Below are 72089 nucleotides of genomic sequence, written 5' to 3' on the forward strand. Positions count from 1 at the left end.
GGACATTTCCAAGCCCAATGCTACAAACACCCAATAGGGAGTGGAAAATCCTTTGGCTTTGCTTGTAGCAAGGTAGCCCATGTGGCAAAATTTTGTAGGACCAAGAAGAGAAATAATACTGCGTTCCAGGGAAACTCTCAAGGAGATCCCACAAGGACCCCAAACACATCCTAGATAGATTAGGAACTTATCCAGAAATGAGCTACAGGGTCCAAAGAGAATTATCAGGCCTTGATGTGAAAGTATTTGGTGAATGCAGTTGAAGGTTTTAACATTAACCCATGGACTACTGAATGTGTTGAGGTACAACCTAAGGCTGGAGATAGATTAGTAACTGGACTTTCAGATTACGCACCTGTGATATTAAAACATATGGAACTATTTATCTTGGTTACAAATCCTCACCCCATATCCTGTGAATTTAACGGGAGATTATCCAATTGCTAAAGCACTCCCATTACATTCTTTTGGTGAGATGAATTTTACTCAAATGATTGGACAAGAAAAACCCATGTGTACTATTTATATAGAAAACAGGCCATTCTTAGGAATGATTGACACAGAGCCTGATATATCTGTTATAACAAAAATTGATTGGCCTCCTGAATGGTCACTTCAAATCCAAACAGTAAGTTAATGGAGTGGGTGACATGCAGCTTGCTTCCCAGTCTAGTAGAGTACTTCATTGGGAATTTGAAAATCAGAAAGGTGTTTTTAGGCCTCTTGTCATTGCTGGGCTCAGGACCTCCTTATGGGGGAGAGATTTATTGAAAGCCCTTTGGACAACACTACTAACTATTAGGGATCACTGAAAAAATCCTGGCAGTGCCACCCTTAAGATGAAAACATGACTGTCCAATATGGGTGGATCAGTGGTTCCTTTCAAATGAAAAACTCACTACCTTAAGATCCATCATTATGGAACAGGAGAAACTGGGCCATATTGATTCTTCCTTTAGTGCTTATAATTCACCTGTTTTTGTAATTAGAAAAAAAGAACAAAGCATGGTGCATGTTAATTGATTTGAGAGCTGTGAATGCTGCCATGCAACCCATGGGAGCTTTACAACCAGGCCTCCTATCTCCTAATATGGTTCCTAAAGAATACCATATGGCGGTTATTGATATAAAGGATTGCTTTTATTCTAGTCCCTTACATTCTGCTGACAGGGAGAAGTTTGCCTTTTTTGTTCCAGCTGTTAATTTACAAGCTCCTGCCCCTAGGTGGCAATGGAAAGTATTACCACAAGAGATGGCTAACAGTCCCATTCTTTGTCAATGTAGACAAGGTTCTTGCCCCAGTTAGAAATTTATATCCAAATGTTTATATGTTTCATTACATGGATGATATACTGGTGGCCACTAAGGAAGAGGCACAATTGGAAAGCATCGTGCAACACATTATTCGAACATTGGCTCTGCAGAATCTTGTGGTGGTACCACATAAGATACAGACTAAACCTCTATTTCTCTACCTTGGGCACATTCTTCAAGACCTTACTGTGTCAAAGGTGACTCCTAAGGTGGATGAGGATAAATATAAAACTCTCCATGACTTTCAACAGTTGGTGGGAACTTTATAATGGCTGAGATCCATTCATCTGATTCCCCCTTCTGTTATGCACCTCTTTTATGACATTTTGAAAGGCCCTTCTACCCTGACATCACCACGGTCATGGTCTGCAGAGGCCCGTGCAGCATTACAACCTATTCCCTTGCTGTGTGCTGATCCTACCTCTAGGATGATCCTTCACAGCCTTTGATGCTGTCGGCATTTGCTGCAGTGCATCAAGATGAGCACCCTATAGAGTGGCTGTACCCTACTAGACGTTCACGCATTCTTACCAATAGGATTGAGGGACTTGGTTCCTTCTTATGGCAATGTTGCCAATGAGCCATACTTATCTCAGGATGGCCCCCTCAATTGGCTCTTGGTATATCAGAACAGCAAGTACTTGCTATTGCTCAGGATAACTTAATGTGGGCAGTTGTGTTACAGGTTTGTCCCTTAGTGCCTTTGCCTACTTCTCAGCCACTTAGGCAGTACAAGAGATTAAAAGTAAACATTGCCACTGAATCTCTTTCATCAGAGTCAGTGCAAGGCCCTAATAATTTTACTGAAGCTATCAAAGATCACAGGGCCGCTATATACAGGAAGGACATATGTCCTTGACACCCCCTATGATTCTATATAGAAAAATGAATTATATGCCATCATATGTGTCGTGTAACAGTATAAAGAGGCTATTAATATCATCATAGACAGTCTTTATGCCTGTCAAGCTATCAAGCAGCTACCACATGTATATATAGATGACAGGCACTCCATTATCACTGATCTTCATCAGATTCAAGAGGCTTTAAACAGCAGAGCCGCACCTTTTTTTATAATTCATGTTAGGTCTCATACTGATAGCACTGGCCCCATATTAGAGGGCAATAAGGTAACTGATGCCATCCTTTATACTTTGTGTGACCTACATTATGATTTCCCTGCCCATAAGGCACATGCTTCATTTCATTTATCTGCCCACTTCTTGCAGAGACTGTATGGCATCTCTAAAGTAGATGCCGCTGCTATTGTTTGTCATTGCACTACTTGTGCTCCTTTTCGTCCTGCTACAAGAAATATTGCATTAAATCCTCATGGTGAGTCACCCAATGCTCTATGGCAAATGGATGTGACTTATGTTAAAAGGCAGTGCATCCATGTAACCATGGATACACACTTTCAATTTCTCATGGCTTCATTTCAATCAGGAGAAGCAGTTAGACATGTAATCAGCCATCTTCATCATTGCTTCTCCATTGCAGGAGTTCCAGGTGCACTTAAGACACATAATGGACCAGCGTATACATCTTCTGCTTTTAGGTCCTTTTGCACTGAATTTGGCATCACCCATTCCACTGGCATCCCCTATAATCCTATGGGACAAGCCATTGTTGAACGGACTAATTATACTCTCAAAATGCTTCTGTCTAAGCAAGAAAAAGGAGTATTGGTGAAACAAGGTTGCCCACTATCAGCATTACTATTCAATATAGTACTAGAAACACTAACCTCAGCAATAAGAGTCGAGAAAGAGATTCAAGGAATTAGAGTAGGAAATGAGGAAATCACACTATCACGCTTTGCAGATGACATGATGGTATACTTAGAGAACCCCAAAGACTCTGCTAAAAAGCTATTAGAAATAATTCAGAATTTTAGCAAAGTTGCAGGATACAAAATAAATCCACATAAATCATCAGCATTTTATACATCACTAACAAAATCCAACAGTAAGAGATACAAAGAGAAATTCCATTCCAAATAAATGTTGAGAGTATAAAATATTTGGGAATCCATCTACCAAAGAATAGTCAGGAATTATATGAGAAAAATTACAAAACACTTGCCACAAAAATAAAGTCAGATTTAAATAATTGGAAAGACATTCAGTGCTCTTGGATAGGCCGAGCGATATATAATAAAGATGACAATACTCCCCAAACTAATCTATTTATTTAGTGCTAAACCAATCAGACTCCCAAGAAACTATTTTAATGACTTAGAAAAAAATAACAACAAAATTCATATGGAAGAATAAAAGGTCGAGAATTGCAAGGGAACTAATGAAAAAAAAAGTCAGAGGAAGGTGGTCTAAGTGTACCTGATCTAAAGCTATATTATATAGCAGCAGTCACCAAAACCATTTGGTACTGGCTAAGAAATAGACCAGTTGATCAGTGGAACAGATTAGGCACAAAGGACAAAAAAGGGTACATCTATAGCAATCTAGTCTTTGACAAACGCAGATACCAACATTAGGGATAAAAATTCATTATTTGAAAAAAACTGTTGGGAAAACTGGAAATTAGTATGGCAGAAATTAGATATAGATCCAAACTTAACACCATATACCAAGATAAGATCAAAATGGGTCCATGATTTAGGCATAAAGAGGGAGATAATAAATAGATTAGAGGAACAGAGGATAGTCTACCTCTCAGACCTGTGGAGGAGGAAGGAACTTATGACCAGAGGAGAACTAGAGATCATTATTGATCACAAAATAGAAGATTTTGATTACATCAAACTAAAAAGTTTCTGTACAAACAATACTAATGCAAACAAGATTAGAAGGGAAATAACAAATTGGGGAAATATTTTTAAAGTTAAAGGTCTCATTTCCAAAATATATAGAGAACTGACACTAATTTATAAGAAGTCAAACCATTCTCCAATTGATAAATAGTCAAAGGATATGAACAGACAATTCTCAGATTATGAAATTGAAATTATATCCACTCATATGAAAGAATGTTCCAGATCACTACTGATCAGAGAAATGCAAATTAAGACAACTCCAAGATATCACTACACACCTGTCAGATTGGCTAAGATGACAGGAACAAATAATGATGAATGTTGGAGGGGATGTGGGAAAACTGGGACACTGATACATTGTTGGTGGAGTTGTGAAAGAATCCAGCCATTCTGGAGAGCAATTTGGAACTATGCCCCAAAAGTTATCAAACTGTGCATACCCTTTGACCCAGCATTGCTGCTATTGGGCTTATATCCCAAAGAAATACTGAGGAGGGGAAAGGGACCTGTATGTGCCAAAATGTTTGTGGCAGCTCTTTTCATACTGGCTAGAAACTGGAAGATGAATGGATGTCCATCAATTGGAGAATGGTTGGGTAAATTATGGTATATGAAGGTTATGGAATACTATTGCTCTGTAAGAAATGACCAACAGGATGAATTCAGAGAGGTTTGGAAAGACTTACATGAACTGATGCTGAGTGAAATGAATAGAACCAGAAGATCGCTGTACACTTCAATGCTGTATGAAGATGTATTCTGATGGAAGTGGATATCTTCAACATAAAGAAGATCCAACTTACTTCCAGTTGATCAATGATGGACAGAAACAACTACACCAGAGAAGGAACACTGGGAAGTGAATGTAAATTGTTAGCACTACTGTCTATCTACCCAGGTTACTTATACCTTCGGAATCTAATACTTAATGTGCAATAAGAAAATGGTATTTACACACATATATTGTATCTAGGTTATACTGTAACACATGTAAAATGTATGGGATTGCTTGTCATCAAGGGGAGGGAGTAGAGGGAGGGAGGGGATAATTTGGAAAAATGAATACAAGGGATAATGTTATAAAAAAAATTATTCATGAATATATACTATCAAAAAATTATAAATAAAATTTTAAAAAATATGTTTGGAAACAGAAAAAAAAGAAAAAGGAGTATTGGGGTTTAGAAGGCCCTCCACCGGACTCACATAGGCCTGCTTAAATGTGGTGATATAGACATAATTATTTACGATTTTCACATTCCATGGATCTTACCCCAGCAATGTGCTTCTGGCACATGTAGAAAGCACGGCTAACAGACTGGCCAAGAAGCCCTCTCTCCAATGTAATGTTGGAAAGGCCTGGGTTGGGTCAAGGTTTAGGGTCCCGGTTACACTCGTATTCTTCCAGGCGCAGACCTAGCAGCAGAGGAGTGGATCCCTACCAGAAACATCTGTGACTTGACAACAGCCCAGAGAGACCAGCCAGATGTCAGCAGCCCTCCAGAAGCTAATGGCAGCAGTGTCACTCCTGACAGTGACACCAGAGACAGCAGACACAGCTCCAGTGTAGCAGCTGAAATGGACTGTCTTGGGTGATGTGCATTATATACAGACTATAAATGGGCAATGGGCCTGCTTGCTTCTCCCATGGCTACTCGCCATATGGTGACCTGGGAAGAGGCTTAGCCCTATGTTTTCTATTTAAGGACTATGCTTTTAAATTAGTGGGTAAAAAACCAACACGCCCACCTGCCAATGTTATTGAGACAATGTTACCGGATATGACTTTGCTTATGTGCATCTTTATCTGTGACTTCTTTCAAAAGATGTATATAAGTGTGATAGAATTGTGCCAAGTGTCACATATGCAAGTGCATTAGAAATGTGATAAACTAGAATTGTAATCTAGAATTATGACAAGTTCAATAGAATTGTGACAAGTGTCATGTATGTAAGTGCACTAGAATTGTGACAAACTAGAATTGTGAACTAGAATTGTGACAATTGTACTAGAATTGTGACAATTGTGTAGAATTGTAAAATCCTATCATGGTGACATCCCATCTCATTGACATCCTGCCTCCTTGGAATCTTCTCTCTTTTGGCATGACTCTATTGAGTGGGTTAAACATCATGTTACCCTTGTTTGGTTATGTCAACAGTTGGGCCTAGTTCTCACTGTCATACCTTTGCCTATTGGTCTGTTGCTTCCTGACTTTTTGAGCATGATACTCTCTACTCTCATTGATCAAGCAAACTATAGCTGATGCTAAGTAGCTTGATATGAGATGAGTGGTCCCCACTTTGAAGGAAAGGGGATTTGTAAGAGTCCATTAGAAAGGTCAGGCAAGTGCTATTGAAATGTAAGTAGGCCAATGGTCTCTGAGATTCCCAGATGTGATTGGAGTTAAGTACACAGGGACCTCCAGCCATGGTGGGAATCTTAAAGACTCACTCTGAAATCTCATCAAGTTTGGGATGTAATCTTCATCATCGATTGGCTTGTGTCTGTGATCTCATAGACTATATATAAGCTCAGAGGAGGAAGGATTTTACCCCTCTTTTTCATCTAGAGCTTAGCCTTGGGGAACAATACCAATATAGTGCAGGAGGTCATAGAGTGAGGTGTAAACCACATGAATAAAGTCTCAGCTTGTCTGCCAAAACTCTCAGGTGCTCTGTTGTGCTCAAACTGCATCCGTATGAGATAGCAGCTGGAGGATTCTAGAAACCTCAAAACAGAGGTAAGATTGATATTATATTTATCAGAGTTTCTATGATCAGGCCTAGGAATTAGGATAGATTAGCATTAGTTGAATGTGAGAATGGCACTTAACACTAAAATATTTTTAATTCTATGGAATGAACATGCACAAGGCCATATGCAATCCTTATTTTGTTTTCTACTTTCTATGCAGAAATGCTCATTTTAAGTGCATATTTCATAAGAACTGAACCAAAAAAAAAACAAAAACAAAAAAAACTTGGTATAAAACCTGAAGGGGAGCAGAAGTCCTGGTCAAAAAGAGAAAGTAATTTAAAAAACAAATAGAAAAGAAATAATGGAAGAAAAATATATCTAACAATCATAATTTTGAATTAAAATAGACCAAACAAAACAATAAAATGAAAGATCAATATACTTAATAAGAAAGCAAACCACACAAAAATTACATTAAAATATATTTTAGAAAATAAAAACATAAAATGAAAATGAGAGGCTGAGAAAAAAATTTACTAAGTATCAGGAGACTTTAGAAAAATCATTTATCAGATTAAAAATTTACAAATCTAAAAAGAAAAAGGGGAAATATTTTTATAATCCATCTTCAAGATATCTACTTCATTTTCTGTTAATATGCATATTTTGCTTTATGTATATAATTTCAGTATTTAATTGTATATAATAGGGTCTGATAACTATTTCTTCTCTTATTTGAGTTTCTCTTATTTATTCTTAAAAATCTGAAATTTGATTTTCATCTTTTTTATGCTATCATAAGACAGAATCAAAAAATTATATTAAATTTTCCTAAAGGAACACCAAACCTTAGTCAAATTGTTTTTATGAACATTTAATAATACTTAAGCTAAATACATAATTCAAAAATTGAAAAGGAAAAAAATTCTACCAAACTACTTTTATGGAATAAATAAAGCCCAATATCTAAACCAAAGCCAAAAAAAGGAAATGATAGGTTAATATCATAAATAAACAATAATCCAAGAAATTAAATTACAACCTAGCAAAAAGATCATGGAAATATAATTAAAACATGGGAATATCCATTGAGATTCTTTCTGTATTGGCACCAGGAAAGTGAATGAAAGAATAATGTTTATGCAGTTGTAAGATTCCACAAAAATGTTATATATTGAGAAAATGGAAAGTGTTTAAAATGCATCGTGGCTAGTTTGCCAAAGACCTCACACTTTTGTAAAGGAAGAGTATCTAAAAGTGCTCAGCTTGATGCTATCATTCACAAAGATGTTTGATAAGCCTGCTTCTGGGCATGAATGACTTTTTCTTTTATCATTATCCTACTCTCTTCTTGAGACAATTAAATTGATTCTGTATGACTTTTTCATTGATCTTATTTACATCTAATTAATTTTTGTCCTGTAATTGCCTAAGTCATAGTTCCTTATTTTTGAACTTAGTCCAAAATTTAGCTGGGCTGTAATAGGTTAAGTTTAGAAATCCAGCTTTCTTGCTAATCACTGTTCTACTCTTGCTTCAAGTAATTCTATTAATCATGATGGATATAGCTTGCCATAAGGGAATCAGGCCTATAATCTTCATACCATGAAGGTATCTTACAAGAATGTCTTCTTTGCTATTCAAAGTCTGGTCTTTATTTTTGTCCTACAGGTGAAATCAAACAATGAATACTTCTTAATCACAGTAGGGAGCAGAAGTTATTTCTAACCACTCATTTCAACTTCTAACCAATCATACAGTTCCCCTTGCCTCAACTATGTAACCAATCATGTTGCTCCTCAACCCCATTGATGTCACCTGCCTTGTTCTATTTTTCATTCTGTCTTTCCCAAAATCTATAAAAGGGGAGTTATCCTTTAACTCAGGGTCTTTTTCTGGAATCTGAGAAAGCCATTGACCTAGCTTATTCTTAGGTTAAGAACCCAAATAATAATAATAAAATGTTCTCACTGGGATAATTAAATTGCTTGGATAAACATTCTTCAGTTTATCTTCTTATTAAATTCCAACCTGAGTCTCCTAAAAGTATATTCAAAAGCAGGTAAAACAAATATCCATATGGGTATCCTGTGCATATTCCCAGGACTATGCTCACATTAGTCAGTGCCCATTACACTGACAAAAGATTTTTTTTTTTTACTATAAAATAAGTGGAATTTATGTAAGGGATGAAAAAATGATTTGACATTAGGAAAACAATACAATCATATATTCAAGAAATACTTAAAACTATATTGTCATAAAAATAGGTACAGAAAGTCATTTTTAAAAGTATAACACATTTATGCTTTAAAATATTGCAAAACAATTACATAGAAAGGACATATATTAACATTAATTAACTACAACAGAAAGCTAGAATTATTACCAATGGAAAACCCTAATTGTTTTCAAATGAAAGTAAAGCACATATTCAGCTTTCCTTACTGTTAATGGATATTGATATAGTTATGCTACTAAGAGCAGAAAGACAAAGAAAAAAACATTCAGGTCTCCAACTTAGGCAAAGGGGAGACAAAACTCCCCCTATTTCATAAACAGGATATGGATAATACCAGAGAATCAGCAAGGAAATAAAGGGGCAATTATCTACCCAACATTTTATATAAAATAATAACAAAAAACTTTAAAGAAACAAAAGGTCTAAAATACTGAAGGAAAGTGAATAGTATATCCAATGAAGATTTTTATTTTTGGTCTGAAAATTTACAGGAATGGTGAATAGAGAAATGTCAGTTTGATATTATTCCCTTTCCAGAATTTATGGTAGTATTTATTTCATTACAGATTACTGAGTAAACAAAATTTAAAGAGGCAAGATTGGGGTTAAGAGGTACCAAGATGTTCAGAGTAGAGAAATGTTAAACATGAACTTCTAAGAAAGTTAAAATAATCCCCATCTCCATGAACATAAATCCTGGGAGTTCTTTTCCTATGCAATAATGTACTAAAGTATAGTGTCAGAATCAAAAGGCACATCTTTCTTTCCTTTAATAATAAATGAACTTTATCCAGTAGTCTATTTTGAAAGGGAGGATAATTTAAGTTTTGTTAGGAGGTCTACTTTGTATAAAAACAAAATGCATCAATTTTCTAATTTAATTAATAAAATCTTGGTAAAAATAAAAATAAAGATATAAGCTATCTGGTCCTTACTTTCCTCATTTATAGAATGTGGGCATTGGACTAGATTATTTCTATTTCCTTTCGATTGTTTGTCTCACACATCCAAATTTCTTCTTTTAATTTGTCTAAATGAGTATGGGTCTAACTTAATCCCTGAAGTATTACCCTGAAGTGAGCAAATCCATGTCTTTATCTGTCAATGAAAGGACCAACTGGTATGTCAAAGCCTTCTGTCTATCTACTCCATTTCTTAAAAGCATATTTATGTCCAACAATATCAACCAACAAATAATGCTGATACTTGAATGTCAAATACTTGGACTTAAAAGTAGCAATGATCATTTCTCTACTTTCATGCCAATCCTTCCAACTAATTCCTAGCTCCTTAAATGTTCTCCAAGTGTCCAAACATATTTTATAATGAAATCTCCCTAATATTGTCCTAGGAAAAAAGCAATGACCAGTGGATACATTCTGAGGGTATTTATTCCAGTAATAAAGACCAACAATTCAAACATCATCTTCTGCCTTTGATTAGTCCGTTGCTATGTCAAATTGGTAACCTTCAATCCATTAGCAATGGTGGTCTAAAAGACTACAAAGCAATATGATCAAAGTTTTATGTAATAACCATAATATTTTTCCTTACTCAACCATCTCAAAATGAGGACATAACTTAGTTGACCACAAAAAGTGACTCGGCTTACTCCTGGCTTCACAGGAGACCTTAATTATTCAATTCAATTCTGTTCAACAAACATTTATTAAGCACTTACTATGTACACTGTTCTAGGGATGCAAAGATAAAAACAAAATAGTCCTTGCCCTTAAGGGGATCATATTCTACTAGGGAAGATAGGACATCTACACAAAAAAATTAAATACAAAGTATATTCAAAGTAATATATTGACATACTGCCTGCCTTATCATACCCTCCCCATCCCAGTGATTCTGAACCTCAAGCAGAAACCATTCAGATGTCATTCCTCACTCCCCACTGCCTAATCCCTTATTTCCATTTGCCTCAACCTAACCTTCACAGTATCCCATTCTAACACTACCCAGTCCAACCATTAAAAGCTCTAGGATACTTAGTCTAACATCTTAAAAAAATGATAATAACTTTCTTTCACCTTAAATCTTTCCCCCACTCAGTCCATCTTCTGGATCTTGCCAAGATGTCTCCTTCTTAATAATCCAGCCTTCCAGGCTGACCTTTCCAGAAATTAATGCACTTTCATTCATTCCTTCTGAATTACTAGTTGAAATGTGGTAGTTGGAATACTTTTTTCTTCCCATTGTAATTTCCAGGTTTTCTCTCTACCACCATCAAAAGGTAACCTTGCCTCCTTTGAGATTCACTCAACTCATATTGACCTTCTATCCCATTCCATCCTGTCTTCTCCTGCATGCTGCTACCTCGACCACTTCACTCACTTTTTTTCAATCTCTTTCTGCCTGCTGGTGCTTTTTTTTTTTTTTTTTTTTTTTAAATTTTATTTAGATTTTTTTTCCCCACAGTATATATGCATGAGTAATTTTTTTTAAATAATATTATCCCTTGTATTCATTTTTCCAAATTATCCCCCCCTGCCTCCACTCCCCCCCCCATGACAGGCAATCCCATACATTTTACATATGTTACAATATAACCCAGATACAATATATGTGTGTAAATACCATTTTCTTGTTGCACATTAAGTATTAGATTCCGAAGGTATAAGTAACCTGGGAAGATAGACAGTAGTGCTAACAATTTACATTCACTTCCCAGTGTTCCTTCTCTGGGTGTAGTTATTTCTGTCCATCATTGATCAACTGGAAGTGAGTTGGATCTTCTTTATGTTGAAGATATCCACTTCCATCAAAATACATCTTCATACAACATTGAAGTGTACAGAGATCTTCTGGTTCTATTCATTTCACTCCTGCTGGTGCTTTTCTCACATATCTTACCCTATACTCAAAAAAATCTCTTCCTACAACCTTCTCCAATAGCTATCATCCAAATCACTATTCTTCCTTTTATAAACAAATTCCTTGAAGAAGCTGTCTACAATTGATGTCTCCAGTTCCATTTCTCTCACAATCTTTTTAACTTTCTACCATCTGGCTTCTGACTTCATCATTCAACTGAAACTACTCTCTCCAAAGTAACCAATGATGTCTTAATTGCTAAACCTTTTGGCCTTTTTAAGTCACCATTCTTCTTGATCTCTCTACAAACTTTAACATTGTCAGTTATCCTTTTCCCTTTGATACTCTCTTGTCTCTAATTCCATGACACTGCTCTATGCTTATGTTGCTTTTCTCACCCTCCTCTACCATCTCCCCTAGCTACATCTAATAAAGATGACTGTCTCCAGGAGTTCTTTCTGGGCTCTTATGTCTTTACTATTCTCTATGCTATTTCATTTGGCGATCTCATCATCTCTCATTAATTAAATTATCATTCCAATGTCGATGATTCTTAAATCAATTTATTTAGTCCTGACTTCTCTGCTGACTCCCAATATCACATCTCCAACTGCCTATTAGACATCTCAAACTGGATGTCCCAGGAATAACATAACCTCAAATGTCTACAACTAAATTCACTATCTTTCCCCAAAACTCTCTCCTGTTGTGAACTTCCCTAATACTGTCAAGAGCACCATCATCCTCTCAGTCATCCAATCTCAAATACCCATGTGTCATTACCAACTTCTCACTCTATTATTCTAATATCCAATGTGTTTCCAAATCCTGTCAATTTTATCTTTGCAGTATCTCTCACAGATACTCTCTTTTCTTCTCTGATACTATTACCACCCTGTACATGCCCTCATCATCTCACATCTGAATTATTTCCATGTATTGCTAGTTGTCAAGCTTCCTTGTACTCCATCATTTTCTCAGATAGCAAATTTATCTGGGCTTCTTATAGCCCAGAGTCAACTATGTCACACACTCTAATTAATACATTCTAGTGGCTCCCAATTACGTTCCAAATCCAATTTTTAAAATCCTCTGTTTGGCATTTAAAGCCCTTAATAATCTGCCTCCTTCCAGTCTTCTTACCCCTTACTCTACCTCTCCCACCATGATCCCAGTGATCAGACATAGGTCTCCTTGCTGTTCCTGGCACAAGGTATTGTCTATAGACCCCAGGCATTTTCACTGACTTGGCTCCCATACCTAGAAAACTCTTCCTCCTCAATTGTTATTCCTGGTTTTGCTGGATTATTCTAATCTCCCTCTCAAATCCTATCTTTTACACAAATCCTTTCTCAGTCCCCCTTAATGTTAGTGTCTTTGCTGGACTGACTGTCTCCAATTTATTCTGCATTTTTATTTTTTGAAAACTGGTTATTTTCATGTTATCTCTCTTTAAACTGTGAGTTTCTTGAGAGCATTTGAGAGAGTATTTTAACTTTGTGTCCCCATTGTTTAGCTTAGTGTCAGTTTCCCTCTGGCCATTCAATAAAATGCAGAAATAGTAGTAAAAGAAGGTGGTTATCTCCTTTCATGGAATGGTGCTGACCTAAAGGCTGAATAGAAACAAGACTCTACAGGGACAGAATAACCCATGTGGCTTTTTTTGGAATGGAAACACTAGGATAATCAGACTAGCCACTGAGGATCTACGGGACAAGAAATTCCTAAATATCCTGCTGTGACTGCCTTCAAGCCAATATAATGTCTTCCTCCAACCCCCAGAGACTTCTAATGGAATAATCTAACCTGAGCCATAATATTTCTGTTTTAATTGGCAGCTTGGTGTGGTCACATCTAAGCAGCTTGGGGAATTGGGCCTTAGAGTTCCCAGACTTCAAAAACAGCATTTTTAGCAATGGCTAAAGCTAATTGGCCTTAATTTGCCAAACTGTTGTTGTTTCCTTAATTGAAATCTAGGGGTCATCTTAGGCTACATCATACTATTTCTCAGGGATCTGTAAAAGATAATCAAACTCTTAAGAAGCAAGCACAATCAGATAACTTCCCAGACAGAGATCAGGCAGAGTCATATCCCAACGTGTGTCAAGGGTAAAGAGAGGAGCACTGGATGTAATAAGAGGATCTTACAACCAAGGTCATATAGTTGCCCACAGGTAAGATCCAATTCTGTTCTTCTACCATTATTCTCTAACATTACCAAACTCTTCCCTTTATCATGCAAAATCATGGGGAAAATCTTTCACTGAAATCTTATGCTGGCCCAGTGACTGACAAATTCAAGTCACTATATGTCTAATCCAAAATCTATGTTATCCATTTCTTGTATCCTTGAATAGCATATATGCCCACCCTGAATAACCAGATTCACTAGTGGGTTTTTTATGGGGAGTAGATTATAGATAGAAAAAAAAGATAGATAGATAGCAGATGTTTATGCATATAATCTGTGAAATGTATATTTATGTTTAGATAGATTTATGCTTAAATTTGTATTCAATTTCAAATATATTTATACTTAAATTTAAATACATATTTAAACAAATATTTTATATTCAATTTTAAGTATATTTATGTTTAAATAAATATGTATTTATACTTAAGTACATTTGTTTCTATTTAATTTTAAATATATATCTATATTTATTTTTAAATATATTTATAATTAAGTAAATATATTTTTAATCTGATATACAGGCACTCTTCAATAAATATATTGGAAACAGGGAAACAATAAGCAGATAGCACAGTTTTCACTTTCTAACCCTATGGCCTTTGTTTTTTTCTTTAGGGCTAATCTAAGTCCCTTGAACAATTTCACCTTCAATAAATTTCAGAAACTGAGGATTTCAGTCCAAATCAATTCAATAAGGATTTGTCAATACCTAATCTATGAAAGGTACTATGCTAGGTAATGGGAAATATAAAAGCAAAAGCAACAAATAACCCTTGCTTCCAAAAGTAAAATATATAATATATATTTATATAAGTAAGATATATTTAGTAAGATATAAAATATGTAATGAGAGAGAGAAAGCAATTTTTTGTAGCAGAGGGGCATCAGTACCTTGAAGTAAACTAGAAATTCTAAGAAGTGGTGAGGTGGAAGGAGGAATTCCAAGAATGAGACATAGAAAGAAAGTTATAGGTGCCAGCGATGGAATGGCAAGTTTGGGTTGTTGTGAGGTTGAAATGTAAAGTAGAGAAAGAAGAATGATAATAAGTCTGTGAAGAAAGGATGGAATCAGACTAATAGAGGGCATTAAATGTATTTTGTCCTAAAGATAGTAGGGATTCAAGACTCTTGAACAAAATAGTGACATGGTTATAACTCTGCTTGAAGAAAATTGTTTTATAAGTTTATGAGGATGTTGTGTTGGGAAAGGAAAAGACTAGAATCAGTGAGACCAATTATAAAATTTTTGTAATAAACCAAGTGAAAGATGATGGATGGATGATATAGGGCATTGCAAAATTAGGGAAATATAGGAGATGTGGATGAGCAAGATTTGGCAAATAACTGACACTGGAGTGTAAGGAAGAAGGAAGAATTAATAATGATTCCAGTATTTCCAACTTAGATTACCAGAAGAATGATGGTACTTTCAACAAGAATAGGGAAGCCTAGAGAAATTCTTTTATAACTTGGAGGCTTTAGGTGAAATAGACATTGAGGATAATGTCTATATTCGACAAACATCAGGTTTCTAATCATTTTTCACTAAATCAATGAGGATCCAGAGATTTAGAGCTAGGAAGAACCATGAGGTCCTAACCTTCTCATTTTACCAATGAAGAAACTAAGATGCAGAGAAGTAAGAGATCTGGCATTTATGGTCATTTCAAAGATTTTCCTTCTGTATTGACCACCCTCCATTCATGTCATTCAAGCTAAAATTATGGTATTTATAGAAATAATTCTTAAGAACTTTAGAATAGATTTATAATATTGGAGACACTGGCACAGGACCGCCCAGGATGGCATGCCCTCATCAAAAAAGGTGCTGAGCCCTATGAACAAGGCAGAATTGATAACCCAAAATAAATGCAAAATGTGCAAACTACCCCAAATGCTCATATGAACTAAATCCGACCTGTGCCAGAGCATTCTGAGTTTGCATTAGTCTGATCAGCCAGTCAGACACACTGTGACTTGACTCCAACATAGTGATGTTTATTTTGGTCCTCTGACAATGGACAACAACCACAACCAAATGACCAAGAAATAACCTTAATTTGCTTCTTAAAAGCCCCTTGGGCTTTAGAGGATAAAACAAAGGAGGCTTCTAGGACTGTAAGAGAAGAAATAGACACTTAATTTTTTTAATCCTTTACATGTTGATTACAAGGAGAGGAAAGGGAGGACTCTAAATTAAATTGACAAAGGAAAAGCAGGAAAATCCTAGAATTAATATTGTAAGGGGAAAGGAGGATCTGTTTGGAAAACTACAGGAAGGAGGAAAATGACAAAGATTCAGTAGAGAACAACAAATTAGCTCAGTATTACATCCTAATCTCCCTATTAACCCTTAAATCTCTCTTTCTCCATCCTCCCAGTGATTGGCTTTCTTTTTCTCCGACCTTCAACTCCTCTTTCACCATCCTCCTCTTTCTCTTTCCCACTTTTTTTTAGTCTTTCTTCTTTCCTTTGATCTTTCCCTTCTTCCTTTCTTCCATCTCATCCTCACTCCTTAGTTTGATTATTCCTTCCTTTCTTTTCTTCCTTCCTCTTGCTCCCCCATCTATTATTATTTAATTCCAATTTATTCAACAAACAAATATCAAACTTCTATAATCTTCTAAACACAGCATCAGAGACAAAAAATAATGATATGGTGCCTGTTCTCAAGGAACTTATATTTTACTGGGGGACTTTTGTTTCCTAATATTTCCTCCCTACTTTCCTATTCTCCCAGGAGCTCTTACTCTCTTACTCACAGTTAAATAGCAACTACCTATCTGAAGTCTTTCTGAAACATTCAGATTGCCGTATAAAGAGAAACATGGATTAAGTGTGCATTATCTGTAAGGCACAAAGATAGATATTAGGGACACAAAGATAGATAAGACTAATCTAAAAAGACTTAAAATTCAATTCAGAAAGGGAAAGAATGACAACATAGTCTAGTGGGGAAAATCACTTAATTTGTAGTCAAAGAATCTGAGTTTAAATCTAAGCTCTATCACTTATTACCTGTGTTACTTCAGACAAATCATTTAATCTTTCTGAGCCATGGTTTCTTCATGCAAATTGATGGTTTCTGAGGTCCCTCCCAACTCTACATCTATGATCTTAAGCATTTTGGTTGATTAGGGATTTTGTTTTTACTTAACATAGAAAGATTGACTGGGAGAGAAAGATTCTAATTTGGAAAAGGATGAGTATATGTTTACCTTTTACCAACAAGACCTCTACCTCTCCCATCAGGAGTGAAAGGAAGGAGGAGAGAATAGTTGGCAATAATCTTTAAAATTTGAAATTTGTCATATACAATTCTACATATCTTGACATAAGGAACAACTTCCTATTTAGGCTTCTCATCTCAAGAGGTTGTAAGTTCCTCAGGAGGTTTTCAAAACAGAAACTAGATAATCATGTCAAAAATTTTGTGGATCATGGACAGTTAGATGCAGACCAAGTTTAATTAAGTTTTTAAGCCTTTCAGCTAGGGTAAATGAATTCTTTATTTGTCCTGAGTTCCAACTACAAAACCTATCAGCAGATTAATTCTCCTTTCCTGCCTACTTTATTAAAATTCATTCAGTTTCCCACAATTACACACACTTGAACAAATGATTCAGGTAATTCCACTGATACTAGTCAATCAGTGACCAGAACAAAATTCATAAATTAAGATTTTTTTTTTCATTTTAAGACTAATTATATTTTGCTTTCAGCCAAAGTACTATCCTCAAATTAAAGTAAAAGTCATTTGATGTTCAGGAATGAATGGAAATATGCTTGGAAAATTCACAACACTGTTTTGCATATTAAACTCATGTTTCACAACAGGGTCTTAAGCTTCCCTAAAGTTTTGCTTATTTGAAGCATTAAAAAAGCATATTCAAACTGAGTCAATTGTGATGGCAAAAATACACTTGTGTCTTCCTTTGCAAAACAGATTCCTATAAAATTTCTTTCTGCTATTCTTCCTAACTAGAAGTCTTTCTTGCTGTATCCAGAGGGTGAAAATCTCAGCTTTTGTATGCAGCTGGTAATGCAATAGATTGAATTCTGGATTTGGAGTCAGAAAGACCCAATTTAAAATCCAGTCTCAGATATTTACTATGTATGAGTTTGGCAAGTTACTTCATCTCTGTCTGCCTCAATTTCTTCATCTGAAAAATGGGGGTAGTATTAGCACCTACTGATAGTTTTATTTCAATTGTGTCACTTTGAATGGTTTTGCAATGCAAGCTTCAAGTCAAATATCTGTTTTATACTCTGTAAAAAAAAAGACAAACTATTGAGTTAATCTAATTGAACATTACAGTGGGAAATTGGATCAATTATATTGTATCTTATTCAACAAGGATTTATTAAGTATCTATTATATGCTAAGCATTAAACAAGGTACTAAGATTCAAATAATAAAATGCAAGTTCTTGCCAACAAGGAACTGATATCCAACTGATCACAACCTGAGTTATGAGGCAAACTTCATACCAGAAAACTAAGGGACTATGCCAAAACCTCACCTGTAAGAAATGGCATACTAATCAAAAGATCATAAATTATTTAGATCATTGCAATTTAGAGCTGGAAGGGATGTTAAAGATCACATCATACAATGCCCTTGTATTTCGAATGAGGAAACAAACTTAAAGAGATGACTTCCCCTAAATCATTCAGATAGAAAGGGTAGAGCCCATATTCAAACCTTAGGGTCTCAGACTCCAAATACAGTCTAGTCTACATTTTAAAAATTGGTAGTTACTTAATATGCATTCTTTTCCAAACAATATCTAACCAAGAATCTATTCTACAACATACCCACCTAGCTTATATTTGAATACCTCCAGGAAGAGGGAATGTGCCTAATTGCCCCCTCAAGTATATTCTGATAACTAAAAAGTATTTCTCTATATTAAGCCTAAATGTATTTCTCTATGACTCCTACTTCTTGCTCTTTGCTTTTTGCACCTTCAGGGGGGATGCAAAAGATTAGTCCAAGGCTGGCTTTATGTCTACCTAGATAGAGTAACACTTTTCTACCACATGCAACCAGTTATCGAAAAATGGGCTAGGTGAATACTTTTGCTCAGTCTTTTGGGATTCTTCAAGGGATAAAGACTTTCAAAGTATTACTAACTCTGGAAGTATTCAACCTGTCCAGGAAAAAACATCTATAAAAATGACAATTTTGCCCAAACTAATTAAAATATTCAATATTATCCCAATTAAATTATCAAAAATTATTTTATCGGACTAGAAAAACCAATAACAAAATTCATCTGAAAAACAAAAAATCAATTATCGATTTCATTAAATAATCAAAATTAGGTATAAAGGAAGGAGGTTTAGTGGGTACCAGATCTTAAGCTGAAGTATAAGGCAGTATTTATCAAAACTATATATAGTATTGGCTAAGAAATTGAAAGGTAGATCATTGGAATAGAGTAGGCATACATTTTACAGCAGCAAATATAACAAATTTGTATATGACCAATGTAAAGACTTAAGATTTGGGGATAAAAATTTATTATTTGATAAAAATTTGGGATGAAACTGAAAAGCAGTATATAGCATAATATGAGCATGATTCAATATCTCATAACAGTTACCAAGATAAGGTCAAAATGAATACATGACCTAGATATAAAGAAAACTTTTACAAGAAAATTAGAAGAACCTCGAACATATTATATTACTTATGGATAGGTGAACAATATTTAAATCAACAAGAGATAGAAAGCAAAATTAGATATAAAATGGGTAATTCCACTAAATTAAAAATGGGATTGTACAAAAAAACAAATTAGCCAAGATTAAAAGGAAAGCCAAAAGAAGGGGGGAAATTTATATAGTTTAAAATTTATCTTTAAAAAGATAAAAGTTTCATATCTAAACCATATAAAGAACTTTGTCAAACCTGTAAGGACCTAATTGCCCAATTGATAAACAAAGTTTATCAACAGGCATAGAAAAAATACTCTAAGTCATTACTGATTAGAGAAATACAGGTAAAAGACAATCTTGAGATAGAATTTTACGCCTACCAGATTAACTAAAAGGATAGAAAGGGGAAGTGACATATGTTGACAAGGATGAGAAAAAACTGGAAGATTAAATTCATTTTTAGTGGAATTATAAAATGATACAACCATTTTGGAAAGCAATCTGGAATTATGCCCAAAGAGTTATTAAATGACTTTTACCCTTTAAACCAGAAATAACACTATTTGTTCTATTTCCAAAGATGATTAAGGGAAAAGGAAAAGAACCTATAAGCTCTAACATGTTCATAGTAGCTCTCTTTGTGATGGCAAAGAACTGAAAATTGCAGAAATGCCTATCAATTGGGGTACAGCTAAACAAGTTGTGGTATATTATTGTGATAGAATACTACCATGTTATAAGAAATAATGAGCTCAATAATACATCTAAAGACTTGATCAAAATAATGAACAGCAAAATGAGCAGAACTAAGAAAACATTTTATATAATAACAGCAATACTGTTTTAAGAATAACTTTGAATAACTAAGTCATTTAGATTAGTAGAAATGCCCAACTAACTATAAAAGACCTATAAAGGAAGATACTATCTGCATTCAGATAAAAAAACTGATGAATAGAAGTCAGAATAGAATAATTTTACATATAATATATATAATGCATATTTACATGCATACATGTGTGTATACTTATTTATATCTAATGGTAGCCTTCCCTTGGCCCCAAAAGGTAAGGGTAGAAGATTGGAAAGAATAAAAAAGAAAAAAAAAAACTTATATGATTTTTTTTGTTGTATTTTTGAAAGGAAAAGCAAGTTGTACATAGGAGATTTGCAGTTTCATCTCTTTTATTATACTATGTTATGGAAAAGCTTTTATCTATAAATTAGAAACAAAGTTTAAAAATATTTATCTAAGGAATTCTGCTTACTCTCAAGGATCCAGGCCACTTGCTTCAAACATTTCCTCAGATAGGTATTTGTACCTTTTAGTGTCTCAGATATTTCCTTTAGAAGGACTGGTTATTTTGAAGATTTGCATCATTTGGTCTTGAAATTCTGTGATCTCTAGGATGCACTGATAGTGGATCTATCTATAATAATGTATTGCAGCATCTTTTGGGGGTGAATTAAGATAATAATGGAATACATTACTGAAGGCAAGAATGTCATCTGCCAATAAAAAAAGAAATTCCTATACTAGGGGAAATTCTTCCCATCTGATCATATTGCTATGTAATTGAACTTTGAAAGCAAGAACAAAACAGCAGAGGTTTCTCATTGAGTCTCTACTGAGTACTCTACTTTGTTTTCTTTCTTTGTTTTTTGTTTTTTATTATTTCTTAAACATACTAAAATATATAATTGAATCCAATATATGTATACATATTTATACAATTGTCATGCTGCACAAGAAAAATCAAAAAGAAAAAATGAGAAAGAAAACAAAATCCAAGCAAACAACTAAAAGAGTGAAAATCCTATATTGTGATCCACATTCAGTTCCCACAGCCCTCTCTCTCCATATAGATGGTTCTCTTTATCACAAAATCATTGGAATTGGCCACAATCATCTCATTGTTCAACAGAGCTACTTCCATCAGAACTGATCTTTGTATAAATTTTTTTATCATTCATTTTAAAAGATTTTTATTTTCAAAACATATACATGGATAATTTTTCAACATTAACCCTTACAAAACTTTGTGTTCCAATTCCCACCATTCCTCCACCCTCCCTCCCTTAGATGGCAAGCATTCCAATATATGTTAAACATGGTAGAAATATATGTTAAATCCAATGTATATGTACATATTTATACAATTATGTTGCTGCAGATGAAAAATCAAATAAAACTGGAAAAAAATTCAGAAATAAAATAAAATACAAGCAAACAACAACAAAAAGAGTGAAAATACTATATTGTGAATCACACATAGTTCCCACAACTCTCTCTCTCTGGGTGTAGATAGTTTTCTTCAGCACAAGATCATTGAAACTTCTTTGAATTATCTCACTGTGGAACAGAGTCACATCCATCAGAATGAATCATCACATAATATTGCTGTTGTCAACTACAAAGATCTCCTGATTCACTCATTTCACTTAGCATCAGTTCATGTAAGTCTCTCCAGGCCTCTCTGAAATCATTCTGGTGATCATTTCTTACAGAACAATAGTATTCCATAATATTCATATACCATAACTTATTCAGCCATTCTCCAATTGATGGGCATCTCTTCCCATAGTTTCTTGCCACTAGATAAAGAGCTGCCACAAACATTTTTGCACATGTACTCCGTTTCCCTCCTTTAAAATTTCTTTGGGATATAAGTCCAATAGAAACACTGCTGGATCACAGGATATGCACAGTTTGATAACTCTTTGGGCACAGTTCCAAATTGCTCTCCAGAATGGTTGGAACCATTTACAATTCCATCAACTATATATTGGTGTCCCATTTTTCCCACATCCCCTTCCAGCATGTTTCATTATCTTTTTCTGTCATCTTAGCCAATCTGACAAGTATGTAGTGGTATATCAGAGTTGTCTTAATTTGCATTTGTCTGATCAAGAGTGATTTAGAGCACCTTTTCACATGATTAGAAATTGTTTTAATTTCTTCATCTGAAAATTGTTCATATCCTTTGACCATTTATTAATGGGAAAATGGCTTGAATTCTTAATAAACTTGAGGCAATTCTCTATATATTTCAGAAATGAGACTATAATAAGAATCCTTAAATGTAAAAATGTTTTCCCAGTTTATTGCTTTCCCTCTAATCTTGTCTGCATTAGTTTGGTTTGTACAAAACCTTTTTAATTTAATATAATCAAAATTATCTTTTTGGTTTTCAATCATGAATTCCAGTTCTTCTTTGGTCACAAATTCTTTCCTTCTCCACATATCTGAGAGGTAAACTATCCTATGGTCTTCTAATCTGGTTGTACTATCACTGTTTATGTCTGGACCACGAACCCATTTCGACCTTATCTTGGTATATAGTGTTAGGTGTGGGTCAATGCCTAGTTTCTGCCATACTAGTTTCCAATTTTCCCAGCAGTTTTTGTTAAATATCACAAAAGCTGAAGTCTTTGGATTTATCAAATATTAAATTACTATATTGATTGGCTATTTTGTCCTGTAAATCTAATCTATTCCACTGATAGACTACTCTATTATTTTTTTTTTTAGCCAATACCAAAAGGTTTTGATAACTGCTGCTTTACAATATAGTTTTAGGTCTGGCACAGGTAGGCCATCTTCATTGACATTTTTCTCATTAATCCTCTTGAAATTCTTGATCTTTTCTTCTTCAAGATGAACTTTGTTATTATTTTTTCTAGATCTGTAAAATAATTTCTTGGGAGTTTGCTTGGAATGCACTAAATAAGTAGATTAATTTAGATAGTATTCTCATTTTTATTATATACACTCAGCCTACCCAAAAGCACTTGACATTTTTCCAGTTGTTTGGATCTGACTTTATTTGTGTAGAAAGGGTTTTGTAGTTGTCATCATATACTTCCTGAGGTAGATTCTCAAATATTTCATATTATCAACAGTTATTTTAAATGGAATCTCTCTTTGTATTTATTGCTGCTGGACTTTGCTGGTAACATATAAAAATGCTAATGATTTATATGGGATTATTTTGAATCCTGCAACTTTGCTAAAATTGTGGGTTGTTTTTAGTAGTTTTTTATATGATTCTCTATGGTTCTCTAAGTATACTATCACATCATCTGCAAAGAATGATAATTTGATTTCCTCACTACCTACTCTAATTCCTTTAATCTCTTTCTCAACTCTTCTTGCCAAAGCCAACATTTCTAATACAATATTGAATAGTGATGGTGAGAGTGGGAAACCTTATTTCACCTCTGATCTTATTGGGAATGGTTCCAGTTTATCCCCATTACATATGATGCTTGCTGATGGTTTTAAATAGATGCTACTGTTTAAAGGAAAAGTCCATTTATTTCTATACTTTCTACTGTTTTAATAGGAATGGGTATTTGATTTTATCAAATGATTTTTCTGCATCTATTGAAATAATTATATGGTTTTTGTTCATTTGGTTTTTGATATAGTCAATTATACTAATAGTTTTCCTAATATTGAACGAGCCCTGCATTCATGATATAAATGCTACTGGGTCATGGTGCATTATCATAGGGATGACATTCTGTAATCTCTTTGATAATATTTTATTTAAGATTTTTGCATCAATATTCATTGGGGAAATTGGTCTATAATTTTCTTTCTCTGTTTTCAGTTTACCTGGTTTAAGAATCAGCACTATGTCTATGTCATAAGAGGAATTCGATAGCAGTCTTTTTTCCCAACTTTTTCAAATAGTTTGTATAATATTAGAGTTAATTGTCCATTAAATGTTTGGTAGAATTGTCATGTAAATCCACCTGGCACTGGAGACTTTTTCTTAAGGAGTTCATTAATAGCGTGTTTTATTGCTTTTTCTAAAATGGGACTATTTAAATAATCTATTTTCTCTTGTATTAATCTGGGCAACCTATATTTTTTAAGTATTCCTCCATTTCATTTACATTATCAACTTTATTGACTTTATTGACATAAAGTAACTACTTTATTGACAAAATAACTTCTAATTATTGTTCTGTGTTCCTCTTCATTGGTGGAAAGTTCTCTGTATTCATTTTTGAGACTAACAATTTAATTTCCCTTTATCCTTTTTCTAATCAAATTAACTAAAGGTTTATCTATTTTGTTGGGATTTTTTATATAAACCAACTCTTAATTTTATTTATTAATTACATAGTTTCCTTACTTTCGATTTTATTAATTGCCCCTTTAATTTTTAGAATTTCAAGTTTAGCCGTTAAGTGGGGTTTTAAAATTTGTTCTTTTTTAGTGGCAAGTTTAGTTCATTGATCTTCTCTTTCTCCATTTTATGCAAGTAACCATCTAAAGATAAAAAATTTCCCCTAATTACCACTTTTGACTGCATCCTACATGTTTTGGTATATTGTTTCATTATTGTTATTCTCTTGGATGAAATTATTGATAGTGTCTATGACTTGCTATTTCATCCATTCATTCCTTAGGACAAGATTTAGTTTCCAATTAATTTTTGTCTATTTTTCCCTGGCCCTTAACTGAATGTAATTTTTATTGCATCATGATCTGAAAAAAAATGCATTTACTTATTTTGCCTTTCTGCATTTGCTTTTGAAGTCATTAAGTTCTAATACATGGTCAATTTTTATATAGGTTCCACTGAGAAAAAAATTAAACTCCTTTCTGTCTTCATTCAATTTTTCTCCAAAGATCTATCATGCCTGACTTTTCTAAAATTCTATTTATCTCCTTCTGTCTTATTTATTATGTGGTTCAATTTATCTGGTTCTGAGAGAACAAGGCTGAGATTCCCCACTAGTATAGTTTTGCTATCTATTTCTTCTTAAAGATCGCTTAAATTCTCCTGTAGCAATTTGAATGCTATACTACTTGATGCATTCATGTTTAGTATTGATATTACTTCATAATCTATGGTACCCTTAAGCAAGATGTAGTTTCCTTCCTTATCTATTTTAATTATATCAAGTTTTGCTTTTGCTTGATCTGAGATCAGGATAGCTACCTTTGCTTTTTTTTTTTTTTTTTTTTTAACTTCACTTGAAGCAGAATAGATTCTTCTCTTGCCTTTTACCTTTACTCTGTACATATCACTCTGCATTAAATGTGTTTCTTGTAGACAACATTTTGTAGGATTCTACTTTTTAATTCGGTCTTCTATCCACTTCCATTTTATGGGAAAGTTCACCCCATTCACATTCTCAGTTAAAATTGTTAATTCTGTATTTCCCACCATCTTATTTACCCGAAATATAATTTTCTCTTTCACTCCTCCCCCATATTTTACTTCTAACTACCACTTCCCTCAAACAGCTCTTTGTAGCCTCTCCCCTTCTTATACCTTTCCCTTAGTACTTCTGTTTTCTCTTCTATTAGCCTCCCCCTTTCCTTTCCCCTTTCCCCTGCCACTTCCCTATAAGGTGAGACAAGTTTCTCTGTAAAGCCAAATAGATCTGATGTTCTCTCTTTGAGCCAAATCTGATCAGACTAAGATTCACAGTGTTCATCCTCTTTCTTTCCATCAATTATAAATAGATCTTCTTTGCTTCTTCATGAGATGTAATTTCCTTCATTTTATTCCATTTTCCTCTTTTTCCATATAATCCTCTTTATACCTCTAGTTTCTTTTTTATATTACCCAGTAAAATAAAATTATACCTGACCTCTCTATGTATACCCATAGTAGAGATATAGTTCTCAAGAGTTCCTTCCTTTTCACTTTTTTATGTTTCTCTTGAGTTTTTATTTGGAGGTTAATTTTTTTATTTAGTGCTGATTTTTTCCTCAGAAATAAATGGAATTCACCTGTATCATTGAATGTCCATCTTCCTCCCTGAAAGAAAATGCTCAATTTAATTGGATATTTATTCTTAGCTGCATTTCAAGTTCTTTGCCTTGCAGAATATCAGATTATAGGCCCTTCAATCCTTTAAAGTGGAAGTTGCCAGGTCCCAAGTAATCCTTTTTTTTTTTTTTTTTTTTTAATTTTTATTTTATTTTATAATTATAACATTTTTTTTGACAGTACATATGCATGGGTAATTTTTTACAACATTATCCCTTGCACTTACTTCTATTCAGATTTTTTCCCTTCCTCCCCCAACCCCCTCCCCCAGATGGCAAGCAGTCTTATATATGTTAAATATATTACAGTATATTCTAGATACAATATATGTGTGTAGAACCGAATTTTTTGTTGCACAGGAAGAATTGGATTCAGAAGGTAAAAATAACAGTTTACATTCATTTCCCAGTGTTCCTTTTCTGGATGTAGCTGGTTCTGTCCATCATTAATCAATTGGAATTGGATTAGCTCTTCTCTATGTTGAAGAAATCCACTTCCATCAGCATACATCCTCGTACAGTATCATTGTAGAAGTGTATAATGATCTTCTGGTTCCAAGTAATCCTTATTGTGGCTACTCAGTCTTTGAATTGTTTCTTTCTGGTTGCTTGCAATATATTTTCTTTGGTCTGATATGTCTGAAATTTAGACAAGATAATCCCTGAAGGTTTCACCTCTTTCTGGAGGTAATTGGTGAGGTTTTTTTTTTTCCTGAGCCTGGGGTTAAGTGACTTGCCCAGGGTCACACAGCTAGGCAGTGTTAAGTGTCTGAGACCAAATTTGAACTCGAGTCCTCCTGAATTCAAAGCTGGTGCTCTATCCACTGCACCACCTAGCTGCCCCCGGTGATTGGTGAATTCTTTCAATAGCTATTAAAGCTTCTTAGACATCAGGGCAGTTGTCCTTAATAATTTTTTCAAAGATAATGTCTAGGCTCATGGTTTTCAGGAAGTCCAATAATCCTTAGATTGTTTCTCTAAGATCTATTTTCCATATCAATTGTTTTTCCAAGGAGGTATTTTACATTTTCTTCTATTTCTTTTTTCATTTTTTTGGTTTTCCTTGACTGATTCTTGATGGCTCACTGAGTCATTCATTTCTATTTGTTAAGTTCTAATTTTTAGAGAATTATTTTCTTCAGTTACCTTTTTAGTTCTTTTTTATTTCACCAATGAAATTTTTAAATGAGTTGTTCCATTTCACAAATTCTGTTTTTCAGAGGGATGTTTTATTTTTATCATTTTGTCATATCTATTGTGTAGAGTTATATGCTTTTTCCATTTCATTAAATCTATTTTGTAAGGAGTTTTCTTCAAATAATTCCTGTGTTTTCTTTTCCAAACCTCTTGCATTTCATTCCCCCATTTTTCTTCTAGCTCTCTTTTAAGAACCTTTTTGAATTCTTCCAAGACAGCCTTGTGAGTGACTAAATTACAACACCCTTTGGGACTTCATCTAGAGACAATCTTTTTTTTCAATATCCTTAGGGTTTGAAATATGTTCTTTACTTTCTTCATAAAATCCATTTATGATTAGAGTTCTTTTTTCTTGTTTGCTCATTTTAAAAATTTTATTAACACTTTTTAATTTACAAAACACATGCATGGGTAATTTTTCAACATTGACCTTTGCAAAACTTTCTGTTCCAAATTTTTTCCCTCCTTCTCCCCGCTGCCACCCCTAGATTGGAGGCAATACAATACATGTTAAATATGTTAAGATGTTTGTTAAATCTAATATGTGTATATATATTTTTATACAGTTATCTTGCTGCACAAGAAAAATAGGATCAAAAAGGAAAGAAAAACCTGAGGAAAAAAAAAACAAAAAGGAAACAAACATCAACAGAAAGAGTGAAAATGTTGTGTTGTGGTTCATACTCAGTTCCCACAGGCCTCTCACTGTGTGTTTATGGCTTTTGTCATCACTTAACAATTGGAACTGGTTTGAATTATCTCATTCTTGAAGAGAACCATCCATCAGAATTGATCATAGTATAGTCTTCTTGTTGCTATGTATAATGATTTCTTGGTTCTGCTTATTTCTCCTAGCATCAGTTTATGTGGCTCTCTCCAACCCTCTCTGAAATCATCTTGTTGGTCTTTTTTTTTTTTATTATAACATTTTTATTGACAGTACATATATATGGGTAATTTTTTACATTATCCCTTGCACTCACTTCTGTTCCAACTTTTCCCTTCCCTCCCTCCACCTCCTCCCCTATATGGCAGGCAATCTTATACATGTTAAATATGTTATAGTATATCCTGGATACCATATATGTGTGCAGAACCATACAATTCTCTTTTTGCACAAGAAGAGTTGGATTCAGAAGATAAAAATAAACCTGAAAATAAAAAGAAAAATTCAAACAGTTCAAATTCATTTCCCAGTGTTCCTTCTCTAGGTATAGCTGATTTTGTCCATCATTTATCAACTGGAACTGAATTAGATCTTCTCTTTGTTGAAGATATCCAATTCCATCAGAATACATCCTCATACAGTATTGTTGTTGAAGTGTATCTCCTGGTTCTGCTCATTTCATTCAGCATTAGTTCATGTAAGTCTTTCCAAGCCTCTCTGTATTCATCCTGCTGGTCATTTCTTATAGAACAATAATATTCCATAACATTCATATACCACAATTTACCCAACCATTCTCCAATTGATGGGCATCCATTCATTTTCCAGTTTCTAGCCATTACAAAAAGGGCTGCCACAAATATTTTGGCACATACAGGTCCCTTTCCCTTCTTTAGTATCTCTTTGGGATATAAATCCAGTAGTAACACTGCTGGATCAAAGGGTATGCACAGTTTGATAACTTTTTGGGCGTAATTCCAGATGGTTCTCCAGAATGGTTGTATTCGTTCACAACTCCACCAACACTGCATCAGTGTCCTAGTTTTCCTGCATCCCCTCCATCATTCATCGTTGTTTGTTTCTGTCATCTTAGCCAATCTGACAGGTGTGTAATGCTATCTCAGAGTTGTCTTAATTTGCATTTCTCTTATCAATAGTGATTTGGACCACTCTTTCATATGAGTGGAAATAGTTTCAATTTCATCATCTGAAAATTGTCTGTTCATATCCTTTGACCATTTATCAATTGAAGAATGGCTTGATTTCTTATAAATTAGAGTCAATTCTCTATATATTTTGGAAATGAGGCCTTTATCAGAATCTTTAACTGTAAAAATGTTTTTTCCAGTTTGTTGCTTCTCTTCTAATCTTGTTTGCATTAGTTTTGTTTGTACAAAGACTTTTTAATTTGATATAATCAAAATTTTCTATTTTGTGATTAATAATGCTCTCTAGTTCTTCTTTAGTCATAAATTCCTTCCTCCTCCACAAGTCTAAGAGGCAAACTATCTTATGTTCCTCTAATTTATTTATAATCTCGTTCTTTATGCCTAAATCATGAATCCATTTTGATCTTATCTTGGTGTTAGGTTAAGTGTAGGTCCATGACTAATTTCAGCTATACTAATTTCCAGTTTTCCTAGCAGTTTTTGTCAAATAATGAATTCTTATCCCAAAAGTTGGGATTTTTAGGTTTGTCAAAGACTAGATTACTATAGTTGTACACTATTTTGTCCTGTGAATTTAACCTATTCCACTGATCAACTAGTCTATTTCTTAGCCAATACCAAATGGTTTTGGTGCCTGCTGCTTTATAATATAGTTTTAGATCAGGTACAGCTAGGCCACCTTCATTTGATTTTTTTTTCATTAATTCCCTTGAAATTCTTTCACATGAATTTTGTTGCTATCTTTTCTAGGTCATTAAAATAGTTTTTTTGGGATTCTGATTGGTATAGCACTAAATAAAATAGATTAGTTTAGGGAGTATTGTCATCTTTTTTATACTGACATTAGGGAGTGTCTATTCAAGGACACTTAATATTTTCCAATTATTTAAATATGACTTTATTTGTGTGGAAAGTGTTTTGCACTTTTGCTCAAATAATTCCTGACTTTCCTTTGGTAGATAGATTCCCAAATATGTTATGCTATTGCCAGTTATTTTGAATGGACTTTCTCTTTGTATCTCTTGCTGTAGGATTTTGTTAGTAATGTATAAAAATGCTAAGGATTGATGTGGATTTATTTGGTATCTGCAACTTTGCTAAAGTTGTGAATTATTTCTAATAGCTTTTTAGTAGAATCTTTGGGGCTCTCTAAGTATACCATCATATCATCTGCAAAGAGTGATAATTTGGTTTCCTCATTACCTACTCTACTCTTTCTCAACTCTTATTGCCGAGGCTAGCATTTCTAATACAATATTGAATAATATGGTGATAGTGGGGAACCTTGTTTCACTCCTGATCTTACTGGGAAAGATTCCAGTTTACCCCCATTGCATATGATGCTTACTGATGGTTTTAAATATATGCTCCTAGCTAGTTTAAGGAAAAGTCCATTTATTCCTATATTCTCAAGTGTTTTTATTAGGAATGGATGTTGGATTTTATCAAATGCTTTTTCTACATCTATTGAGATAATCATATGTTTTTTGTTAATTTGGTTATTGATATAGTCAGTTATGCTAATAGTTGTCCTAATATTGAACCAGCCCTGCATTCTTGGTATTAATCCTACTTGCTCATAATGTATTATACTGGGGATTATTTTCTGTAATCTCTTTGTTAATACTTTATTTAAGATTTTTTTCATCAATATTCATTAGGGAGATTAGTCTATAATTTTCTTTCTCTGTTTTCTTCCTACAAGATTTAGGTATCAGTGCCACGACTGTGTCATAAAAGGAATTTGGTAGGAGTCCTTCAATCCCTGTTTTTTCAAATTATTTATATAGTATTAGAGTTAATTATTCTTTAAATGTTTAGTAGAATTCACATGTAAATCCATCTGATCCTGGGAATTTTTTCTTAGGGAGTTGATTAATAGCTTGTTCTATTTGTTTTTCTAAAATGACACTTTAAGTAATTTATTTACTCTTCTGTTAATCTGAGTAATCTATATTTTTGTAGGTTTTCCTCCATTTCAATTAGGCATAAAGTTGGGTAATTTCCTGTTCATTGGTGGAAAGTTCTCCCTTTTCATTTTTGAGACTAACAATTTGATTTTCCTCTTTCTGTTTTCTAATCAAATTTACTAAAAGTTTATCTATTTTGTTGGTTTTTTCATAAAACCATCTTTTAGTTTTATTTATACATTCAATAGGTTTTTTTTTTTACTCTCAATTTTATTAATCTCACCTTTTATTTTTAGAATTTCAAGTTTGGTATTTGGGGGTTTTAATTTGTTCTTTTCTAGCTATTTTGGTTGCAAGCCCAATTCATTGATTTTCTCTTTCTCTATTTCATGCAAGTTAGCATCTAGAGATATAAATTTTCCCCTAATTATCACTTCTGACTGCAACCTACAAATTTTGGTATGTTGTCTCATTATTGCCATTCTCTTCAATGAAATTATTAATTGTGCCTATGATTTGCTGTTTCATCCATTTATTCTTTAGGATGAGATTATTTAGTTTCCAATTACTTTTTGGTCTATTTCTCCAGGCCTTACATTGTATGTGATTTTTATTGAATCATGAGTTGAAAAAAAAAGTGCATTTACTATTTCTGTCTTCCTAAATTTGATTTTTAGGGTTTTATGCCATAATACATGGTTAATTTTTATATAAATTACTTGAACCACTGAGAAAAAAATAAACTCCTTTCTGTCTCCATTTAATTTTCTCCAAAGATCTGTCATACCTAACTTTTCTAATATTTTGCTTATTTCCTTAACTTCTTTCTCATTTATTTTGTGGTTCAATTTATCTACTTCTGAGAGAACAACGTTGAGATCCTGCAATAGTATATGGCTTTCAAGAAGTCCAATAATCCTTAGATTATCTCTCCTAGATCTATTTTCCAGGTCAGTTGTTTTTCCTAGGAGATATTTCACATTTTCTTCCATTTTTTTCATTTTTCTGTTTTTGTTTGACTGATTCTTGAAGTCTTATTGAGTCATTCACTTTCATTTGTTCAATTATAATTTTTAGTATATTATTTTCTTCAATTATCTTTTTTATCTCCTTTTGTAATTGGCCAGTTGAAATTTTTTTTTCATTTCATTCTTTCTCCATTTCACAAATTTTGTTTTTCAGTGAATTGTTTTTTTTTCATATCTCTATTGTAAGTCATCATATCCTTCTTGCAGTGATTTTATTTCATTTTCCCATTTTCCTTCTAACTCTCTTTTAAGATCCTTTATGCAATCTTCAAAGAAACCTTGTAAATTCCAGTTCATGTCTTCTTTTGGGGCTTCATCTAGAGTTGCTTTGCCTTTAGAAACCTCAGAATTTGAGGTCTGTTCTTCTCTCCCTCCATAGAAGCTGTCTGTAGTGAGAATTCTTTTTTGTTTTTTATTCATTTTTTAAGGCTTAAGTTCTGTTGAATGCAAAGGAGCAATAGCTGCTTTAATTTACCTGTGACAGTCTACTGATTGAGTTCCAGTGATGAGTAATGGTGGCTCAGTCCAGCATTCTTCCAGGGTTCAGTGGTTTAAAATTTGTCTTTTACAAAAGGCAAATCTGCCAAATCACCTGTTTGCAATGAGGACAGAGTAGCCTAACAGATTCACAGAATATTACCAGGTGTTGGAAGCTACAATGCTCTGACTCCTGCCTCAAGCTTCTTGCCCTGGTCTCCCTGTTCTGTAGTCTGGGCTTGGCAGACTGTCCCCCTGTCCACTTGAAACAGACCTGTTCTGAAGTTCTTCCAAGGTAACTTCTTCTAGAAATGTGTTGTACTCCAAATATTTGTGGATTCTTTGACTCCAAAGCAAGTTTAGAGACTTAATCTGTTCTTGGTTTGAGAGAAGGTCAGAGGAGGTTACAGAGAGTCATGTCTGCTCTCTGCCATCTTGTCTCCCTTTTGCCCATTTTTTTTAAAGTTGAGGTCTGCTTTTAGGGCAAAGGGGAGAATGTCAAAATTTCCTCTACAGGGGACAATGATTGTGCTGGGTCAATGTTGACTAACTTCCGGTGCTGGGTTTGTGTGGCCAGGTTCTGTGAAATCCTGGTATTTATTGGCTCACTATTTGCCTTTTATATTCATGTCTGATGTCTTTTAACTAGTCTGCTAATCTACTGGCTTTCAACTAGGACAGAGTAGCCAATACTGCTGTAGATTCCTTCTCATAGATTCTCCAACATGTGGAGCCCACACCACCCTGGGACTGTGTGCTGCCTACACTTTGGGCCTGTGCTTGGCCCACCTTCCTCTGTACCAGATTGGAACAGACCTTTTCTGGAGTTCTTCCCGATTATCTTCTGCTGGAAATTTGTTACACACCCAATGTTGCTCCAAAAACCAGTTCAGAGGCTGGATTTGCTTTTATTTTGAGGGTAATGGGGAAAGCTCAGAAAAAGACATATTTCTTCTCTACCATCTTGGCTCCACCCCCTTCAAATAATCTTATTGTTGCTATGGAATACTCTATTTTGTGTATGATGATTTTTATTTTCCAGATCTGGAACCCTCAAATGAAGCAGAATGAGAGGAAAGAACATCAGCCACATCAGTGAATTCATTCTCCTAGGCTTCCCCACAACCCCACGGTTCCAGTACCTTCTTTTTCTTTTCTTCCTTTTTGTTTATCTCTTTGTATTCTTAGAAAACTTCATTATCATCTTCATTATCTGGGTCAACAATTCCCTTCATAAGCCTATGTACTATTTCTTAGGGAATATGTCATTCCTTGAAGTTTGGTATGTCTCTGACATCATTCCCAAGATGCTGAGTGGTTTTCTCTTTCAGCAAAAACGCATTTCATTTGTTGGATGCATGATTCAATTGTTTTTCTTCCTTTCTCTTGTCTGCACTGAGTGTGTCCTTCTGGCCTCCATGGCCTATGACCGCTACGTAGCCATCTGTTACCCACTCAGATATGGAGTAATCATGACTACAAGGCTATGTATACAGCTGGTGGCCTTTTCCTATGCAACTTCCTTCATCATCTCTGTGATCAAGGTCTACTTTATCTCTCATGCCACATTCTGTGGGTCTAGTGTCATTAATCACTTTTTCTGTGATATCTCCCCTATCCTTAAACTAGCTTGCACAGACTTCTCAACAGCTGAACTTGTAGACTTCATTCTGGGGTTTATCATATTGGTGTTTCCACTCATTTCTACCATGCTATCATATGGTTATATCTCTTTAGCTGTCATCCGGATACCATCATCCACAGGCCGTTGGAAAGCCTTCTCCACATGTGCTTCTCATCTCATTGTTGTGATCATTTTCTATACAGCCTTGATCTTCATATATGTCCGTCCCCAGGCCATTGACCAAAAGAGTTCCAACAAACTGATTTCAGCTGTATACACTATTGTAACTCCAATTGTGAATCCTCTGATCTATTGTCTTAGAAATAAAGAATTCAAGAATTCCTTGAAAAAGACTCTGGGACTAGCTCATACTCTTGAAAAGTAAACCTTCTACTATCCAAGCATAAAACATCCCAGAACCTTAACTATGTCTAAATAATCTATAACTATATTTTATAACTACTACTAGTAGTTGTGATAGTAGTGGTGGTAGTAGTGCTGATGATTATAATTTTGTGGTTTTTCAGTCATGTCTGACTCTGTGACTCTATTTGGGGTTTTCTTGGCAAAGACACTGGAATGTGTTGGCCATTTCCTCTTCTAGCTCATTTTACAGATGAGGAACTGAGGCAAACAGGATTACATGACTTGTCAAGGGTCACACAGCTAATAAGTGAGGCCATATTGTGACATACATATCACATGACTAATTTTGGGATTTATTTTGCTGACTCATACAAGTTTGTTTTAGAATTTGTTAATTATGAAAGGAATAAGCATAGTGTCCAGAGATGTCAAATTAGCATCCTGACTGACTATAGCCTGAACCAGATTAAAATGTAATTGGGAAATATTTAACACACTAAATAAAAATACAATACAATATAAATGGTGTTCATTTATGATTTTCTAAGTAAATATTCAGCCTCTTTACATCTGAATTTCATATCACTATGTGAAAAATGGATGGGCATTTGCTTTCCACAGTTTTGAAAATTAAATTGGAAAAATGAAACTTATTAGAAATATATAATATATAATAATTTTAGATCTGGTACAACTAGGCCACTTTCATTTAGAAAATCAAAACTCACAAGAACATCAATAAATAATCAAGGGATGGAGGTTATTTTCCCCAAAATAAAGTAAGCTTCTTGGGGGACAGGAATCAATTTTTTAAATCAGGGGTGGTAGCCTCAGATTTGAAAAGAAAGTTTAGGGTTTTTGGCCTTAGCAATTGTCCAATTGATAAATAGTCAAAGGATATGAACAGACAATTTTCAAATGAAGAAATTAAAATCATTTCTAGTCATTATGAAAAGATTCTCTAAATCACTATTGATCAGAGAAATGCAAATTAAGACAATTCTGAGATACCACCTCACACTTCTCAGATAGGTTAAGACAACAGGAAAAGTTAATGACAAATGTTGGAGGGGATGTGGGAAAACTGTGACACTAAGACATTATTGGTGGAGTTTGTAAATTGATCCAACCATTCTGGAGAGCAATTTGGAACTATACTCAAAATATTATCAAACTCTACATATTCTTTGATCCAGCAGTGTTTCTACAGAGCTTATATCCCAAACAGATCTTAAATTATAAAAAGGGACCCACATGTGCAAAAATGTTTGTGGCAGCCCTTTTTGTAGTGCCAAGGGACTGGAAAATGAGTGGATGCCCATCAGTTGGAGAATGGCTAAATAAGTTATGATACATGAAAGTTATGGAATATTATTGTTCTGTAAGAAATGACCACCAGGATGATTTCAAAGAGGTCTGGAGAGAATTATACAAAATAATGCTAAATGAAATGAGCAGAACCAGGATTTCATTGTGCATGGCAACAGCAAGATTGTGCAATGATTAATTCTGATAGATGTGGCTCTTATCAGCAGTGAGACAGTTCAGGCAAGTTCCAATAGTCTTGTGATGATGAGAACTCTCTACACCCAGAAAGAGGACTGTGGGAAATGAGTGTGCATCCCAACACAGCATTTTCCTTTCTTTTGTCATTGTTTGCTTGAATTTTATTTTCTTTCTTTTTTTCCATTTTTGATCTGATTTTTTTTTGTGCAGCAAGATAGTTGTATAGATATATATGCTTACTAAAAATAATAATAATAATAATAATAAACCCAGCCTCCACAAACTAAGGATATGTCCTAATCCCCATGCAGCAGAGCAGGCAGATGTCAAAATCTGTATCTCCACTTTGCCTCAGGATAGTCAGGAATACCTCTTACCTATTCAAGTGTCTTAGCATACTGAAGTAAACAGTCATGGGGACCTATTACAGGCTTCATCATAGCTGCAGGCAATTAGGCAGACAGATATCAGAGCCCATACCCCCCATATAGACAGAAGTCAGTGCCAGGTCACTCCCCTCTCTATGGTCTTCAGCACAGAATTAGATGCCAACACTAGGACTGACTCCCCATGAGTCTCAAATTAGCAGTAGGTGGGCTGCCAAGCTCTTACAGTCTCCAACACTTCCAACCACTCCCTACTCTAGCCTTAGCACATCCCTAGACACAACTCCTCTCCCCCATAAGCCTCAAGGAAACACCAATGTAACACCAGGTAAACAGAAAGAACCTGTACCCTCAGGCAAGAAGCTTGGAAGTGCCCTTCCCACACAGGAGCAAAAGTCAAATTTAAATATAAGGAGAAAGATGGAAAAAATGAGCATAAAACAGCAACACAAAGAATCTGACCAAAGAAGATTATTAAGGTAACAGAGAAGGTCAAGATAAAAACACAGAAGGACAAGAATGTCAAACATATGTGGACAAAAATCCTCCCCAAAAAAGGGGGAATTGGTCCAAAAATCAGAAAAACTTAAGGAAGAGCTCAAAAAGGAATTTAAAAATCAAATGAGTGAGGTAGGAGGAAAAAAGGGAGGGAAAATGAGTGATGCAAGAGAATTATAAAAAAAAAGAATCAACAGCTTGGAAAAAGAAAACAACTCTTTAAAAAGTACAACTGGCCAAATGGAAAAGGAGATACAAAAGTTAAGTGAGGAAAATAACTTCTTAAAAATTAGAATTGGATAAGTGGAAACTAATGATTCCATGAGACATCAAGAATCAATTAAACAAAATCAAAAGAATGAAAAAACAGAAGAAAATATAAGATACCTCTTTGGAAAACAATTGCTCTTGAAAAGAGATAAAGGAAAGACAATGAAAGAATCATTGAACTACCTGAAAACCAAAATTAAAAGGAGTACTTGGATATCATACTGCAAAAAATTATGAAAGGAAATTTTTTTGATATCCTGGAACTAGAGAACAAAAGATCCAATGAAAGAATCCACCAATCACCTTCAGAAAAAGATGCCAAAATGAAAATTCCAAAGGATATTATAACAAAATTACAAAACCAGGTTGATGGGAAAATGTTGCAACTAGCTAAGAAGAAACAATTGAGATATCTGTGATTACAATCAGAATTAAGTAGAACTTTGCAGCTATCATGATCATGAAACATGTTATTTCACAAAACAAAGGACCTAGGACTAGAAAAAAGGATCATCTACCTAACAAAACAGAGCATAATAATTCAAGGGGAAAAAATGACAGCTCAATTAAATAAAAGGATTTCAAGCTTTCATAAGAAAAGCGCCAGAGCTGAACAAAAACAAAATGATTTCCAATGTGAAGCCTCAAGAGAAGCATTAAAAGTTAGGTAGAATTTTCATTTTTGTTATATTAGCTTCATCTAGCCATGAGCAATTGATATTTTTCCAAATGTTTAAATCTGACTTTATTTGTGTGGAAATTGTTTTGGAATTGTGTTTATATATAGTTCTTCCTCATTTTTGCTGGTAATATATAAAAATACCAATGATGTATGTGAGTTTATTTTATATCCTGCAATTTTACTGAATTTGTTAATTCTTTCAAGTAGTTTTTTAATTGATTATCTAGGATTCTATAAGTATGCCCTCAATTGAATGGGGTGAGGGTAGAGGGGAATGGAAAAGAAGAAGGAAGACAGTCAAGCACAGGAGCACCACAGTGGCTCAGGGTGGTGTGGCATCAGTGTGCTAGGGAATCTACTGCGAGTTTCTTAGCCAAAATATAGCAGCACTGGCTACTCTCCTAGTTCAGAACCTAGTAGATCATTAGACTAGCTGTGAGATATCCCATGTAAATACAAAAGGCAAATAGTGAGCCTCTGAATCCAAGAATAATGTAGGACTTGGTAATATCCATCCAAGAAAAGGAGGAAGTCAGTAGGCCCCATCCAAGGCAGCGAAAAGCCACTGTCACAAGTTTGGAAAAATCTCCCATTTGCCCTAAGAAAAGACCTCAACCTATAAAAAAGGAACAAAAGATAGCTTATATAGAGAAAAAGAATAGACCTCAACTGTGAGGACACTAAAGGCAAATCACCTCCAGATATAGACCCAAAGGGTGATATGAGTTGGTCTCCATTGTACAAGATTCTCTTCAGAGAGAACATTGCAGGAGAGTTTGAAAAAAGAAACCCAAAAATTATCTGAAGAAAACACCTTATAAAATAGATTTAATCCATTCTCCTCTACATTTAAAATAGGTTCTGTTATAAAATAATAGAAATGGAAAAAGCACATAACTTCTTACAAAACAGATTTGAAAAAGAAATTAACTCTTTGAAAAACAGAATTTGCGAAATGGAAAAAAATTCCAATGAACAAAATAACTCTGTTAAAAACTCATTTGGCCAAATGCAAAAGAAGATAAAAAAGCTAAATGAAGAAAATAATAGCAGACTGGATTAAAAGCCAGAATCCTACAATATGATATCTACAGGAAACAAATTTAAAGCTGACCAACCTATGCTCACTATCAATGTAAATGGCATACCATTAGAAGGGTTGATAGACACAGGTGCAGATTGTACAGTCATTAGAGGTGTCAGTTAGCCTAGTCATTGGCCAAAGATTAAGGCAGACACTTATATGTCCGGCATAGAAGGATCAATAGCAGCTGAAGTTAGTGCTACCTCTTTGAGATGGACATTTGAAGGTGAAACAGGAGTTTTTACACCTTTTGTAATTGAATCTCCATCAATCCATGGGGAAGAGACATCATACACTGAAGATTACAAATGAGTATTTCAGCTTTTTGGGCAGGGCTGCTGTTGAAGGCCTGCCAACACTCTCACTTGTTCCTATTCAATGGAAAACTGATATACTGGTGTTAGAACAGTGGTCTTTAGCCTTAGAATTCAAGTGATAGAATTCAAGCTTTATTAGATATAGTACAGAAGCAACTTGGAAAAGGACACTTAACAAGCTTTTCAAAGTCCGTGGAATTCTCCTATATTTGTTGTAAAAAAGAAATCTGGAAAATGGAGGATGTTGACTGATTTAAGAAAAGTAAATGAACAGGTGGAAACTATGGGAACTCTTCAACCTGGACTTCCATCTCCTACTCAATTGTCTATAGAATGGCCTCTTTGGGTTATAGACATTAAGGACTGTTTCTATTCTGTCCCTCTGGATAAGGAGGATATGAAAATATTTGACTTTTCAGTACCAGTGTTAATTTAGCTGAGCCTCATAAAAGATATGAATGGAAAGTTTTGCCACAGGAAATGAAAAATAGTCCTACAATGCATGTGTCAAATGTATGTTGCTGCTACTCTTACTCCAGTAAGAAAAGCATTTCCAAAAGTTATGTTATTACATTACATGGATGATATCTTGGGGTGTGCACCTAAGGAGCAAGTGTTGGAAGAATGTCTAAAAAGACCATAGGAACACAACTTTACATGTACAACTTACATGTAGTTCCAGAAAAAATTCAAAGGCAAACTCCTTTTCAATATTTAGGATATGAAGTATATCCTAAGGTGCTTAGAGTACAAAAACTTTCCTTAAGATCAGAGAAGTTGAACACCTTAAATGAATTTCAGAAATTGATAGGAGATATCCAATGGAAGTATCCAGTGTTAGGTTTGACTATCTATCAACTGAACTATTATATGATATTTTAAGAGGACACAGTGCTTTAAACTCACCACACCAGCTTACAAAAGAAGCTCAAGAAGCTTTGTGAGAAGTTGAACTGACTTTATCCAATGTGGTTGAAAAAGTCACTCAGAAATCCTTGGAAATATCAGTTTTTGCTACGAAAGAGACATCCACAGCAGTTCTTCATCAAGGACACACTGTGATAGAGTGAATGAACCTCCCAACACAACCAGAACAAAGCCTTACTCCTTACCCAGTCCTTGTGGCTAGAATTTCACTAAAGGGCATTAAGCAAGCAGTACAATTATCTGGGAGAAGACCTGACAAGATAAACACCTTTTATACCAATGTAAAAATTAAAGTATGCTGTGAAATCATCCCAGAGTGGCAAATTTTATTGGCCACAGCTCCAAATTTTACACATGGATCTCCATTAAAGATAATCTGGCTATTATATAACTGGTGATTAATTCTTGAAGAAAAGGTTTCTAATGTTCCTCTTAAAGGATCAACTATCTTTATAGATGCATCTAAATATAACATTTGTATTTTATACTCTTATGACTTAACTATAAAGAGAGTAGTCGGAATTCCTTTTCAGTCCATTCAGCAGAAAGAATTGTATGCAATCATTCTAACTCTTACTTATCATCCAAGAGATATAAATATAATATCTGATTCAGCCTGTTCAATAGGTGTGATACAAAGAATTGCCAAATAAAATCTGTAGCTTCCAATGTATATCAGCTCTTTAAGGAACTTCAAGAGCAAGTGAGAAAGCATCCAGGTAGGATTTTTATCTTGCGTATCCACTCACATAGTGGATTCCAGGTCCTATTTTTGATGAAAATTCAAAGGCAGATTACCTTCTAAGCATGTTAGCCAATACTTCTTTATTTCAGGCATCCCAAAAATCTCATTCTAAATATCATCATGGCTAGTAGAAAGGAGAAACAGAGACATCAAGACACTCTTCCAAAAACAAAAGAAAGAGGAAGCTACAGGTAATCCTGGAGAACTTTTAAATATAGCTCTATATACTATTAGTTTTTTGATTTTTGATAAAGATGCACTGGCTCTGGGAGACAGGTTTTATTACCCACCAGAAGGGTAATGTCCAGTGCAAGCAGCTCCACTATCTTTAAATAATCACCAGGTGATGTGGAGAGATCCAGAAAATGGTGAATGGAAAGGACAGTTGGGTTAATTGCTTGGGGAAGAGGGTTTCACTGGCTTGTTTGTTTCCTTAATAAACACTTCCCATCTACATATGTGAAATATCTTTTTCTTTTTACATTCCTCCACTTTCTTCCCCTTCTTGATCCTAACTTCACTTTGTGATCCAAATATCCTGGTCAGTAAGCTTATTAACTTATTTAATCATAGAATAAATCATATTTTGAAATTAAATGAAAAAAGAATAACCTTGTTTTAACATCTTTGAGAGTTGCAAGACAATGCCCTTAGGAGATCAAGATACATTTATCTCTTCCTTCTATTAAATCTATAATTCTTTCAGCACTAGAATACTTTGTTTCAAGTTTGGGGAGTTGTTCAATTTTATTGACTTTGATTTCTCAAAGGAAAAATAATTTTAAAATTATTAGAATACCTGAAAACTGTTTAAAAACAAAGAAGCTACACATCATGTTTAAGAAATTATCAAGGAAAGTTGATGTGATATCTGTGGAAAAGGTAAAATAGAAATAAAAAGAAACTACTGATTGCCATCTTGTTTTCTAGAGCTAAGGTCCAGCAAGCAAACTGAGCTTAGCAATAACAACAAATCTTTTGTCCTCACCATCTAGATAATTCATTTTCTTTTAAAATTTTGTAATTATTATATGGCTTTGACCAGCATCAAGTGTTCTCTAAACTTGGATAAGCACTTGTATCCAGGTTCTAATCATGAAACCCTGTTATGACTTAAATTTGTCTCAATGTTTCTATCACTCCTCATTGTCAAGGCTATAGCTCACTTCATAGTCATTAATATAAGTACTGAAATCTTCCCATTCTTCCTTAGATCCCCCTACAAGGGAGAGGGCACTGACATGTATATCTAATCTGTCTCCTTTCTTATAAGTCATTTCCTTCATTTTGAAATTAAACTTCTGTTTGATTCCTGACTCTTCTGTCTCTGACATGTTTTATTAAGATCTGGCCAACCACAGATTAGAAAACAATTCGGTCCAGTTGATAACAGTCATAAGAAAAAGTGCTTTAAATAACTATTGATGAAAGATATCCAAATTTTAAAAATTCTGGGCTAACACTCCATACCTATCAGATTAGGTAATATAACAGAAAATGAAAAAGAGAAATGTTGGGGGTAAGTTATGCAAGCAGCTATGTTCAAACAAAATAGATGCAGGATAAATGGAAAATAAACAATAGATCCTATGCATTAGAAATTGGGGGGAGCTCAGAAAAAGCTTTTTGTAGAAAAGAAAAGCTTAATTAGGACCTGAAGAAGGAAAGGGATGTTAAAAAATAGAATTAAAGAGGGAAAGCATTCTGGGAATGAGAACAGTCAGTGAAAAATTCCAGATATGGGAGATAGATAAACTCCCCTAAGGATAATGAGATATTCAGTGACATTAGAGTGCAGAAATTGTTTTGAGGGTTATGGGAATAGGTTAGCTGGGCAAAGAGCATGAAGTGTAAGAAGATTAAATAAACAAAGAGAAGAAAAGTGCATGATCACTACTTATTAGTTTTACATTAATGTTCTTTGCAACAATTCTTTTTGAACAAACAAAAAAAAAAAGGAAATGAAGCTAAAAGCATAAATAAGCATGATTATTCAACATTGCTAGTCTAATGAATGCTTCCCTGCTCCTTTTTTCTCCTCCCTAGAATTGTGCCATGGTCTGACAGCAGAATTATATCTGATGTGAAGAGTCAGAAACTATGAAATCAAATCCTTTCTGCAGTATAACGACATATTGGCTTATCATATTGGAGATTTTTTTGAATGCTTTGGGTATCAAACAATCAAAAAGATTTCTTTTGTTAGGGTTCATTATTTATCAGTAATCATAAATGATTTTTGGATATATTATCATGTCAGATATAAGTGGTTCAATGAAAAGTTGGATCAAATGACACCTCAGATCACTTTCAACTCTAAAAGTCCATGATGCTAAAGTTACATATTGATATCATCTGTCTGTTCCCTTCTTTCAAAAGAAGCAGGAACATTCAACATGAATTAGAACAACCATACCTGGGTGACAGAATTTCTCCTTCTGGGACTTTCTGATGACCCTCAGACTCAACTGCTACTCATTGTATTGTTCTTGGGAGTCTACTTAGGCACTGTGCTTGGGAGCTTACTTGTCACCTACCTAGTTCTAACAGATTCCTAGCTCCATAAATCCATGTGCTTTTTCCTTTGTAACTTTTCCTTGGCTGGCCTTAGCCTTTCTGCTATCATAGTTACCCATGATAACTAGGAGGAATGTTTTTTCCTTTATTACATGTGCAGCTCAGATTTTTCTTTTCATCATTTCTGGAGCTACACAGTATTTGCTCTTAGATGTGATGTGTTATGACCAGTACTTGGCAATCCGTGACTCCATGCATTACTCTCGCATGATGACAAGAAAGATATGTGGACAATTGATACTAGAGTGCTGGATCAGTGGCATAAAATATCGTCAGTTGAAAGTATATTCACAACACACCTCCCATATCAAGAAATCAATATGATTGCTCATTTCTTTTGTAATGCCCCAATGCTCTTGAGTCTGGTATCTGGAAACACTCATAAACCAGAGTTAGCCTTTTTTTTTTTCATGATTATAGTGATACTTCTTGTAACTGTGCTCTTGATCCTGCTCTCTTATTATAGTCACTATCATAGTGACAATAATCAAGATGAATATAAATTCAGGAAGACTCAAGGTTTCTTCATCTGTGGCTCCCATCTCCTTGTGATCATCCTTTTTTATGGGACACTAATAATTTCTTACATGATACACAAGTCTTCCTAGGAGCAGATAAAGCATGCTGCTGTATTCTAAGATGTCATAAAACCTATGCTTAGCTCTCTCTTAAGGAATAAGGCTGTAAGGGACTTCTGGGGCAAAGCCAAGTTGGTAGAGAGCAGACACAACATTCTGTAAGCTCCTTTAACCTCAATATAATATAATTCCATACAGCCAAAAAGAAGACAAAACTATTCTTGTTTCTAACATCTCTATAGATGACATCAGATATCAAATTTAAAGAGACAATAGCTTCAGAGCATAAAATACCCTGAATAGGAGGGAATGAAATCAGCCAACAAAACCAATAGCATTTATGTTTAATAATAATAACAAAATCTAGGGAAAATACTTGAATTGGAAATCTCATATAAAATCAATGTATATGTATTAGGCTACCTGCTATTGGAGATTAGAGGAAGGAGGGGATAATTTAGAACAGAAAGTTTTGCAAGTGTTAATGTGGAAAAATTACCCATGCATATGTTTTGTAAATAAAAAGCATTAGTAAAATTTTTAAAAATAAAATAAAACTATAAAATCAATGTACAACCTATTTGGAAGGCAATCTCCAAGGTACAATCAAAAGTTATATACATAAAGTTTCAAGATAAGATTTAAAAAACAAACTTTGATGATAATAAATATATTCAGTGTTCCTAGTTGAGTCATGCCAATGTAATAAAATTAATAATATTGCCCAAATTAATTTATGGGAAGTTTTACTATGGAAACCAAATTAGTAAGAAGATATTTTACAAAAGTAGATATGATTATAAAATTATTTTTAAAAGGATGTAAATTATTAAGGGAAATAATCGAAGAAAAATAATGGAAGAATATCAATTGAATTGTAGTAATTTCTTAGCTATAAAACTGTGCATACCCTTTGACCCAGCAGTGTCACTATTGAGTCTGTGTCCCAAAGAAATCATAAAGAAAGGAAAAGGACCCACATTTACAAAAATGTTTATAGCAGCTCTTTTAGTGGTGGCAAAAAATAGAAAAATAAGTAAAGTCCCATTAATTGGGGAATGGTTGAAACAGTTATGGTATATAAAAGTAATGGAATATTATTGTTATATAAAAAATTATGAATCAAGCTGATTTTAGAGCGATCTAGAATGATTTACTTGAACTGGTGCTGAGTGAAACAAGTAGGATCAGGAATACATTGTACATAGTAACAGCAATATTGTGCAATGATCAAATATAAAAGACTTGGTTCTTCTCAGTGGTTCAGGGATCCAAGACAATCCCAATAAACTATGAATAGAAAAAGCCATATGAATTGAGAAAGAGAATTGTGGAGGTTGAATGTAAATCAACACATGCTATGTTCAGTTTTTTCTGGGGGGGGTTTCCGCTCTTGTGGTTTTGCTCTTTTGTTCTGGTGTTTTTTTTCCTCCCAACATAATTCTTAAAGAAATGTGTATTTTTAAAGTTAATACACAATTAATAAAAATTAAAAAGCAGCATTCAAAATAAAAGACTAAAACCAATTGCATTTAAATTTAGTAGTTACTAAATCCAGGAAAAAAATGTTTTGAAAGAATATCCTATCCAAATTGCACAACGAATTTGACAACCAATCTACCAAAATACACTTAAAATTTATGTGACCACAATTTCAATACAATTTAGTGAAAGAAATTTTAAAAATTGAAAATACTTATTATTTATGGTTGAGCCATTCCATTATAATAGAAAAAAACTGGCAAAACTAATGTATGGGTTTAATGCTATTCTAAATTTAATGTAGGATGCACTGAGTACTTTTATAGAATTAGGCAAAATTATTTCAAAAGTTATTAAGAGGAACAAAAAATCTGAAATGGTGAGAAATTAATAAAATAAGGAATGAAGAGGAAATAGCCTTGCAGATCTCAAATTATAGTATAAATTTATTATCACCAAAACCTCTTCTTATATATATAATATTAAACAGATTAGTAAACATCAGAAATAATTAAACCCTATTACTTAAAAATTAACCAAAGGAAATAAATAGATTACTTTGGGGAAAAAAATCTCCCTATTTTACAGGAATTTCTGGGAAAACTGGAAAACAATATGACAGATATAGGTTGAGACCAGTATTTATATCTATATCTATATATGCATGTATAGCATATATAGATATATGTATATATATATTTACTCCATTAAAATCAAAATAGATATGTGACCTAATTGTTAAACCATAAAAAATGAAAAGAATATCATCAAAATAGCAATGGGTATAGTAAGAATGCTTGAACAAATAAGATATACAGATAATCATGACTGGAGCCAAGATGTTGGAGGGTAGACATATCATTATCTAAGTTCCTTCTACCATCCCTCAGAACAACACCCAATCAAACCTCAAAATGGCTTTAAAGTGACAGAACCCACAAATATTGGATTGTAACAAATTTCCAGCAGAAGATATATTGGAAGAACTTCAGAAAAGATCTGTTTCAATAACCAAAGAGGGAGGCTCCCAGGTGCAAATGCAGTTCAGGGAGCTGGGGCAGGGAGCCAAGGCATTGCAGGCTCTGCACACTGGGTAATCTATTGGGAGATTTTTAGGCTACTCTGTCCTGGTTACAATTCAGTGGATCAGCAGGAAACTGTAACACACAAAGCAAATACAAAAGGCAAATAGTGAGCCTCTGAAGTCCAGAAAAAAAGTGAGACCTGATCACACCTACCCAACACCAGAAGTCAGCCAGCAGCACTGGCCTCAGGACAACCTAAAATGACTACTGCCCTTTTTCCCTGAGAGCAGACTGCAATCTTTAAAAGAAATGAGCAAAAAAACAAAAAAGAACTCTGACCACATATGGCTTTTATACAGAAAGAAAATAACACACATCAAACCCTGAGGACCCTAAAGGCAAATCATGTCCAGATATAAAACCAAATGGTGATATGAGTTGGTCCCCATTTTTCTTAGAAGAATTTAAAATGAATTCTAAAAGACAATTAGAAGAAAACTATGGAAAGGAAATGAGAACTTTGCAAGAGAGTTTGGAAAAGAAAAAACAGAAACTGTCTGAAGAAAACTCCTTAAAAATAGATTTGATGAAATTAAATGATATGGGAAAAGTTCATAACTTCTTACAAAATAGATGTGCAAAAGAAACTAGTTCATTGAAAAACAAAATTTATGACATGGAAAAAATGGAATGAACAAAACACCTCATTAAAAAGTTCAATGAGACAAATGTAATAAAAGGAGATAAAAAAAATAACTGAAGAAAATAATTCACTAAATATTAGAATTGAACAAATGAAAATGAATGACTCAATTAGACCTCAAGAATCAGTCAAATAAAACTAAATGTAAAATACTGCTTTGGAAAAAGTTGACCAGGAAATAGATTTGAGAGAGAGTCTAAGAATTATTGTACATCCTGAAAACAATGATGAAAAAAAGAGTCTAAGCATCATCTTTCAGGAAATCATAAAGGAAAGCTGCCTGAATGTCCTAAAACCAGAAGGTAAGATAACCATTGAAAGAATTCACCAATCACCACCTGAAAGAGACATCAAAATAAAAACTTCAGGGAACATCATAGTTAAATTTAAGAATTATCAAATCAAGGGGAAAATATTGAAAGCATCCAGAAGGAAACAATTCAAATATCAAGAAACCACAACCAGGATTACCCAGGATTTAGCAGCTTCCATTGTAAAGGATCAAAAAGCATGGAATCTGACATTCCAAAAGGCAAAGTAACTTGTATTGCAGCCAAAAATCAACTATTCAGCAAAATTTAGCATTATCTTTTAGGGAAAGATGGACACTCAATAAAATAAATGAATTTCATTTATTTCTGATGAAAAGACCAGAGCAGAATAGAAAATTTAATCTTCAAATACAAGACTCAAGAAAAGCATAAAAAGGTAAAAAGGAAAGAAAAAATAATTTTTTAAAAAAGTTAAAAAGCTGGCAGTATGAAGCAAAAATGTCAGATAGCTGACATAACTTTCTGTAAACTCCTCTGACTTTCTCTCAAGCCAACAGCAGATTAAGCCTCTAAAGTGGTTTTGAAGTGACAAAATTCAAAAATATTTATAGTACAACATATTTCCAGAAGAAGATACTTTGGAAGAATGTCAGAACAGCTCTGTTTCAAATGGGCAGGGGGATAATCTGCAGAGCCCAGACTGCAGCACAGAGAGACCAGGGTAAGGAGCTGCGACAGGGAGCTAGAGGCTTGCAGTGAATCTTCTGTCAGTTTCTTAGGCAACTCTGTCCTGGTTGCAAGCAGAGAGTTTGACAGATTTGCTACAAAAGGCAAATTATAAACCACTGAGCCCAGGAAGAACACTGGACCTGGCCAAAATGGCTAAGTTCCAGAAGTCAATCACCAGAACTGCTCCAGGGCAAGCTAAAGCAGCTGGTGCTCCTTTGCATTAAGAGCAGAACTCAACCCTTAAAAATAATGAGCAAAAACAAACAAACAAAAAAACAAAAAGCCACAAAAAGAACTCTCACCATACACAGTTTTTATGGAAAGAGAGACCAGACATCATTTCCTGAAATTCCTAAAGACAAATCAACTCCAGGGAATTATGAACTGATCACAAGATTTTTTTGGAAGACTAAAAAGGATCTTAAAAGAGAGTTAGAGAAAAATGGGGGAAAGGAAATGAGATCTTTGCAAGAAGGTATGGAAAAGGAAAACCAGAAAATATCTGGAGAAAACTCCTTAAAAACAGATTTGATGAAATTTTAAAAACAGATAAAAAAGATATAAATTCATTGAAAATCAGAATTTGTAAAATGGGGGAAAAAAAATGCAATGAACAAAATAATTCAATTGGCCAAATACAAACGGAGCTAAAAAAGATAACTGAAGAAAATAATATACCAAAAAATTAGAATTAAACAAATGGAAGTGAATGACTCAGTAAGACTTCAAGAATCAGTCAAACAAAAACAAAACTATGAAAAAATGGGAAAAAAATATGAAATACCTCCTAGGAAAAAAAACACCTGCTCTGGAAAATAAATCTCAGAGAGATAATCTAAGGCTAATTGGACTTCCTGAAAGCTATGATGAAAAAAAAGGACTTAGACATTATTTTACAGGAAAATCATAAATGAAAACTGCCCTCATGTATTAGAATCAGAAGATAAATATCTATTGAAAGAATTCACTAATCACTTTCTGAAAGAGACTCCAAAAATAAAACTCTAAGGAATATAGTGGCTAAATTTCACAACTATCACACCAAGGAAAAGATATTGCAAGCAGCCAAAAAAAAAAAAATTTAAATACAGAGGAGCCACTATTAGGATAATCCAGGACCTGGCAGCTTTTACCTTAAAGGATAAAAGGGCCTGGAATCTGATATTAATTAAGGAATACTTAAGGCAAAGGTACTTGGATTACAGACAAGAATAAGCTATCCAACTAAAATGAGTATTATTGTTCAGGGAAGAAGCTAGACATTCAATTTCATCTATTTCTGATGAAAAGACCAAAGCTGAACACAAAATTTGATCTCCAAAGACATAATTCAAGAGAAGCACAAAAAGGTAATAAGGAAAGAACTCTTGAGAACTCTATTTCTGTTATGGGTTTCCATAAAGAGTACAGGCATAGTTTGATTTTATTATGATAATATGAATAAGAAACTAGAGGTGGAAAGGAGATTGTTCTGGAAAAAGAAAAGAAAAAGGAGGTAAAAATAAGGAAATTTTCCATTTCACAAAGAGACAAAGAAGACCTATTATAATTTAGGAAAGAAGGGAGAGGGATGAATGATGTGTGAATGAATGTGTAAAACAACAAATCACAGACACAATCAATAACTTTATTCAAGAGAATGACAATAATGACACAACATACCAAAATTTGTGGGATGCAGCTAAAGCAGTTATTAGGGGAAATTTTATATCTCTAGATACTTCCTTACATAAAATAGAGAAAGAGATCAATGAATTAGGCTTACAACTAAAAAAAACAAACAAAAAAAAAAAAAAAACAAAGAAAAAAATTTAAAACCTTCAATTATTTACCAAATTAAATATTCTAAAAATGAAAAGGGAGATTAATAAAATTAAAAATAAGAAAACTATTGAATTAATAAATAAAACTAAGAGTTAGTTGAAAAAGACCAACAAAATAGAAAAACTTTTATTTAATTTGATTACAAAAAAGAAAAAGAAGAAAATCAAATGGTTAGTCTCAAAAATGAAAAGGGAAAACTTTTCACCAATGAAGAGGAAATTAGAGCAAAATTAAGAGTTATTTTGCCCAACTGTATGCCAATAAATTTGATAATCTAAGTGAAACAGTAGAATATCTACAAAAATATAGAATGTGCAGATTAACAGAAGAAGGAATAAATTATTTAAATAGTCCCATTTTGGAAAAAGAAATAGAACAGGCTATTAATCAACCCCCAAAGAAAAAATCTCCAGGGCCAGATGGATTTACATATGAATTCTACCAAAAATTTAAAAAACAATTAATTCCAATACTATATAAATAATTGAAAAATAGGGAAAGAATTCCTTTTATGACACAAACATGGTACTGGTACTTAAACAAAGTAGGATGAAAACAGAGAAAGAAAATTATAGAGCAATTTCCCTAATATTGATTTTTAAAAATCTTAAATAAAATATTAGCAATGATATTACAGAAAGTCATTTCCAGGATAATTCATTATGATCAAGTAGGATTGATACCAGGAATGCAGGGCTGATTAAATATTAAGAAAACCATTAGCATAAATATATCAATATTTATTATTGATAATATCAATAACCAAACTAACAAAAATCATACGATCATTTCAATAGATGCAAAAAAGGCATTTGATAAAATCCAACACCATTCCTAGTAAAATCACTGGAGAGTATAGAAATAAATGGATTTTTCCTAAAAATGATCAGTAGCATCTATTTAAAAGCAACAACAAGCATCATATGTAATGGGGACAACAATGAACCATTCCCAATACAATCAGGGGTGAAACAAAGTTGCTCACTATCACCATTACTATTCAATATTGTATTAAAATTGTTACCTTTGGCAATAAAAGAAAAAGATATTAAAGGAATTAGAGTAGGTAATGAGAAAACCAAATTATCACTCTTTGCAGATGAAATGATGGCATACTTAGAGAACAAAAGAGAATCAACTAAAAACTACTAGAAACAATATACAACTTCAGCAAAGTTGAACCGTACACAATAAATGCACAGCAATCATTATCATTTTTATATATTACCAACAAAGTCCAGCAGCAAGAGATACAAAGAGAAAATCCATTCAAAACAAATATTGATAGTATAAAAATATTTCAGAATCTACCTGCCAAGGGAAAATCAGGAACTATGTGAACACAATTACAAAACTCTTTCCACATAGATAAATTCAGACCTAGTCAGTTGGAAAAATATCAAATCTTATGAGTAAGCCAAGCAAATATAATAAAAATGACAATACTACCTAATTTAATCTACTTATGTAGTGCTATACCAAACAAACTCCCAAGAAATTATTTTACAGACCTATAAAAACTACTAACAAAGTTCATCTGGAAGAACAAAATTTCAAGAATTTTAAGGGAATTAATGGAAAAAAAATACTAGTTAAGATAGTCTAGCTGTGCCAAACAAACTATATTATAAAGCAGTGGTCATCAAAACCATTTGGTACTGGTTAAGAAATAGAGTAGTCGATCAGTGGAATAAGTTAGGATCACAGGACAAAATAATAAGTACAGCAATGTAGTGTTTGACAAATCCAAAGACCACAGCTTTGGGGATAAGCACTCACTATTTAACAAAAAGTGCTTGGAAAATTGGAAACTAGTATAAAACAAACTAGTCATTGACCCACACCTAACACTACATACCAAGATAAGATCAAAATAGGTTCATGATGTAGACATAAAAAATGATAATATAAGCAAATTAGAAGAACATCAGATAATTTGCCTCTCAGATCTGTGGTGAAGGAATTTGTGTCCAAAGAAGAAGTGGAACTCATAATTGAACACCAAATAGATAATTTTGATTATATTAAGTTAAAAATCTTTTGCACAAACAAAAGTAATGCAGACAAGTTCGGAAGGGAAGCAATAAATTGAGAAAACATTTTTACATTTAAAGAGTCTCATAATGTTCTCATTTCTAAAATATATAGAGAATTGACCCAAATTTGTAAGAATTCAAGCTATTCCCCAAATGATAAATGGCCAAAGGATATGAACACATGATTTTCAGATAAAGAAATTAAAACAATTTCTAATCATATGAAAAAGCACTTTAAATCACTATTGATTAGAAAAATGCAAATTAAGACTACTTTGAGATACCACTACACACCTCTCAGTTTGGCTAAGATGACAAGAAAAGATAAGGATGAATGTTGGAAGGGATGTAGGAAAACTGGGATACTAATACATTGTTGGTTGAACTGTGAATTGATCCAGCCATTCTGGAGAGCAATTTGGAACTATGCTCAAAAAGTTATCTAATAGTGCATACCGTTTGATCCAGCAATATTTCTACCAGGCTTGTATCCCAAAGAGAGCTTAAAGGAAGGAAAGGGACCCACATGCACAAAAATGTTTTTGGCAGCCCTTTTTGTAGTGGGAAGAAACTGGAAACAGAGTGGATGCCATCAGTTGGACAATGGCTGAATAACTTAAGGTATATGAATGTTATAAAATATTATTGTTCTATAAGAAACAATCAGCAGGATGATTTCAGAGGCCTGGAAAGACTTAAATGAACTAATGCGAAGTGAAAAGTGCAGAACCAGGAGATCATTGTACATGGCACCATCAATATTATAGGATGATCAATTCTGATGAACGTAACTCTTTCCAGCAATGAGATGATTGATACCAGTTCCAATAATCTTGTGATGAACAGAGCCATCTACACCCAGAGAAGACAATGGAAACTGAATGTGGATCACAATATAATATTCTCACTCTTTTTGATGTTGCTCACTAGTATTTTGTTTTCTTACTAGAGGAGGAAAGGTGATTTTACTAGAAGAGAAAAATTGAGTTAAAATAGGGTAAATTATATCTCATGAATAGGCAAAAGACATTACAATCGAGGGAAAGAAGGGAAGGGTATAAGAATTTTGTAATTTTTACTCTCATCAGATTTAGCTCAAAGAGAGAATAACAGACACATTTAGCTTCACAAAGAAGCTTGTCTCACCCTATAGGGAAATGGGAGAATAAGGTTGAAAGGAAAAGGGGAAGCTAATAGAAGGGAGAACAGAAGTAGAAGGAGAAATGTATAAGAAAGGGGGAGGGGCTGCAAAAGGGGAGTGCTATTTCAAGGAGAGGGTAGTCAGAAACAAAATACTGAGGAAAATGGAAAGGGAAAAGGAAACAGAAAAGTATAATAAGATGGCAGAAAATGTCTGTACTACCTCCCTGGAGGGCCTCAAGATCAGCCAGAGTCAGGATAAATCAAAGTCCTTGGTCTTTAGGGGGAGAAGTGAAGGAAGCAGGCAAGCTCTCACATGGCTTGCCAAAGATGTATCCTGGATTCTGGAGTCCAGAATCTCCAGTCTCTCTCCTCCTCATCCTGCAGCCAAGTATCTCTGACTTCTCTCCCCCAGGTCTCCAATCCTTCCTGCAATTACCTTACTACCACCCATTCAGCAGGTGCCAATCATGAAGAGAGCCATAATCTAAATATAACATCTTACATCAAACAGGTAATTATCCTTAAGTGCTCTCTTGTCTGATTCAAGCACACATTTTTTAGAGTTTCAGCCCTCTACCAGAAATAGTTAGTAATTATAACTGTGAATATGAATAGAATGAACTCTCTCATAAAGCAAAAGTGGATAGCAGACTGTATTAAAAATCCATAATCCTACAATTTATTGCATTAAAAAACACATTTAAAGCACAGTGATACATTCAGAGTAAAGAGAAAAGGCTGGAGCAGAATCTATTATACTTCAGTTGGAGTAAAAAAAAGCAGGGATAGTAATCATGGTCTCAGATCAAGTAAAAGCAAAAATAAATATAATTTTAAAAGTTAAGGAAGGAAATTACATCCTATTAAAAGTTATCATATATAATGAAGTAACATCAATATTACTTGATATGTTATATCAATATTAACATATATTCACCAAGTGTTATAGCATAAAAATTCCTAGAGGAGAAGTTAAGAGAGTTACGAGAAGAAATAGACAGCAAAATTATACTAGTAGGGGAATCTAAACCTTGCTCTCTCAGAACTAGAAAAATTAAATCACAAAATAAATAATACACAAGTTAAAGAAGTAAATAGAATTCTAGAAAAGTTAGGTATGACAAACCTCTAGAGAAAACTGAATGGACACAGAAAGGAATATACATTTTTCTCAACAATACATGAAACCTATACAAAAACTGACCATATATTAGGGCATAAAAACCTCAAAATCAAATGCAGAAAGGTAGAAACAGTAAATGGATTTTTTCAGATCATGATGCAATAAAAATTACATGTAATAAAAGGTCAGGGGAAAACAGACCAAAAGATAATTGGCAACTAAATAATCTAATCCTAAAGAATGAGTGGGTGAAACGCCACAGATAAAAAAGAAAAATTTAATCATTTCAGTTACCTCAAAAAATTAAATTAAAAGTCTTTGCTCAATGATCAACTGAATTAATAATATAATGAAAGCTGACAACTGGTAAGGGAAAGAAAATTTTTACATCAGTTATTTTTAATATGGATCAGATGTCCACGATATATAGAGGCAACACAGGTAGTCAAGTAGCCACCCATTCATACATGTAAGTGGACCCAGAGGAGAAGGCAACAAAAAGAGTAGAGATATTATGAGTTTAGATTTGGAACTAGAGTTTGAATAAACTACACAAAATTTTTCCCCTGTTACTACCTGAAAACTGTTCTGAAAAGAAACATGTGATACAAGATCTAATCTAATGAGAAGGAATTCTCTAGAGCATCAACTCACACCAAAGCCCATTAAATAGGCACTCTCCCCAAAGAATCACCTCTTATTTGGAAGGCAAGGAGATCACCAAGGAGACGTGTTGGTTAGAGTTGGTTTGAAGCAATTTTCTCTCCTTCCCTTTCACCCCAAATCAGCTTGCTACCTTTTCAAATCTGCATGCTTCCTTTTCCTTGACCCTTTTACAAGAATTTGAAAGATGTTCTCTGTCTTCAGAACAAGATCCCTGTGATTTCTCTTCTACCCACAAGAACCCAGTGGTTACTTCTTAAGAATTTTCTTAAGTATTTTGGCATTTGGATACTCCTCCTTGGCTATGAAATGCATTTCTCATCCTTTCTGCTTTCCAGGTGAGAAGTTAGATATTGAACAGAGAAAGATAAAGTAAAACAGGTTCCTGAAGGAGGAGAACTTTGATACAAGATATTTTAAGGGGGTTTGAGTGCAACTTCTTTCTGAATTTATTCTTTTAGTTTTGACTTTCTTCCCACCAAAGCTGATATCCCAATATTTTCCCCTTCACAGTAGATGCAGGTAAATGTCTTTCCATATGAGACCTGTGTCTCCCATCAGAGCTTCATCAGGAACTGTCATGAAATGAATGGTTGATGGCTTACATAAAGAATAATTACTTTGAAGTTCGGGCTATTTTAATTCTATTTATATAAATCTTTATTAGGTATATGAGCAAAGTGAATAGAGTGCTGGAAATGAAATCATAAAGTTTGTGGTTAAATGTGGTCCTGAATAGATCATTTAACCTGCTCAGTTTGTTTCCTTTTCAGAACAAAGGACATGAAAATAACATTTACCTAATAGGATTGTCTGAGTATCAAAAAAAAAATTAAAAAGATAGATATGTTTAAATAGAAAGATATAGTATAACATATGTTATAATGTAAACATTATGTATATACATGTATTCAGACACATAAGTAGCATAAATTTGTAAACTTTAAAGTATTATTTAAAAGACAGTAATCACCATCATTATCATTATTGTGAGAAAAAAATTGGTTTGGGGTGCTATAACCATCTTCTGGACCATTCCCAGTTCTAAATCAAGCCAAAAATAAATCTTATATTGTGAGGGAACTGGACCACTAGCATCATTCCTTGGATAAGACTTGTGGAGGGAAAAAGGAAAATTACACCATCCTTACACAAACATGGTGATGATTTGGCAAAGCATTAGTAAACAAGAAAATCCCAAGAATAGATTTTCAAACATCAGAAATTCAAGAGATAGGTGACATATTTGTTTCATTCTGGATAAGCAAGCTCTGAAAGTGTATAAAATGTTTCAGTGCACAACTTTGAACTTGGATACTGGTGTGGTAATCTGCCAGCCCTCTAAATTTATGTTGCTTAGAACATATTTGACACATCCAAAAAGCTTCCATTCCCTTAACTTCCTTTGCTATTTATCAAAACTAGCATATAGGTGCCCTTCCTCTGGATTAAATGAATAATTAGGCACCAAAATTAAAAGTATAATGTAAGTAAAATGAATATTCTCTAGAACCCAAGAAGGCAAAGATTTCAGGGAAGGACAAATAGATGATAGGAATAAGAGTTGGGGGTAACAAGAAAAGGAATGCAAGTTTGTGATAAATAAAAATAGACATTTCTAAAATAAAAAGGGAAATTTGAACTTTTCATTTGTCTCATGTCCTATTTTCAAAGTTTCATCAAAGCCACACTGAGGACAGAATTCTTTTTTATAGGGTCATCTGTCAGTTCCTAGCTTATGATGACACATGTGGTGGTAATAATGAGAGACTTATAGAACTTTTATATAGTTCATTAATGGGGAAATTAAGAAGAAACAGAGAGAAGGAAGGGAAGGGACTGAGGATTTATAAAGCTCTTAAAATATGCTAGGCATTTCACTAAGCATTTTACCAATATTACTTCCATTATCCTCACAAAAAACCTATAAATTTTCCTGAGTGTAAAATGGTAAAATAATTATACTTTTTTGCCATATTATACTTGGGGAAACTAAAGCAAATAGAGTAGACAGCATTAAGCTTGGAGTCAAAAAGATTCATCTACCTGAGTTAAATCTGCCCTCAGACACTTACTAGCTATGCGATTCTGTGATCTTAAGGGCAAGTCCCTTAACCTTGCTTGCTTCAGTTTCCTCATCTGTAAAATGAGCTGGAGAAGGAAAGAGCAAAGCATTCCAGTATCTTTCCCAAGAAAACCACAAGTAGGGGCAGTAAGAATCAGCTATAACTGAAATGACTTAACAAAAACAAATAGAATGCATTAGGTATAATTCCTCCTAACATAATACTGTGCATATGTTTAAACATAGTTCTATAACTTAATGATTTTGCTGTTCTCTGTGCCTCATCACAGCACAACAGGGAGACAGAATTAGATGAAGTTTATCTCCCAGATGAATTTTTTCTGGGTGCTTTGGAATCTGGACATGATCATACTGAGCAGAGGGTGAGAGAAAAAAGAAATAAATTGGGAGAGAGGAAAGAAAGAAAAAATAAATATGGGTGGAACAGATCTAATGTGGGATAAAAACTGCTCCCACTTATTTAACTTAAAATTATCTTATCTGATTTACCTTAAGGAAGAATCCTATCTTAATGTAGCAAAGAGTAAGGAAGACAATTGTCATTAAATTGTATGAATCTGGGTCATCATTAGATGAAATAAGCCTGAAATTTAGTCATTTCTTTCAAATATTCACAAATTATAAACATCCTAGAGGACCTCTTTTAAAAATAGAAAAATATCAGGATGTGATAAGCAGCAACCTTTTAAAATTAATTTCAGATCATTTCAGTTGGAGTGGCCAGCAATTCCAATTTGTTTTCTACATAGGTATCATCCAAAATTCATAATCAAATGTATGCAGAAATTCATTTCATATCAGAGGATTGGAATTCAGACCTCAATGCCCCTTAGAAATGATAAACTATTTACAAATATTCATATTTTTAAAGATATGGGAGAAATAGTTAATAAAATTGAATAACTGCCTCTACTTGCAAAAGAAAGCTGGTATTGAAAGAAGTGTAGATTTAATAAGAAGAAAGAAATGTACCTCGAGTCCCAGAGGGATTTGATTTAGAACTCTCAAGAGTTTTAAAATAATTTTTCTTTTTACCTAATTGAAAACATGATTGCCCATATGATTCACCAACTAATTGACCAGGATAAGTCTATTCTTCATGAATGTTATATCTACCATCACCAGTTTATTCAGGATCACAATTGAGACAGACCATATGATATTAGTATTACTATCAACTTACCCAAATCATATGCATAGGTCTCCCCTGAGGAAAAACAATGAACTCAGTAATTTTAGTTCAGATCTTCAGTGAATTGAGGCCAAGGTATGCCAAAGAACGTAGCATGTGAGGGTAGAGGAGAAAGGTCATTACTAATCATGAGTGTTAGGGAAGATTTAATATTTAATATTTAAAAAATGAGTCAAAATTGAATAATCAAAGAGTTAAAATGAGAATGTTACTATTTATCAGTTTTGTTCAGGCACCATCAATATGATGACCTCTCCATTATAACCTGATGTCCCTCAATACTTTAGTAAAATATGTTTTCTGAAACTTTGAGCTGTTAAACAATGAAATGTCTTCTTTTTATTACAACATATTACATATCACTTAAAATATTCATAATAAATATTTTTAGGCACCTAGTGATGGTTAGGCAGCAGACTGGACAGATGTCATCTCAGGTTCCTCCCAACTATAAGATTCTTTGCTTCTCTACAGGAAACATCTCCACATCAAATACCTAATGCTTCTCATCTAAAGAAGAAACAACATGAGCCAGACCAACCATACCTGGGTGGCAGAATTTCTCCTTTTGGGTCTCTCTGATGATCCTCAGACTCAGGTACTGCTCTTTGTATTGTTTCTGGGGGTCTATCTGGTGACTGTTCTTGGGAGTTTGCTCCTCATCTACCTGGTTCTGAGAGACTCACAGCTCCATACACCCATGTACTTTTTTCTATGCAACTTGTCTGTAGCTGACTTCTGCTTCTCTACCAACATTGTTCCCCAAGCTATGGTCCACATGCTGACCAGGAGGAAGGTCATTTCCTTCGTGGGCTGTGCTGCTCAACTTTTTCTTTTCCTCATTTTTGGAGCTACCCAGTGTGCCTTGCTAGCTGTGATGTCCTATGACAGGTACTTGGCAATCTGTGACCCCATGCACTATTCTCTCATCATGACAAGGAGGATGTGTGGCCTCTTAGCCTTGGGCTGTTGGGTCAGTGGTATCATAATATCTTTGGTGGACACTACTTTCACACTACGGCTCCCCTTCCAAGGGGACAATAGGATTGCCCATTTCTTTTGTGAGGCCCCTGCCCTCTTGACAGTGGCATCTGCAGATACTCATAATTCACAAATGGTCATTTTTCTCATGGGAGTGGTAATTCTTCTTGCACCTGTGTCCCTTATTCTGGCATCTTACTGCTCTATTATAGTAGCTGTGGTCAAGATGAAGACAACCTCTGGGAGACTCAAGGCATTCTCTACCTGTGGCTCCCACCTCCTTGTGGTGATCCTTTTTTATGGAACAGCAATAATTTCCTACATGACCCCCAAATCCTCCAAAGAGCAGGTCAAATTGATTTCTGTGTTCTATGCAGTGATAAACCCTATGCTTAATCCTCTCATCTATAGCCTGAGGAACAAGGATGTAAAGAGGGCATTCAGGAATGCAACCAACAGGGTGAAAACCTGAACACCCCACTCCTAACAATGTAATTGCATTTGTCCACAACTATTATCTCCAACATTTATTGTGTGACCTCCTAGAAGAAACTGCTAATTCCTGGTGGTAAATAATGAATGGTAAATAATGAATGAATATAATATTTTTATGCATAACTATAGCTTTATTATATATATCCTTAAAAAGCCCAAGGTAGGGAGAGAATTTTGAAATAATGCACTGATCTCTCCAGACATTTAAGTGGCATTTCTTTAATATGGAGAATTCAACATGAATATATTGTTCATGTAGAGCTTTCATGATCCCTAGAAATTCTGCCTTGCTCTTTGGAGAACAGGTTCACATCTGCCATAAGGACTTACTGGATCAAGGAAAAACAATCAGACTTTTGGGAACCTAGTTGAGAGATGAATAAAAACTTAACCTCACATTTTAGTTGTATGTATGAACTTGTTATTTTGTTATCATGATGAACCCACATTAGGGAAACTCTCTCTACCAATGAAGAAACAATTCCAATTTACATTGTCTTAGATAACATTTTCCCTGGAACATTGATACTTTCAGTGATTTGTCAAGAGGTCAACAACCCTTCAATTGCAGAATTGTAACTTAAATACAATGCTTCTTAACATTAAAGCTTCTTCATTTACTAGATGCCCCTCACTCTCTAATGTGATCTTAAACTATCTTTAATAGAAATATCTTTATATTTGTTTAATGTTATTCTAACATTGTATACTGTCAATGATCAGACTGCATTTTTACGTCTCTATATCTGTGTTCTGTACTAAATGTAGCATTTTTAAAGGGCACTTTGAAAGGGACACATGTCTAGATACTCTCTGACAAGTTTGATGAGATGACTTAAATAGCAGAATTTGAATGTATGCAAAACATTTTGAATCAGCTCAATATTCTGAAAGTTATAAACATAATATATCATCAGAAACAAAAATGATTAAAAATCATATGGCCATGGAGATAAATGCAGAAAAAGCTGTTAATATGGCATGTTTTTTTTTCCTTTAAAAAGTAAAATCCTCCATCTTTTTTGAGTGGAGATGCCAGCATGATGGTGGATTAGGGGCAGCTACTGAGCTGAATTCTCTAAATATTCACCTTCAAACAACTTTAAGATAATGCCTCAAATCAAAATTTGGAGTGTCAAGTCCAATAAAGACAGAGTGAGATTTTTTTTGGCCTAAGAAAATTTAAGAGGTTGATGAAGAAGTCTGACACTGTGGTATATATATCTGTCTGAACATAGAGTGGTAGCAAGAGCAAAACTAGTAGCAGCTTCAGGAGCCCAAAGATAGTAAGGAGTTGAACAACTGATTTGTCAACTCTATTGCCCATCAAGTGTTCTGACTCATAGTTCCAGGAAAGAGAGGAGTGCTAAAAATAGTCAGAAGAAAGCAGAAATCCACAGCAAGAGAGGAGTGCTTGAAGGTTCAAGGGACAAAGGGTCCTTCCTGGGTATAGATCAGAATACAGATCAGGAGAGCAATGGTCAGGGCATTCTCAAAATCACATCAAAAACTGGAAGCACCAAAAATTCACAGATCCCAAGATCTATCTCTGAAAACAGAAGCACACAAAAAGCTTGAAACTTGGGACCATACCTCCTCATCCACAGGTAAATAGAGCCCAAGGTTAACATAAAATTCTAAGTCAAGAAATAAACTGGAAAAATCAACAAGAAATCAAAAATGAATTTGAGCATAAAAAGCTACCACAAGAGTATGGAAGACCAAAGCAAAACTCAAAAAATAAGGACAAAATAAAAGCAGATATGGAAAACTCACAAAGAAAAACACTAATTGGACCATATCCCAAGAAGAAGTACTTGAAGAATTAAAGAATTAAGCATGGTAAAGGAAAAAACTGGGGTAAGAAATGAGTGATGCCAAAATATATATATATATATATGAAAAGAGAATTAATAGCCCAAAATCAAGAACTCCATTTTCGTATAGGAGTGTTGCTGGCTGCAGGCACTTACAAGAAAGTAGAATTCTTAGTTTGGGGTTTCAAACTAGAGAGGAGAATTAAAGGAAGGCCTGAGGCCACAGGTGCTATTCCCCATACCCAAGGACTTAGAGGTGATTACACTAACATAACACAAAATGAGCAAAAGAGAAAAAAGCCAACCACAGAAAGTTTCTATGAGAATAGGGAAGACTAGGGATTATCTTCAGGGAAGGATATTGAAAGAAAAAAAAAAAAAGTTCTCTTACTGCAAAACGTAACATTAAAAGATCAACTGCCCCCAAAGAATTCATATAAAAACTTTTAAAGACTTTAAAAGTCAAATCTATTTTAAACTATATTGGATTATTTGCTGTATAGGGGAGGGAAGGAGTGGGGTAAAGAAAGAGAGAAAATTTTGGAACACAAGGTTTTGCCAGGATGAATGCTGAAAACTATCTTTGAAAGCATTTTGAATATAAAAGATGATTATTAGGAAAAAAAAAGATTTAAAAATCAAATGATAGAGACTTAAGAAAAAAATATAAGAGCAATGCAAGAAAAGCAAGATTATATAAAGAAAGTCAACCAACTAGAAAATGAGATCCAGAATCATAAAGGAAGAAAATGAGTCCCTTGAAAATTAAAATTGGAGAAGAGGAAGCCAGTGAAGTCATAAGAGGCCAAGAAATAATGAAAGCATAAAAAAAAATTAATTAGAGAACAGATGAAGAGAAAACATAAGAATAATTGAATTACTTGAAAGCTATGACCAAAAAACCCCCACATTTTTGATGTAATTATACAAGAAATAATTAACAAATATTGTCCTGACATGTTAAAACAAGAGGGGAAAATAGAATTAGAATTAGAAAAAAATCCACCAATTGCCACCTGAATGAGAAAGTATGAGAAAACCTACAGGATATCATAGCTAAATTCCTAAACCACAGATCAAGAAGAACATTTTAAAAGCAATAACAACCAAAAAAAATAAAATTTGATGAAGCCACAATTAGAATCACACAAAACCTAACAGTGGCTATATTAAAAGAACATTTGTCTTAGAACACTATATGTTTAAAAGCAAAATAACTAGATTTGTGGCCAAAAATATTTTAAAAATAAATAAATAAACATGGAATGAATTATTTAATGGACAATTAATGGATTGTCAGGCTTTCAGGATTTTGTTGCCAAAAGACCTGAACCTAATAGAAAATTTGATATATATGAGCCATGAGAAATATCAAGTAGATATGAAAGAACAACTTTAAAGCATTCAATAAGGACAAATTGTTTCAATGTTACACACAGAAACGTAAATCATATTCTAAGATAGTCATTAGTAAGTAGGTAGCTTGAAAGAAAGATTAGGTTAGATCTGAATATGATGCAATTCTAAAAAGAAAAAACATAGGAAAAGAATAAAAAAGTAATTAGATTATATGAATGGGATGCTAAAGAAAGAATTGGCACAAAGGAATTAGATGGGGGAGGAAGGCTGATAGTTCTGGAATCCTATTCACATTAGGAATGGGTTAAAAAGGTAACAATTACATACATATATACATACATACGCACATATACATGTAAAAACTTGTATATATATATATGTGTGTGTGTGTGTGCGCATGTGTGTATGTACATGTGTGTACAAGAATCTTCTAAATTTATTAGGAAGTAAAAGGTAGAGGGAATAAGATGAGGAAGTATAAAAAGTAAGGTGTAGATTAATCAAATGCAATAAAGAGAGATGGGAAAGGTGGGAGGGAAGCGTGGGGGAAGAAGATAAGGGAGGGAGGGGGCAGTGCCAAGATGGTGGAGAAAACGCACACTTCATTCTAAGCTCCCCTTCTACACTCACTACTGATTACCAAATTCAGCCTCTGGAATAGTGCTTGACTGGTAGAATTCATGAATATAGGGAGTACAACAAATTACCAGCTGAAGATAATCTGGAAGATCTTCAGAAAAGGTTTGTCCTAATTGGGCAAGAGGAGGCCAGTGCACACAGGGAGGCAGAACATGGAGGCTAGCAGACTGAGCAGACCAGGGGCGGGAGTGGTCTCCATGGATGTAGAATTTGCAGGGAAGACTCTACCACAGGTTGGATGCTCTGCTTTGGTTGCAAAGAGTAGATCAGCAGAGAAGTTACACAAATGCCAAAGGTAGAGTGTACCCCAGAACCCCATAGTTTAACAGGGCCTGGCCACACCTACCCAGCACTGGAAATGACTCAGCACAGACCACAGCACAACTGTCACATCATGGGGTATTGCAGAAGTCACCCTTCTGCAGGGGCAGGGTAGGGGGAACTCTACCTGGGGCAATCACACTTCTGCACACAGCTCAGCCACTCTTTGTTTACAGGACAACTACTGTCCGTCTATCCCTGTTCTGTAGAGGAAGCTGGTAATCTCCTTGCCCTGAAAACAGATGCCATTTTTAAAAAATGAGTAAAAAAGCCAAGTGAGCTCTAACTATATAGATAGCTTCTATATAGAAAGAGAGCAAGTTTCCAACCATGAGGAGACTAACAGCAGACAATCTCCAGACAAAACCCCAAAAGGGGGATAAAACCTAGTCCCCTTCACACAAGGCTCTCCTAGAGAAATTATAAAAGATATTAAAAGAGAACTAGAAGGAAAAAATGGGGAAAGGAAAAATGAAGCTCTGCAAGAGGGTATGGAAAAGGCATATAACTCATTAAAAGAAAAATTTGATGAAGTGGAAAAAGAATACAACTTCCTGAATTGTGAATTGGAAAAGGTAAAAAACTCCCATGGAAACAAAATTTGTGAATTGGAAAAGATAAAGAACTCTCAGGAAAGTAGGATTTGTGAATTGGAAAAAAAGAAAATAATTCACTAAAAAAACAAATTAATGAAATGGGAAAAAAAATTCCATAGAGCAAAACAACTCACATAAAAACTCAATTGGACATATACAAAAAGAAGTTTTTTTAAAAAAAAGCTAATGAAGAAAACAACTCATTAAAAATCAGAACTGAACAAATAGAAATGAACAATTCCTTGAGACATCAAGAATCAGTCAAGTAAAAACCAAAAAAAAAAAAAAAAAAAAAAAGAAAAAAGAAAAGAAAAAGTAGAAAAAATGTCAAATATCTATTTGGAAAAACAACAGACCTGGAAACTAGATCTAGGAGAGATAATCTGGGGGTTATTGGACTTCCTAAAAATTATGATGAAAAAAAAGAGCCTAGACATTATTTTACAGGAAATCATTAAAAAGAACTGCCCAGAGTAATAGAATCAGAAGGTAAAATAGGCATTGAAAGAATTCATCAAACACCTTCTGAAAGAGACCCCAAAATAAAAACTCCAAGGAATATTTTAGCTAAATTTCAGAACTATCAGACTAAAAAAAAAAAAAAAAAAAAAAATTACAAGCAGTCAGAAAAAAAACAATTCAAATACTGAGGAGCCACAATAAGGATCACTTCCACATTAAAGGATCAAAGGGCCTAGAATCTAATATTCCAAAAGGCAAAAGATCTTGGAATGCAGCCAAGAATAAACTACCCGGCTAAGCTGAGCATTTTCTTCTAGGGAAGAAGATGGACATTCAATGAAACAGGTGAATTCCATTTATTCCTAATGAAAAAAAACAGAGCAAAACAAAAAATTTGATCTCCAAATATAAGACTCAAGAGAAGCAAAAAAATTAAATTAAATTAAATTAAAAGAATTACTGAGAATTGTATTTCTGTTACGGACATACATAAAGAGCATGTGTCTAATTTGGTTTTACTGTTATAATACCAAAAAAAAAAGGGGGGGGGATTAGAAATGGGAAAAAGGGAAATAAAAAGAGGGAAATTACATCCCACAAAGAGGCAAAAAGGAAACCTATCATATCTGAGGGAATTTAGAGAAGGGGAGGAACATTGTGTGAATCTTATTCTCATTAGATTTGGCTTAAAAAGAAAATATTAGACATATTTGGTTTACAGAGAAACTTCTCTCACCTCACTAAAAAGTGGGAGAGGAAAGGGGAAAAGGAAAAGAAGAATAAGGGAAAGGTATAAGAAAGGGGAAGGGATCAAAGGGATGGGAGGGATTTTAAAGAGGGAGCAATGAATGAGACCAATGGTGCCCAAAAGTTTAATACTGGGGAAGGGGGTAAGAAGGGAAAGAAAAAGAAAAGTATAAGTTGGGGATAATAAGATGGCATGAAATACAGAATTTGTAGTTTTAACCGTAACTGTGAATCAGATGAATTCTCCCATAAAGCAGAGGTGGATAGCAGACTGGATCAAAAGCCAGAATCTTACAATATGAAGTTTATAAGAAACACATTTAAAGTAGGGGGATACATACAGAGTAAAAGTGAAAAGCTGTAACAGAATCTATTATGCTTCAGGTGAAGTAAAAAAAACAGGGGTAGCCATCTTTATCTCAGATCAAGCAAAAGCAAAAACTGATCTAATTAAAAGAGATAAGGAAGGAAACTCTATCTTGCTAAAGGGTAGCATAGACAATGAAGCAATATCAATACTAAACATACATGCACCAAGTGGTATAGCATCTAAATTCCTAAAGGAGAAGTTAAATAGTCAGCAAAACTATAATAGTGGGAGATCTCAACCTTGCACTCTCAGAATTAGATAAATCAAAACACAAAACAAATAAGAAAGAAGTTAAAGAGGTAAAAAGAATGTTAGAAAAGTCAGGAATGATAGATCTTTGGAAAAAAGCTAAATGGAGACAGAAAGACTACACTTTCTTCTCAGCAGTTCATGGAACCTATATAAAAATTGACCATATATTAGGACATAAAGACTTCAAAATTAAATGTAAAAAGGCAGAAATAATAAATGCATTCTTTTCAGATCATGATGCAATAAAAACTATATTCAACAAAAAGCTAGGGGTAAATAGACTAAAAAGTATTTAGAAATTAAATAATCTCATTCAAAACAATGAATGAGTGAAACAACAAATCATAGACACAATTAATAATTTCACCCAAGACAATGACAACAATGAAACAACATACCAAAATCTGTGGGATACAGCGAAAGTAATAATAAGGGGAAATGTTATATCTTTAGAGGCTTACTTGAATAAAATAGAGAAAAAGAAGGTCAATGAACTGAGCTTGCATTTTAAAAAGCTAGAAAAATAGCAAATTAAAAACCCCCAATCAAATACTAAACTTTAAATTCTAAAATTAAAAGGAGAAATTAATATAATTGAAAGTTAAAAGTTATTGAATTAAACAATAAAACTAAGAGTTGGTTTTATGAAAAAAATCAACAAAATAGATAAATCTTTGGTAAATTTGATTAGAAAAAGGAAAGAGAAGCACCAGCCCTGAATTCAGGAGGACCCGAGTTCAAATCTGGTCTCAGACACTTATCACTTCCTAGCTGTGTGACCCTGGGCAAGTCACTTAACCCCAGCCTCAGGGGGAAAAAAAAAAAAAAAAGAAAGAAAAAGGAAAGAGGAAAATCAAATTGTTAGTCTTAAAAATGAAAAGGGAGAACTTTCCACCAATGAAGAGGAAATTAGAGCAATAATTAGGAGTTAGTTTGCCCAACTTTATGCCAATAAATTTGATAAACTAAGTGAAATGGATGACTACCTTCAAAAATATAGGCTGCCCAAATTAACAGAGGAGGAAATAAATTGCTTAAATAGTCCCATTTTAGAAAAAGAACTAGAACAAGCTATTAAACTCCCTAATTAAAAATCCCCAGGACCAGATGGATTTACAGGGGAATTCTACCAAACATTTAAAGAACAATTAACTCCAATGTTATATAAACTATTTGAAAAAATAGGGAATGAAGGATTCCTACAAAATTCCTTTTATGACACAGACATGGTACTGATACCTAAACTATGTAGGTTGAAAACAGAAAAAGAAAATTATAGACCACTCTCCCTAAGGAATATTGATGCAAAAATCTTAGATAAAATACTAGCAAAAAGATTACAGAAAATCATCTCCAGAATAATAAACCATGACCAAGTAGGATTTATGCCAGGAATGTAGGGCTTGTTTAATATTAGGAAAATTGTTAGCATAATTGACTATAACAGTAACCAAACTAACAAAAACCATATGATCATCTCCATAGATGCAGAAAAAGTATTTGACAAAATCCAACATCCATTCCTATTAAAAACACTTGAGAGTGTAGGAATAAATGGAATTCTCCTTAAAATAATCAGGAGCATCTTTTTAAAACCATCAGTAAGCATCATATATAATGCAGATAAACTGGAACCATTCCCAATAACATCAGGAGTGAAACAAGGATGCCCACTATCACCATTACTATTCAATATTGTATTAGAAATGCTAGCTTCAGCAATAAGAGTTGAGAAAGAGATTAAAGGAATTAGAGTAGGTTATGAGAAAACCAAATTATCACTCATTGCAGATGATATGATGGTATGCTTAAAGAACTCCAGAGATTCTACCAAAAAGCTATTAGAAATAATCCACAATTTTAGCTAAATTGTAGGATACAAAATAAATCCACATAAATTATCAGCATTTTTATATATCACTAACAAAATCCAACTCTTAGAGATGCAAAGAAAAATACTATTTAAAATAACTGTCTATAGTATAAAGTATTTGGGAATCTATCTGCCAAGGGAAAGTCAAGAACTATATAAGCAAAACTACAAAACACTTTCCACACAAATAAATTCAGATCTAACCAATTGGAAAAATGTTAAATACTGTTAGATAGGGCGAGCAAATATAATTAAGATGACAATACTTTTTAAACTAATCTTTTTATTTAGCACTATACCAATCAGACTCCCAAAAGAAACTATTCTAATGACCTAGAAAAAATAACAACAAAGTTCATATGGAAAAACAAAAGATCAAGAATTTCAAGGGAATTAATGAAAAACAAAAAAATCAAATGAAGGTGGCCTAGTTGTACCAAGATCTAAAATTATATTATAAAGCAGCAGTTACCAAAACCATTTGGTATTGACTAAGAAATAGACTACTTGATCAGGAGAATACGTTAGGTTCACATGACAAAATAATCAATAACTTTAATAATCTAGTGTTTAATAAACCCAAGGACCCCAGCTTTAGAGATGAGAATTCACTGTTTGACAAAAACTGCTGGGAAAATTGGAAATTTGTATGGCAGAAACTAGGCATTGACTCACACTTAATACCATACACCAAGTTAAGATCAAAATATGTTCATCACCTAGGCAATAAAGAATGAAATTATAAATAAAATAGAAGAACATAGGATAGTTTGCCTCTCAGACCTGTGGAGGAAGAACGAATTTATGACCAAAGAACTAGAGATCATTACTGATCACAAAATAGAAAATTTTGATTATATCAAATTGAAAAGTTTTTGTACAAACAAACCTAATTCAAACAAGATTAGAAGGGAAGCAATAAAATGGGAAAACATTTTTATAGTCAAAGGTTCTGATAAAGGCCTCATTTCTAAAATATATAGAGAATTGACTCTAACATAAGAAATCAAGCCATTCTCCAATTGATAAATGGTCAAAGGATATGAACAGACAATTTTCAGATGAAGAAATTGAAACTATTTCTAGCCATATGAAAAGATGCTCCAAATCATTATTAATCAGAGAAAGGCAAATTAAGACAATACTAAGATATCACTACATACCTCTCAGACTGTCTAGGATGACAGGAAAAGATAATGCTGAATATTGGAGGGGATGTGGGAAAACTGGGACGCTGATACATTGTTGGTGGAATTGTGAATACATCCAGCCATTCTGAAGAGCAATTTGGAACTATGCTCAAAAAGTTATCAAACTGTGCATACCCTTTGATCCAGCAGTGTTATTATTGGGCCTATATCCCAAAGAGATCTTAAAGAAGAGAAAGAGACCTGTATGTGCAAGAATGTTTGTGGCAGCCTTCTTTATAGTGGCCAGAAAGAGGAAACTGAATGGATGCCCATCAATTGGAGAATGGCTGAATAAATTGTGGGTGAATAAATGTTATGGAATATTATTGTTCTGTAAGAAATGACCAGCAGGATGATTTCAGAAACTCCTGGAGAGACTTATATGAATGATGCTGATACTTCAACAATAATACTATATGATGATCAATTCTGATGGATGTGGCTCTCTTCAACAATGAGATGAACCAAATCAAATTCATTTGTTCAGTAATGAAGAGAACTAGCTATACCCAGTGAAAGAACTCTGGGAAATGAGTGTGAATCATAACATAGCATTTCCATTCCCTTTGTTTTTATCCACTTGCATTTTTTATTTCCTTCTCAGGTTAATTTTACTTTATTTCTAAGTCCGATTTTTCTTGTGCAGCTAAATTCTGTGCTATGTAAAAATGGCAAAATGAAACAGTTAATTTTTTTCTTGAAGCTTACATTCCAATAGAGCAAGACAATACATGGAAGTAAATAATTGGCCAGAAACCATGACAATTTTTATTTGATTATTGGATACTGATTAACTAGCATCCAAAGTCAAGATTATCCAGTGTAAAGAGATATATGAGACCTGATTTTCTAAGAATGTGAATAAAAAACTCAAATTACTAAAAGCCCTAGATATCTCACTGATAGCCACATAGCCAAACATGTCAAGGATCTTACTATGAACATCAAAATATTCATGGAAGCATTTTTTGTGGTAGCAAAGATATGGTTAACTTAGTTACATATTAAATCAAAATCCAGTTCTGGAAATGATTCATTTCACTCCCTTATTATCTTCTTACCAGGTACCTTGCTTCTTCAGTTAAACTTCTTTCCTCTCCTCTTTACCCTGCTTTATAATACTTAACTCATAATCATATCAAATCTGTCAAATCTATGACAGATGTCTCAATTCACCATCTTTGTAAATTTCCAAATGCTTTGCCTTTGGGACTACTTCCCTCTCTATTTTATATCTGCAAATTAGCATGTTCTTTGAAAGTATATCATGTCTTCATTTTGTATTTGTATCTCCAGCCCTCCTCAGTGTGCTTGTTACATGATTGTTGATATTGTTCTCTAATCCTTTAGGAGAAAATCAGAAAGGAAAATGGAGAGAAAGATCCAAAAGAAAAGGAGAGACATACTAAGATATGACATACAGATTTTCAGTCATGCAAAGGAACCATTACAAAGGTCTGCAAAGGCAGACTAAACTCTCAACCATGAAATTACCTGGACAGCAAAGACACATTTTCATAGATAAGAATAAATTATCATGGTATATGGAAATTTACTGAATTATGTGAGGATATTCATCCTGAAGAAAAAACAGTGAACATGATAACTAATATCTCATGTTTGAATGGTTGCTATGTTGAAAAGACTAGAAATGCTCTGCTTGGTGCATGACAGAGAAGCACTAAGTAGAATTAACAAGAAACGTTTGTTCCTGAGGAAAAATTAGTTTGAACAGCAATAGCCCAGAAGAAACTGTGGCCAATGGTGGAGGTTGATCAGGAATGTGATGGTCCATCCACAAGAAATCTTGACCTAAAATCTTATTAGAAATGGAAGCAAAAAGCCATAGGAATTCAGCAATGGAACTTGTAAATTCTGGGCTAGCTCCCTGGAGGCCTCTGGATCAGCCAGAGTCAGGATAATTAAAAGTCCTTGGTCTTTAGGGAGAGAAGTGAAAAGCAGGCAAACTGCCATGAGGCTTGCCAAAGATCTCTCTTTGATTCTGGAGTCCAGAATCTCCACCTTTCTCCCCCTCATCCTGCTGCTGAGTGACTCTGGCCCTTCTCTCACCCCACCCTCTAATCCTTCCCTACAATTATCTTAACACCAAACATTCAGCTAGCATTAACTGTGAGAAGAGCCATTTATCCAAACATATGCTAATAGAGCCATTGTCTCCTATCAAATA

The 72089-nt window shown here is 34.0% G+C and overlaps 2 protein-coding genes and 1 pseudogene across 2 annotated transcripts; all 3 read left to right on the forward strand.

The window, feature by feature from the left end:
• Positions 1-34028: 34028 nt before the first annotated feature.
• Positions 34029-34970, forward strand: LOC141552924 (olfactory receptor 6B2-like). Its single transcript, XM_074284836.1, has one exon. It carries the CDS (start codon positions 34029-34031, stop codon positions 34968-34970), a length of 942 nt encoding a protein of 313 aa, XP_074140937.1.
• A 9030-nt stretch (positions 34971-44000) lies between these two features.
• On the forward strand, positions 44001-44581 carry LOC141553620 (olfactory receptor 2D2-like; annotated as a pseudogene).
• Positions 44582-59325: 14744 nt separating this feature from the next.
• Positions 59326-60252, forward strand: LOC141553624 (olfactory receptor 2D2-like). Its single transcript, XM_074285181.1, has one exon. It carries the CDS (start codon positions 59326-59328, stop codon positions 60250-60252), a length of 927 nt encoding a protein of 308 aa, XP_074141282.1.
• Positions 60253-72089: the final 11837 nt, after the last annotated feature.

The sequence above is a fragment of the Sminthopsis crassicaudata genome, chromosome 2, assembly GCF_048593235.1.
Source record: "Sminthopsis crassicaudata isolate SCR6 chromosome 2, ASM4859323v1, whole genome shotgun sequence".
Lineage (NCBI taxonomy): Eukaryota > Metazoa > Chordata > Mammalia > Dasyuromorphia > Dasyuridae > Sminthopsis > Sminthopsis crassicaudata.

Excerpts from the sequence above, each read along its gene's own strand:
- LOC141553624 (XM_074285181.1), top strand. The coding sequence starts at position 59,326 with ATGAGCCAGACCAACCATACCTGGGTGGCAGAATTTCTCCTTTTGGGT.
- LOC141552924 (XM_074284836.1), top strand. The coding sequence starts at position 34,029 with ATGAGAGGAAAGAACATCAGCCACATCAGTGAATTCATTCTCCTAGGC.